We start from the raw sequence: 72,089 nt of genomic DNA on the forward strand, positions 1-72,089 counted from the left end.
TCTGCTGGTACTTTTCAAGATCCATAAATAGCCAGTCATTTCCCAGATGACACACAGAAAGTCACTTAACAGTTTAAACCACACTCCAAATAGATACAACATACACTTACATTTTTTTTTCTGGCCACACTAATGTTGGATCCAGAATCAATATGTCCACATTGCTGTCAATTACTTGCTTTATAGAAATAAAAGTAAGTTTTCCAGTAACTGGAGAAGAATAAGACAGTTCATGCCTGCACAGGATACTAGGGAAATGTTTGCTTCTGTTTCATGAATCACTATTGAATCATAACATAACTCCGCACCTAACAGATCTATAAAGTGTGTGTTCTGACTCTTGCTACCATTACATATGCTATATTCCCCAAATACTAATCCATATGTGTAAAGGATGTTGCATATCTCCACCTCAAGCACAAAAGGTCAGGATCCAGCTATTAGCTTCCTCCAGATTTAAGATGGTGATGAAATGTGTATTTCATTTTGGCTGCCAAAAGATAATGGAATCCCCTGAAATCTCATTATCTGCAAATGTAATGATAGTCTTCTTAAAGTGGAATAGCAGAAACAGAAGTGCAATGTTGCTCAGAAACTGGTACTGTAAATTGATATCTATGCACATTACTATTTAGGTCAATGTTTCATATAGAGAATAAGTTTCTCTTGTATTTGGGACCTGTTTTGAAGATTTGCACACATGCTGGAATTAGTCTTTTCTCCATGCTGGAGATTTAACATGATAGATAGATAGATAGATAGATAGATAGATAGATAGATAGATAATAGATAGATAATAGATAGATGTTATATATTTAACATATGTATGTAGTATGAAATATATGCATTAACATATACATTTTTGCCCTGCATAACTTCTTTTCCTCCTCTTTTTTAATAATAGAACTCTGATTTCCAATCTTCCCTTTCTCCTATTCCACAAAGTCTTGGAGTGCTGGATTCCACTCCTCAGCAACTGCGTTGAAATCTGACCAATAGAAGTGTGGGTACCTGGATATAGACACATAATCCCAGCTAGACCAGTACCACTGAGGCCCCAAATTTTTGCTAGAGCAATTATAATAACAAATAAATGCTTATTATACGTCAGGCTATGTTCTAAGTGTTTTCCATGCCTTTGATTTTCTTTTAAGATTTGATTTATTTATTTTAGAGAGAAAAAGAGAGCTCACAAGCAGAGGGGAGAGGCAGAGGGAGAGGGAGAGAGTAAATCCCAAGCACACTCTGCACGGAGCTCCGAGCCAAACATGGGGCTGCATCTCATGACCAGGAGAGCATGACCCCAGCCGAAATCAAGAGTCCCATGCTCAACCAGCTGAGCCACCTAGGCGCCCTGTTGCATTCAATTTTTTAAATCCTTATAACAACCTTATGAGATATTGGAAAAATGGCATGTTCCTCCCATTGGAGGTTAAAAGCCTGATGCTTCCCAGAACCCACAGGAAGAGTGTCTGCCTGAGAACGGTACCTACACGGAGAAAAGCAGACCTGAGCAAGGAAAGGAGATCATGTTTTGGTGATATTGTTTGATCTCCTAGACTCAAAGGTGAAAGAAGTCAGCCAATTAAAAAGCGATAGCTTAGGCATTACACAGAATAATTTTTGTGTATCAAATGCTACAATGAATGTGAAACTCAATACTTATTATGAACATTACTATACAAATTATTGAAAACTAAGCACTGTTTTTCCCAATGATATTTGCAATATAATGGGAATCAAAACGTTAAATTAACAGAATGAATCTGGAGCTAGCAGAATTCCTAGCTTGTACAGAATTTTATGGCAGGGACAATGTCTCCTTGAGGCCTTCAAATCATACCAGATTTATACTGAACAAACATGTATTTGGCACCTATTATAGGAAAATACCACAGAAAAGAGAGGTTGCAAACCCAAAAATCTACAGGGGCCATGCTGGTGTGCATCTGAGGGAATCAGACTGGATTTTGAAAGCTGAGCTAAAAGATCAAGACAGACAAGGTTTCTGTGGTACTTTTTGAGTTCCTGCAATCATATGAGACTGAGGCTTGCAAATTCAAATACGAAATGGACTGTGAGGATACCATAGAGTGGGGAATAAATATTCCACCTTCCTTCCTGAAATTTCAAACATTATTCTGGTTTTTTTTAAGATTTTATTTATTCATTTGAAAGAGAGAGACAGAGAGAGAGAGAGAGCATGAGCAGAGAAGAGAGGCAGAGGCAGAGGGAGAAGCAGACTCCCTGCTGAGCTGGGAGCCCAACGTGGGGCTCCATCCCAGCATTCTGGGATCAGGACCTAGCTGAAGGCAGATGCTTAACCATCTGAGCCACCCAGGTGCCCCCATTATTCTGTTTTTTAAAGGGAACTAGAATAGGGATTTTTATGCAAAATATTCCAATTCTTAAATGTTCGCTCAATTTATTGAGGTATTGAGTATGAGAACACAAAACCAAACCAAACCAAAAAATCCTACAAACCGATCATACCCGGTTTGCAGGCTGTCCATTGTGACCTCTGTAGTAAAGGATACAGACACGATTAACACCGTCAATTAGAAATGTGTAATTTGAAATGTGTCTTTCAATATTTATCTGTTTTGCTTCATTACTAAAATAATCACTAGACCTCCATCTCCAGTTTATAGATGAGAAAACAGAAGTCCAAAGAATTTAAGTGAATCGTTTGGGTATATAGTTAAAGATTTCAGAGTTTAAACTTATGTTCAAATATTTAACCCCAAATAATTTTGAGCTAGATTTGGAACACACTACATAGTTTAAATCAGTCCTGATATAGCTTTATTATTTATGTATTTATTCCTCTCTCTCTCTCCCTCCTTTTCATCCTTCCTTTCTGCTGTCTTTCCTTCCTTCCTCCCATTCTTTATTCTTTTAATCCATTTTCTAAGCAATATTCATGCTTGATTTAGATAAGGTCAGGAAGAAAATGGGTATATGGCACATTTGTAGAAAAAGTCAAATGAAATAATTTGAATAATATTTAGCACTTTGAACTAAGTTCTGTATAGAATTGTCTGCATTGTATATTGATCTCCAGTAAGGCATTCTCTCTTCCAATATATTCTAGTCATCTTCTTCAAATGTTGGTTTATGTATAAACGTTCTTTGGGCCTTGATTTATTTCTTGATAAATGAAATGGAATAGCACAGAATTTAAACATGTTTAAATGGGTAGCTCTAAGTTATTGAAACATCAATAATGTTAAACCACAAGACTTTAAACCCTAGCTGGGCCACCAAATCAATGTGTGCCATTCACCAAGTCACTACACCTTTTTTGTGAATTCGTCTCCTAAACTACATGATTGCTAATTCCTTTCTGGTTCTAAAATTCTGTGAGTATGTAAGTCTAGAATGTTTAATATATAATTAACAGTATTTTCCCTCTCTTACATAATGTACCTGTGCTTAAACAAAATAGAATCAAAGAGTATAGTGCATATTTTATGTGATCATTTCAGATACAATCCATAAGAAGAGAGTGAGGATACTCTGTTTATACCACAGACACTCCCAAATTATGTATGATTTTCTAAGTGATTATACCTTCAGTGAATTGTAATAGTTTTGTCTATTAATGCCTATGCATTCATTGGTCAATATCTTCAGTTTTACTTATGAAGTTCCTATGGCTTTTCTCTCAGTTATGTGTAATTATTAAGCTCTCTGAATATTCACTGTGGATTCATGTTATTCATCTTTTCTAATTTTCTTTCTGGGAAAAAAAGACATACCTAGGGGTAAACATCAAGAATCACTAACATGAGAATATGGATGTTAAAAAATAAAATAACAAAAAATATATAAGATTAAAAGAAAAAAGCAAAAAATGAAGGTTTTACCTACATAAAGATTAGAAAATAACAAAAAAGGGCAGATCAACAATTTACTAAAAGAGAAAATACGAAATTTTAAAAATGTGTTATTGATGTCTTTCCCTTTTTTTCTGAATCTTGAGGAATGTTTAAATATAACTTTTTTACTATAAAAGTAAATGTCTTAAAGGATAAAGATATGTAAATGAACTATATTTACTTATGTGTGTGTGTGTGTGTGTGTGTGTATAATTTGTTTGTTTCAGTTCTAAAATTGGAGTGTTCTCTTGCCTGTAAATGGATGAAATTAACAGGCATCCTGTATTCCATTGTTGCTGTTACCTTCCAATTTAATTATGTTAGTGTTGTGAAGAGTTTTATAGATTTACTGGGTATTATTATAAATGTCATTTTACTGAGATGTTGGGCATTAAAATGTCAGTTATTTGCTTTTAGGTTAATAAAATGTTTTTATAGCAACAAGAATGGTGATATGAAGTGCAGTGTATAAACCCATTTTGATAGGCACACCATGTAATTATAGAAACTACTCCATGAGCAATCTATTTAACTCATTTCTCTTGACAAAGTTCTACTACAGCATATTATAGAGAGCAAGATAGCCTAACCATGTATTTTGTTTTAAATCAGACAAGTTCAGAATCTTTGAGGAATACAGAGTCAGTTCCTTCATTCCTACTTTCCCAATGAGATACAATCACTTGTCTGATAGGACAGCTATTAGAGAAGATAGCAAAGTGCCTCAGGTATCTTCTGAGGCTGATAAAACATAGAGTGGCATCAGATAGTGCCTGAACATCATTATATAAAATTGGAATCCTAAACCCCAGACACCTCTCACTTGATCAGGTACATATTTATGCCAGCCACCTTGCAATACCTACTTTCAAGATAGGACAGAAAGGTTTAGCCTTCCACATAATTACAGATTACCAGATTAGTTGAGTTTTTGATGAATGCATAAATCTGAGTATAAACATTCATGTGCAAACATGAGAAAGTCAAAGACCACCTGATTGTGGGGAAGCAGTGCTCATTATTTATAAGCTAATTCCAGATCTCCTCACTTCAATTACTTAATTAGAATGCCAGTGGTATGGATGGCTTAATCCATAGTCAGAGGAAAACAGAAGAAAACAGAGGAAAACAGAAGAAAATATACTGAGGATAAAATGGAGCAGGATAAACAATCAAATACTATGAAAGAAGGAATAGAGAAAAAGTAACAACCAATATTTACTATATTTAATAATTAATTTTATGGACATATAATAATCTGATTCCATTTTTTTAATTTATTTTTATTTTTTTTAAAGATTTTATTTATTTATTTGACAGAGAGAGAGACAGCGAGAGCAGGAACACAAGCAGGGGGAGTGGGAGAGGGAGAAGCAGGCCTCCCGCCAAGCAGGGAGCCCGATGCAGAACTCGATCCCAGGACCCCGGGATCATGACCTGAGCCTAAGGCAGACACTTAACGACTGAGCCACCCAGGCGCCCATGATTCCATTTTTTTAAATATTTGATAGGAAACAGCTTTTAAGTCTCATGTCTTCCTCTATCCCTGCTGCTCTGCTTCCAGGCAAACTGATGAGAAATCCTGGTTTCCTCTTTTGATGATGACAGGAGATTTAAAGAACACAAGTCTCTGCCCCACACAGAATCCTCATCATGAACCCACCACCTAATTACTGTCAAAACACTGAAGCCAGTATCCTCTCTGCCCTCTCAAGCAACTTGGATCAGCTTGGGGGCTTGCCCGGTCTTCCTACAAAGACTCATTATGTAAGTAATGAACTTTTTTCATATACTCTTGGTGTGTATGTAGCAACAACAGTCTTGACATCTAAACTACATTATGAGGGATTTCCAGTCTAATTCTACGGAGTGGTTACAACAGAGACAAAAACTTGTAAGGAAAATGCACATGACCAGATGTAGGTAGAAATTTTTAATAGTTTCAAATTATGAATGATGTCTAAATGGTAAGATCATAGACTATTAGCCCTTGCAGTCAAAGTAGTCATTTTCATTTCCCTTTCAAATTTTATGTAATATTCTTGCTCAGTAGATATCCTGATAAATATTAATGCTATGTCATAATAATGTTCACTTAGCATTTAGCAAAATGACACATTTTCTTGTGCTCTAAATCTTCTAACTTAAGAGACAAAAAAATGGACATTTCTCTTATATGTTAGTTTCCTAAGGCTTCCATAGCAAGTTACCACAAATTTGGTGGCTTAAAACAACAGATTATTCTTTTCCTTACAATTTTGAAAGGCAGACATCTTAAATAAAGATGTCAGCAGGGCTGCTGATCTTTCCCTGGAGACTCTAGGGAAGATTTTGTTCCTCACCTCTCCCATTTTCCTGTGGATGTCAACATCCCTTGGTTTATGGCTGCATGTCTTTCTACTCTGTTTCATATCACCTTCTCCTCTGTGTGTCTGTATCCTCCTCTCTGTATTTGTCTTATTTCTCACTGCCTACCTCCTATAAGGACACCTGTAATTATTTCTACTGCCCACGAGGATAATCCAATATAGGTTCCTCCCTCAAAATCCTTAACTTAATGGCATCTTTTGCCAAATAAGGTAATGTTCACTCTTTAACCATGTAAGGTAATATTCAAAGGTTGTGCCAATTAGGACATGGATGTTTCTTTTCTTTGAGGGAGTGACCATTCAGCCCATTACATCTTGGTTAATAGGCTCAAAAAACTAAGGATGGTTTCTGTAGCCCCAATTCCATGTTACTGAGACAAGAAAGTATGTGAACCGCCTACCTTGTCAGGTTTATGGAAAAAATTTAGTAAATATGAAGATGTGTCAATGAACACAATTCTGTCTTCAAAACAGATCCCACCTGTCTATTCTCTTTCACACATCCTTGATTATCACAGTGAGCCATCTGACATTGTTTCTATAAGCCACGCATTTCTGCACTCTGAGTTCTTTCTAAACTGTTCATTTAGCTCACAGTGCCCTTCTTTCCATCATTTCATGTTCACTTTCTCTTAACCTTCACTATCTGTTAAAAAGCCAATTGTTCAATGAAATCTAACTAGACCATAAATTAATTTAGGAAATAGATTGTATTGGACACTTTTCCCCAGCACCAGCATCCTTCTACATATGGTTATGTAAATGTTTGACCAAAGAATGACTTGAAAGTGTGCTGGAATAGTCTGAAAAAAAAATAAAAAAGCATGATTGCTGCACTCAAGGAACTCAGGGCCCAATGGAGAAGACAAAGAGGCAACTAGTTATTACTAACACAGAGATTGTGATAAGAACTATTATGTTAATAAAAATATTTACTGTTATTACACAGAAGGACATAATAGATGCCATGAAAAGACATACGAGGAGTAGGCAGCACATTTAGGATGAGAAGATCCTTGGAGAGAGTCTGGTGTATGAGCTAAAATTTGAAAGACACAAAGTCACGATGCAGTTGGGGAAAGCAGAGGATGGTGTCCTAGGCAAAGAGAATAGAACATGCTAAGTCATGGGGAGAGAACATGACACATACAGAAAAGTAGCACTTCAATTTTTAATTTTTCAATAGATATTTACTGATTATTTCTAGGGTCTGAATGTTTGCATTCATATGTTGAAATCTTAACTCCCAAAGGTGATGGTATTAATAGATTGTGAGGGAGGTAATTAGGGAGGTGATTAGATCATGTAGGTGGCACCCTCATGAATGAAATTAGTGCTCTTATAAAAGAAATCCCACAAAGCTCCCCAGCTCCTTCTACCACCTGAAAAGACAACTAGAAGTTTCCAACCTTGAACAGGCCCTCATCCGACCATGCTGGCATCCTGATCTTGGACTTCCAGCCTTCAGAACAGTGGGAAATAAATTTTTATTGTTTATAAGCCACCCAGTCTGTAGTATTTTTTTATTGCAGCTCAAATGAAAGAAGATAATCACTTTTACTTCAGATTCAAATTATGCAATAATTTATATGGAAAACAGTCTCTACCACCATGGAAGGTGCAGATCTGTGTGCAGGAGATGCAAATGCAGCTTACCACGATTACAGTTGGGGATCGGTGTGAAGACTGGAGCCTGGGAGGAGATGAAGCTATAGAGGTGGCAGAAGAGAGAATATAAAAGCCTAATCTTCCATGCTAAGGGACTTAAACTCTACCCAGTGAACAATAATGACAGGCAATAATTGAATTTAAGTAGAGGAACAATCTAATAAAATATCTTTAGAAGATCACACTGTAGCCATGAAAAAATGGATTGAAAGGAGATATTATGGAAGGACTAGAAACATGTTAGGAGGCAATCACAATTCAAGAAGCAAATTGTGTATGTTAAAGTTCTGAAAATCAATTACTTTAAGGGAAACGAATCTATGTTTTGTCTGTAAGGTGTGAAGGAAGATTCTGACATGGGTAGCAGATTTCATTTACATGACTATTTATTCAACATATAGTTATTGAGTTAATAGTCCAATACCACAAAGATAATATACCAGTAAAAAAGTAAACAAAACTCTCAGCCTTCATGGCACTTACATCAGGTTTAGTGGAAAGTAAGCATACACAGGATATGTAAGTAAATTATGTAATCAGAAGGTTAGGAGTATTCTAGAATCTAGAGCAGGGAAAGGGGGCTGCTAGTGGCAAGGGGAGTCAGAACAGTGTGGTCAGAGTGGGCCTTATTGAGAGGGTGACAGTTGAGCAAAGACTTGAAGCAGATGAGGAAGTGGGCCAAAAGCATATCCAAAGGGATATTAGGCAGAAGGAAAAAACTATGGAAAGAACTGAGACACAGCACATGTCTGGCATGTTCAAGTAGCAGCTATAGGACAGTGCAGACAGGAATGAGGGAGGGGCAGAACAGGAAGAGGTGAGGCAGAATGGCAGGTGGAAGCCAAACCATGTACAACCTACAAGGCCACAGTAAGAAGTTTAGATTGTTTTCAGATAGGAAGGATTTGTGCCAAAGAATGACCTAAATATACTTATATTTTAAAAGGAGCATGATGTCTATTCTGTCATAAATAAACTAAAGAAGGCAAACAAACCAAGAATAAGCCCAATTAACATCCTACTGCGCTATTCCATGGAGGTGAAAGAACGTTTCCAAGCAAAATCTAATGGTGACTTGGAGATGGTGATAATAGTAAAGGTGATGAGCCTTAGTTGTATTCTGGCAGATACCACTGGGGGACTGGAGACACGTTAGGAGAAAATCACAAGGATTCAAGAAGAAAATTGTGTATGTTAAGGTAAGGCACTAAAATTAAATTATTTTAAAATTGTATTGAAGGTAAAGCCAACAGAATTTTCAGTTAGAGAAGTCCAATCACAGTTTCATACACTGTGAAGATACAGTGGGAAACTGAATTTATAGTTATAGGACAAAGGGAAGAGAACTAAAAAAAATTGTCTCCCAGTATATAAAAGAATCTAGTGCACAAGAATGAGCTTTGTATCAGATGAAGGCAGAAAATTTTCATCTTTAGAAATGGATTAGAAGGCAGGAATATGAATACTGATGATGGTAGGTGGACAGGTGGGATGATGTGAATTTGAGGAAGTTCCCTTATGATGATGCCACCTCCCTTTGTGAAATAAAAGCAGTTATTGTTTGAGGATGAGGATATAATATTTTGTGTCTTTTCTTTAGAGGAGGGTAAGGGCAGAGGGAGAGGGAGAGAAACAATCTTAAGGAGGCTCCACACCCAGTGTGGAGCCTGACGCAGGGCTGGATCTCATGACCTGAGCCAAAATCAAGATCAGATGCTTAACCGACTGACCACCCCAGAACCCCAATGTTTTGTGTCTTGAGGAAAGGGAACTGGAGTAAAATAAATAGTATTTTAGGTAAACAGGAGAGTTAACAAATTAAAGAAATGCAGTTTTATTACCAGGCAGCATTATAAGTTCACTTGATTTTTCTAGTGATAAATTCAAAGTTAAGCCAATAAAAATGGCTGCTTGTATTCTCTAGACCTAGAAAAAAGTATGAAGTATATAAGGAGACATATTTAAGTAGGACTGAGAATGAAAACAACTGTGAATATTAGAAGAAGTAGAAAAGGAGATGAAGGTATACGGAGAGAAGTGTGAATGATTTACCATGGAATTTAAGTTGTGTTTGAGTTATGGAGAAGGGGTATCTTGAAAGTGAAAGATACAGTGACAATGTTGTGACATCAGTGAATTTCAGTGCCACTGGACTTGAAGGAATGATGAGGTTTGGATCTTAAAGGGAGCAAGCTGTGAACATTGGAGGGAGTGTTTAGAGAGTTGGATGCATGATGATTCTGGATGGGCACATTATACAGAAGGGAAGGTTTAATTTTCAGTGTGAGCATCTGTCTCCCATGATGTAGCAATCATGGATGCACTAGTTAACAGAAGCACAACATGGAGCAAGCCCATGGAGAGGGGTACCTTGGAGAGTTGCCTGGGAAGACGGCAGGCTTTGTGTGAGCAATAAATAAACATTTATTGTTTTACTAGCATGAACTTTAAGGATTGTTTGTTACTGCACTTAACCTACCCCATCTTGACAGGTATATTCCAGTTAGCAGTTATTGTCCATGGCAAGGATATGACCAGTATGTCTGTGAGAGATGAAAGAAGTTGAAAGACAGTATTATTGGAGTAAAACAATTCAAGGAGTTGAAAAGACAAATCATTTACAAAGATTATTGATCTGTTTATTCAAATCACCAATAATTAAGAACAGTGAAAGTTTAAGGAGTTAATATAATGAAGGGATAATGGGGAGCAAGGTGGGTGTTGGTAGATGACTGCAGAGATGGGAAGTTGTGAGAGATATGATGTAATGAAATGAGATTCAAGGTATGAGTTTAGAAACAGAGAAGTGGAGTCAATTTGACTCCAGGCCGAGAGTTATGAGGACCATGGAAGAAAACAACTCAATCATCTTTGAAAGAATACAGGAAAATCATTGTCCACATTTCACTTAGAGAGTGGAGGTAAAGGGAACTTTCAGAGAAGATATTGAATAATGTAAGTGTTTTTGCTGATGAGGGACTAAGAGTTCCAGAGGATACCATAGATTTTCAGGAGATGGGAATACTAGAACAGATGTGTCTAATTATATGTGTTGTAATATGGAGATAAGGAGCTATTTGGGAATTTAGAATCTCATTTGGTAATTGATACAAACAGGGATAAAAGGCATAAATGACAGAAGTTCTAATGAATTTAAGGCAGAAAATATTGGTGAGGATTTGAATATGAAGGAGTTGAAGGGGGGACTGCATGTCTAGGAATCCTTTTAACTGCTGCAAACAGAAGTTGGGTGGCTAGGAGGGATAGTCTTACCCTAAGCATGTGGGGTCCCCTCTTGATCTCTGTTAATGGCCAGTGGGGAAGCATAGTCCAAAACCTAATTAATTCCTGCAGCTCTCCCTGGACTCTGTTGACATCTGAGAAGCTAGATCTACTTCTAGAATATTCAGACTGCTCTGTTTTTTGATGGAGTAGAAAATTGCCACAATATTTTGTGATAGGTGTAATACACTTCATTTTAGAGACAAGAACACATTTGCACCTTGAGAAAATTATACAGCTAAAGAGAATTCAGGATTTGGCTCAAAATCGAATCTCTCTCCATAACACTTCACTGTCTCATGAATCTATGACAAAATCAGTCCTAGCATGACTTCTAGAGGTATATTTATTTCTTGTTTAAATACAACAGGGTATGGATATTTATGTCACAGCCATTATAGAAACTATCAATATGGTAAATATCTGTGCTCTGTTGTGTACAAACAATATGTCCTTTTGTCGTCATACACTCTAAGGCACGGCCATAGAGATGATTTACATAAGATGTCCTACCTAAACTTGTGGGTTGACATTAAAGGTCTGCATAATAAATAAATTGAAGATGCCAATAATGATTTTCAGTGAACGTAAGAATACAAAAGACTAAAAACATTCAGCAGTGGGCCAGATTTCCCCTGGGTGTTATTAACCCATAGATCAGCAGTTGAAGATAGATACAGAGCAGGCCCAAGACAGCAAATCAGTGTCACTCCAAACACTGAAATGAACTCTAAAGGAAAAGCAAGGCAGTAAATTGTGACATTCCCTCCTGGGTACTCAGTATTTATGCAACTCCATGTTCCGTATCTACATCACGTCCATATAAGGAACAGCTCTATGCTTGTGAAATCATGTACGGTGAATCGGTATTTAGGAGCACCATGAAATCCTTTTCCAATCAACACAGTTCCCATTCTTCACAGCTAATAATCTTATCTAAGCTTATAAACAAAGAGATATTTGTTGGAGTTTATTATTGAGACAAATCACAGGAACAGATTTTTTTTTTTAGATGATGTCCAGATGCTATAGAGACTCATGAAAATACCAGTTAAAACTATTGTTTGTTTTGTTTTTTTTCTCATTCCACACATCACTAAGACAATCTTACCAACACCAGCATTATCCCCCAAGGTTCATTACAACTTTAGTAGGTCAAGTTAGGTTTACTGGAAATATATTAACTACATCATTCAATGTATATGAAAATCCATAACAAGATATTTGATAAAAAAAAGTGTTTTACACTTCCTGTATGTGTATATTTCTTTTCCTTGAAACCATTGAAGGGGCATTAATCAGAAACCTTCAAATTATTTTTGGTTTTTGAATTATCAGTTTTTGCAATCAACAAATTGGAGAAGAAAGGAGATAATATAAGCTCCTTATTAACACACAGGTTAACACATGTGTTACATTATTGTGAAAACACATAGAGATGACTTGAAATTTAAGTGCCCACTTACGGCTGTGAAAATTATCTCTGGACACCTATGTTTCACATACCTGGAGACAATGAACATGGCAACTTCACCTGAGTAAAGTTTTGATGTTGTCCACTGCCACCTGATCTCATGGCCTTGGGTAATAGTAATGGCTTCCAATCTATAAAGCCTGTTGTAGATGTAAGGGCTTACAGAAGAATGAAAAAGAGTGGAATGCATGTGAATAAGAAGAATGCTAGTGAGATACAGAACATGTCTTGCATCTTCCAACTCCATACTCAAATTTTCCATTATGCCATCTGTTTTCCTATTTCATACAATAGCCACACACTGCCTCATTTGAGGAGGAAAGGCTGTGATCCATTATTCTTCCTTGGTGAGGACAAGCATTAAAGCATGGTTCATGGACCAACTACTTCAGAATAAGCAGGAAAACTTGTTAATTTAGGGTCACTATGTAATGCTTTTTCCAAACCAGGGCCCTTCTGAGAAAGGAACAGGAGGATTTGATACCAGGAGAGCAGGCTTAAGCCAGGAATACCTTATTGTTACCTTAGTAAAAAGGTGGATTCATGGTTCCCAGTCCAGATTTACTGAATCAAGACAATGTTCTGCTTAAATATGTGGAAAGAATTTGATGACTTTCAGGGAACTTTGGAAAAGGGGAGAACATCTGAAGAAAAGAACAAATGTTGGAGAGGTTGTGGAGAAAGGGGAACCCTGTTACACTGTTGGTTGGAATGCAACTTGATACAGCCACTTTGGAAAACAGTATAGAGGTTCTTTAAGACATTAAAAATAGAGCTACCCTATGACCCAACAATTGCACTACTGGATATTTACCCCAAAGATACAGATGTAGTGAAAAGAAGGGCCACATGCACCCCAATGTTCATAGCAGCAATGTCCACAATAGCCAAACTGTGGAAGGATCCAAGATGCCCCTCATAGACAAATGGATAAAGAAGATGTGGTCCATACATATAATGGAATATTACTCAGCCATCAGAAAGGATGAATACCCACCATTTGCATCAACATGGATAGAACTGGAGAGGATTATGCTAAGTGAAATAAGTCAAGCAGAGAAAGACAATTATCATATGGTTTCACTTATATGTGGAACATAAGGAATAGCATGGAGGACATTAGGAGAAGGAAGGGAAAAATGAAGGGGGGAAATCGGAGGGGGAGACGAACCATGAAAGACTATGGACTATGGGAAACAGACTGAGGGTTTCAGAGGCGAGGGGGTTGGGGGGGTGGGTTAGCCCAGTGATGGGTATTAAGGAGGGCACGTATTGCATGGAGCACTGGGGGTTATACGCAAACAATGACTCATGGAACACTACATCAAAACCTAATGGTGTACTGTATGGTGACTAACATAATAAAATAATAAAAAAAAAAAGATTAAAAAAAAGAAAAGAAGAAGTTATATGAAATAGAATTTCAAAATTATAACAAGAATCCAAGGGATATAAGGAGACACCAGATAGTGGAAAATGCCTAACAATTTTTTGTGCAATAATGTCTAATATCACAATTTATTACCAGTACTAACTAGTGTATAGTTCCCTTCACTGTATATAAATATCAGTTAAAAATGCTTATTCCAACAATAGTTATTTAAGACATAGTGATAAATTTTAGAGAAGTGGTATCTTAAGATACAAAAGGGATGGAGTTGGGTCCAAAATGAGGAAAAGTGGCACAGAAAAAAAAAAGTTTTATGAGAAAAGTTGCAGAATAGAAACTAAGAATGCAAAGGAAAGAAGCCATTGAAATATTCGGTACTCAAGAGAAACAGAAACCTCCTCATTACCATCAATACTGGGGGGTAGATTGAGTTCCTCATAGTACATGGAGTGGGGGGACATCATATTAAAGATCCATTCAGGGGGCACCTGGGTAGCTCAGCCATTGTCTTCCTTCTTTGGCTCAGCTCATGATCCCGGGGATCCTCTTCCTCTGCTGCTCTCTCGCGTGCTCTCTCTCTCAAATAAATAAATGAAGTCTTTAGAATAAATAAATAAATACCCATTTAAGCCCTAAGGACCTTTGGAAATAGTCACTTGAGTCACAATGATAATGTGATGAACATAGTCATGCAAAAAGCTTTACTGTGTATTTAGAGAAATTTCATCATGGTAGATTCCCAGGTGTTGAATTTCTCCTTGACATACAGAAGCATGTTGAGACTTTGATGTATGTTTCCTAAATGAGACTCCAAAAAGCTATGCCTATTGGGTTTTCAGTGCTGCCAGCAAGCATGTAAGTTATAAATTCCACTCCTCCTGGCTTCAGGAGGTCAGCTAAAAGTTGTGATTTTAGAAAGGGAAATCCATTAATGGTGAGAGAGATAATAAGAGTAACAGAGGGCAGGAAAACTAGTTAGTTAGTCCCTATAGAAATATAAGTGTGTGGAAATAATTCACTGGGGGAGTGTAGGTAGGATTGACAGTAGAAATAAAAGAGGTCTCAGGTCCAGATTGATATGAGCATCTCTATAAAAGTAGTGCATCAAAATCAACTGAATATGGATTAAAGGACATGGAAGCAAAAAAATTAATTTTGACATTTAAATGAACATTCCCATAATGTATTAGGCTTTAGGCAAAATATTTAATCTCTGTGCCTCAGTTTTCTTGTCAGTAATATATCAATTTTGTACTTATAAACTATTTGTAATAGTCCCTGCTTTATAGTTCTTGTTAGTTACATATTTATATCATCATTTATACCTATATATTTTTAATATAGTGCCAGGCTAAATAAATACTGAATGTGAATTTTATGGTTGTTGCTGTTGTTGATATTATTACAAAACAATGTTTTCCCTTGAACACAATAGGAAGTCAGAAGGGTGAATACTAGTAATTAACTTTTGTCAAGTTAAAAGTTATGACCCCCATCTGGTTATTCGGAAATAAGTAAACGCGTCGTGAAGAAGCTTGGGTAAATACAAACAGATGAAAACACATGTATCTGAATTCCTAAAACAGCTCGGAAACACAGGGCTTCTGATAATGCAGCAGCAACATTTCCTGAAAGAAGAAGACTGTATTGTGCCTGGTAGGCTAAATTGCTCTGTGGAGAGCAAGGTATTTCCAGTAAGTAAACCCAAAATGTATATCTCTCCCCATTCTTCATTCCTCTGTCTCATTATGTTTGTTTGTTTTGTTTTTGCTTTGCTTGCTCCCTTTCTCCTTCAGACACACACACACACACACACACACACACCCCTTAGACTTACAGCAAAAGTTTCTACCACATCAAAAACCTGCAATTAATCCCAAGGCAGCACTCTCAAGCTGTATGAGTATAGGCAATCTGTAGGCAGCTCTTGCCATTTAGTAGGGTCATTTGCAGTTCTAAAATGCAATAATGTTAAGCAGTAGCTGTTCTGCATTACTCCTATGAGCCAAGGTTTACCATTACAAGGTAATTAGAATAATAAAATCCTACACTGCTTTAAATCATTGTTTGCCATATGCCATTGAAAATAATAAACAGCATTGGGTGCTTACAAATAATATTCTTTCCAAAATGACTCATTGGGTCAATGTTTTTAGACTACAAAAATGACTGGCATGAAAACAGTTTTAACCGTGGTCCAAATATAAATGACTTATGACAACAGCCACTGGTGGCAAATGACACTGTCAGTGCAACCCATGATAATTACTTTTGTACCCATGAGTGTATATGATTTTGTATTTACGTGACTTGAATACAAAAAGACCTTCCATATTCTTCAGCTACGATGGGAAACAAGGTACATGGAAGATACAAATCTGTTGGTTCAAACTATGTTTTGAAATAATTCATTCAGATTTTATTGACCCCAGATATGATCTAATTTTCTCTCCATAACTCCAACTTGGGTTTTCCTTTAGAATTTTCAATGAGACTGCATTATTAAAATGTGGCTTTAAGTTTCTTATCTTACAGGGTGAGGCAATGAAAGGCGTTAGTATAACAGATTAAGCGGGGCATGCCTTGTAAAAGCAAATTGGTAAGCTTTCATGTATACGTCTGCACTCTGTGTGCTACAATGCTCCCTAGATATTAAAAAACAGTGAATCAAACAGGGCCATCTGTGCATTGCAAGAGAAAAGATCAATGGTTTTGTAGCAGGTTCCCATAGACAGCCAAAGAATCTCACTCAATGAATTTTTATTTGAAACTCTGAAATATCAATAAGAATTGTATCCAAAGGGGAAAACATATCAACCAACAAAAACTTTAAACAATACTGACATCTAGGAGTCTCCTTTATATACCATGCATAGAATTAGTATTATGTTATGATAGCATTGCAAAGAAAATGTAAATGTTTAAGAATTTATTGTCAAAATAAATAACACTGATACCTTTCTTAGGTGTTACGGAGAGTACTTCACCACTACCACAAGCACCACCGCACCCCCCCCCCCCAGAAAAGAAACTTTCTAAAATCAATGATTAAAAGTTTTCAAACATTCTTTAGGTAGCAAATAATAGATACCTTGTATGTTACAATTTTCAAAACAAACTTGGAAATCTTTTTGAATTCAACCTTCTGGATTGTGTCATTTTATTTGAATATATTGAAAAATACTCATTTCATGATACCACATTCTTCTGAGGACAGACAATCTTAAATTCTCTAATTCTTCTTTGTAAAAATGGAAACTTCTATAAGGCTGTTGGATCTGGGGCCTTAAATATTAAATATTTTACTTTCATATTTCAGATGTTAATGATTGCTTTCATAGAATGAATATAATGTTTTTATTAACAGCTTGAAATTATGTGATTGTTTCAAAGGCTATTACATCATATCACAATTTTTATACCTCTATAAAATCTTTTAATAGTCAATTCAACCACCATTATGATGAAACATACTGTATTTGCTACATTAAATCAACCTCTAAAAGACTTAGGGGGTCATTTTCCCCTCTTGAATGCTTCTACCTAGTATTTATTACTATTACCAGTGCATATGAAAGAAGGTCTCAATCCCTTAGGGTTTAATTCCATGAGAGAAAAAGGGAACACTTGACTATGTATACATTATCACTGAGTTATATTTCTTGAGTAGGTGCAGAGAATAAACTAGAAAGGAATAGCAGGCAGATCTGGGAAAATCTGTCCAGGATTTCTCCAGGAACATGCAGGAATACCGCAAACTCTACAATGGTAAAAGTTTAACCAAGTGTTATACTGGGAAGTAGAGAACTACATTCTAAAATGAGCTTTGACAAGAGGAGCTGTGTGACCTTGCAAAAGTTATTTAATTTCTCTGGGCTTTTCCCCTCGACTTAAAAAGTTTTGGGTGTTGGATGACATGGCAAGTATTTTGATGTATTTTATTATAGACCCCAATTTGGAGAACATATCCCAAGAAACATACCCTAAAAAACAAAGTTTCCATTTAAATATTTCCTCTTTTCCTGTCTCTCACTTTTCTGTGATAAAGCAATGTTGTGAAACAATAATCAACATGCTTTCCACTCCACAACATTGCTCCTCCTCTCCTATTTTTACTAAAAGACTCTATACACCCCTGGCGAGTTAATCATTTACTATAGTCACAAGGGGAAATTTTGATGACAGAGAAATCTGATAGACTGGGTCAAAGTATAACATTTGAAAGAATACTTACAGAACATTTTTTAAAATTTATTTACACATTTACATGTATATGTGTTTATGTATGTATGTGTTTATTTTGCATCGCAGAAAAAATACCAACATCCTGTGTTTCTAGAGCAAAGAAAAGAAGGACGGTTAGATGTTGAGGGTCTTTTGTTTAACCACATCCCTTAATTGCTTACAGAACCCTACATAAATTTTTGGCAATCCAAGCATGTGGTGACTTTTGTTGAACTTGACCCTCTGGTACCTGAGAGCAGCCTGGCAGAGGTTTCCATATTGCCTAGACAGAGAAGCGGTAAAGGAATCCTATCTACATTGGTTGCCAAGGGCTGGGAGGTCTTATGCAACCCCAGTAAGTGTCCCGTGACTCCTGAATGAACTAGGAGAACATCAGAATTTTTCTCACCATATCCTGTGAATGGACACAAGATTTCCCCCACCCTATCCTAGGAAGGAAGTTAATGAACTAGCTGTTGGTATGAAAGAATCTTGCAGCGGGATCTAGGTAGTTCATAAAAAAATGTCCTTTAAGGGGGAGGAGCAAGATGGTGTAGGAGAAGGGGATCTAAATTTAATCTGGTCCCAGGAATTCAGCTAGATAGGGATCAAACGATTCTAAACACCTATGAACTCAATAGGAGATCGAAGAAAAGAATAGCAGCAACTCTCTAATAGAAGAGCGACCACTTTCTGGAAGAGTCATATTCTATCCCTTCATAGTGGTTAACCTTATTTTTGGTGATATATATAAGTTGTTATCTCTAAAATTTTGGGATACGGTTTCATCTAACAGACCAAAATATACTCTAAATCTCTAGTGTATGGCTTTGTTCTAGTCTCCTGCCTGATCACATTCTTTCCCCCCTTTTTTTTTTAAATCCTCTTCTTTCTTTTTTCAACCAACTTCTTATCTTACCAATTCCTTTTATAAAATCTTTTATAATTTTCACTTTACAGTCATATTCCATCGCTTCATCATATTTACCCTTATTTTTGTACATATATAAGTTTTCCTTTCTTTAAAATTTTGGGAGGCACTTTCTTCTAACAGACCAAAATACACCCAAAATCTAGCGTGTGGCACTGATCTATGCACCAGACTGATCATATTTCATCATATTCTGTTTTTTTTTTAATCTTTTTCTTTTTTTTTTTCTTTCTTTCCCTTTCTTTTCCCCTGGTTTCAGGTTTCTTCTGATTTGTTTAGTGTATATTTTTCTGGGGTCTTTGTTACCCTGTTAGCATTTTGTTCTCTCATTCATCTATTCTCCTCTGGACAAAATGACAAGATGGAAAAAATCACCTCAAAAAAAAGAACAAGAGGCAGTACTGATTGCCAGGGACCTAATCAATACAGACATTAGTAAGATGTTGGAAATAGAGTTCAGAAAGATGATTTTAAAGATACTAGCTGGGCTTGAAAAAAGCATGGAAGATATTAGAGAAACCCTTTCTGGAGAAATAAAAGAACTAAAATCTAACCAAGTTGAAATCAAAAAGGCTGTTAGTGAGGTGCAACCAAAAATAGAGGCTTTAACTCCTAGGACAAATGAGGCAGAAGAAAGAATTAGTGATATAGAAGACCAAATGATGGAAAATAAAGAAGCTGAGAAAAAGAGAGATAAACAACAGCTGGATCCTGAGGGCAAAATTCGAGAGATAAGTAATACCATAAGATGAAACAATATTAGGATAATTGGGATCCCAGAAGAAGAAGAAAGAGAGAGAGGGGCAGAAGGTATATTGGAGCAAATTATAGCAGAGAACTTCCCTAATTTGGGGAAGGAAACAGGCATCAAAATCCAGGAGGCACAGAGAACTCCCCTCAAAATCGATAAAAATAGGTCAACACTCCGACATCTAATAGTAAAACTTACAAGTCTCAGAGACAAAGAGAAAATCCTGAAAGCAGCTCGGGAGAAGAGATCTGTAACCTACAATGGTAGAAACATTAGACTGACAAAAGACCTATCCACAGAGACCTGGCAGGCCAGAAAAGACTGGCATGATATATTCAGAGCACTAAATGAGAAAAATATGCAGCCAAGAATACTATATCCAGCTAGGCTGTCATTGAAAATAGAAGGAGAGATAAAAAGCTTCCAGGACAAACAAAAACTAAAGGAATTTGCAAACATGAAACCAACCCTACAAGAAATATTGAACGGGGTCCTCTAAGCAAAGAGAGAGCCTAAAAGCAACATAGACCAGAAAGGAACACAGACAATATACAGTAACAGTCACCTTGCAGGCAATACAATGGCACTAAATTCCTATCTTTCAATAGTTACCCTGAATGTAAATGGGCTAAATGCCCCAATCAAAAGATACAGGGTATCAGATTGGATAAAAAAACAAGACCCATCGATATGCTGTCTGCAAGAGACTCATTTTAGACCCCAAAACACCCCCAAATTGAAAGTGAGGGGGTGGAAAACCATTTACTATGCTAATGGACACCAAAAGAAAGCTGGGGTGGCAATCATTATAGCAGACAAATTAGATTTTAAACCAAAGATTGTAATAAGAGATGAAAGACACTATATCCTACTTAAAGGGACTATCCAACAAGAAGATCTAACAATTGTAAATATCTATGCCCCTAACATGGGAGCAGCCAGTTATATAAGCCAAAAAATAACAAAAGCAAAGAAACACATTGACAACAATACAATAATAGTGGGGGACTTTAACACCCCCCTCACTGAAATGGACAGATCATCTAAGCAAAAGATCAACAAGGAAATAAAGACTTTAAAAGACACGCTGGAACAATGGACTTCACAGATATCTTCAGAACATTCCATCCCAAAGCAACAGAATACACATTCCTCTCTAGTGCCCATGGACCATTCGTCAGAATAGATCACATCCTAGGTCACAAATAAGGTCTCAGTCAGTACCAAAAATTGGGATCATTCCCTGCATATTTTCAGACCACAATGCTTTGAAACTAGAACTCAATCACAAGAGGAAAGTCAGAAAGAACTCAAGTACATGGAAGCTAAAGAGCAGCCTACTAAAGACTGAATGGGTCAACCAGGAAATTAAAGAATTCAAAAAATTCATGGAAACCAATGAAAAGGAAAACACAACTGTTTAAAATCTTTGGGATGCAACAAAGGCTGTCCTAAGAGGAAAGTATATAGCAATACAAGCCTTTCTCAAGAAACAAGAAAGGTCTCAAATATACAACCTAACCCTACACCTAAAGGAGCCAGAGAAAGAATAGCAAATAAAGCCTAAACTTAGAAGGAGAAGAGAAGTAATAAAGATCAGAGCAGAAATCAATGAAATAGAAATCAAAAGAATGGTAGCACAGATCAATGAAACTAGGAGCTGGTTCTTTGAAAGAATTAATAAGATTGATAAACCCCTGGCCAGACTTATCAAAAAGAAAAGAGAAATGACCCAAATAAATAAAATCATGAATGAAAGAGGAGAGATCACAACCAACACCAAAGAAATGCAAACAAGTAGAAGAACATATTATGAGCAACTATATGCCAGCAAATTAGATAATCTGGAAGAAAAGGATGCATTCCTAGAGATGTATCAACTACCAAAACTGAACCAGGAAGAAATAGAAAACCTGAACAGACCTATAACCACTAAGGAAATTGAAGCAGTCATCAAAAATCTCCCAACAAACAAAAGCCCAGGGCCAGATGGCTTCCCAGGGGATTTCTACCAAACATTTAAGGAAGAATTAATACCTATTCTTCTGAAACTGTTCCAAAAATTAGAAATGGAAGGAAGATTTCCCAACTCATTTTATGAGGTCACCATTACCTTGATCCCAAAACCAGAAAAAGACCCCATCCAAAGGAGAATTACAGACCAATATCCTTGATGAACATGGATGTAAAAATTCTCACCAAAATACTAGCCAATAGGATCCAACAGTACATTAAAAGGATTATTCACCATGACCAAATGGGATTTATCCCTGGGCTGCAAGGTTGGTTCAACATCCACAAATCAATCAATGTGATACAATACATCAATAAAAGAAAGAACAAGGATCATATGATCCTCTTAATAGATGCAGAAAAAACATTTGAAAAAGTACAGCATCCTTTCTTGATCAAAACTCTTCAGAGTCTAGGGATCGAGGGTACATACCTCAAGATCATAAAAGCCATCTATGGAAAACCTACAGAGAATATAATTCTCAATGGGGAAAAACTGAGAGCTTTCCACCTAAGGTCAGGAATGTGGCAGGGATGTCCACTATCACCACTGCTATTCAACATAGTATTACAAGTCCTAGCCACAGCAATCAGAAAACAAAAAGAAATAAAAGGCATCCAAATCAGCAAAGAAGAAGTCAAACTCTCACTCTTTGCAGATGATATGATACTTTATGTGGAAAACCCAAAAGACTCCACCCCAAAACTGCCAGAACTCATACAGGAATTCAGTAAAGTGGCAGGATATAAAATCAATGCACAGAAATCAGTGGCATTCCTATACACCAACAACAAGACAGAAGAAACAGAAGTTAAGGAGTCGATCCCATTTACAATTGCACCCAAAACCATAAGACACCTAGGAATAAATCTAACCAAAGAGGCAACGAACCTATACTCAGAAAGCTATAAAATACTCATGAAAGAAATTGAAGAAGACACAAAGAAATGGAAAAACGTTCCATGCTCATGGATTGGAAGAACAAATATTGTGAAGATGTCAATGTTACCTAGAGCAATCTACACATTCAGTGTAATCCCTATCACAATACCATCAACTTTTTTTCAAAGAAATGGAACAAATAATCCTAAAATTTGTATGGAACCAGTAAAGACCCTGAATAGCCAGGGGAATGTTGAAAAAGAAAAGCAAAGCTGGCGGCATCACAATTCCGGACTTCCAGCTCTATTACAAAGCTGTCATCATCAAGACAGTCTCTTCAACAAATGGTGTTGGGAAAATTGGACAGCCACATGCAGAAGAATGAAACTGGACCATTTCCTTACACCACACACAAAAATAGACTCAAAATGGTTGAAAGACCTAAATGTGAGACAGGAGTCCATCAAAACCCTAAAGGAGAACACAGGCAGCAACCTCTTCGACCTCAGCCGCAGCAACTTCTTCCTAAAAACATAGCCAAAGGCAAGGAAAGCAAGGGCAAAAATGAACTATTGGGACTTCATCAAGATAAAAAGCTTTTGCACAGCAAAAGAAACAGTCAACAAAACCAAAAGACAACCGGCAGAATGGGAGAAGATATTTGCAAATGACATATCAGATAAAGGGCTAGTACCCAAAATCTATAAAGAACTTACCAAACTCAACACCCAAAGAACAAATAATCCAATGAAGAAATGGGCAGAAGACATGAACAGACATTTCTGCAAAGAAGACATCCAAATGGCCAACAGACACATGAGAAAGTGCTCAACATCGCTCGGCATCAGGGAAATCCAAATCAAAACCTCAATGAGATACCACCTCACACCAGCCAAGATGGCTAAAATTAACAAGTCAAGAAATGACAGATGTTGGCAGGGATGTGGAGAAAGGGGAACCCTCCTACACTGTTGGTGGGAATGCAAGTTGGTGCAGCCACTCTGGAAAACAGTATGGAGGTGCCTCAAAAAGTTGAAAATAGAGATACCATATGACCAGCAATTGCACTACGAGGTATCTACCCCAAAGATACAAATGTAGGGATCTGAAGGGGTACGTGCATCCCGATGTTTATAGCAGCATGTCCACAATAGCCAAACTAGAGAAAGAACCAAGATGTCCATCGACAGATGAATGGATAAAGAAGAGGTGGTATATATTTACAATGGAATATTATTCAGCCATCAAAAGGAATGAAATCTTGCCATTTGCAATGACGTGGATGGAACTGGAGGTTATTATGCTGAGCGAAATAAGTCAATCAGAGAAAGACATGTATCATGACCTCACTGATATGAGGAATTCTTAATCTCAGGAAACAAACTGAGGGTTGCTGGAGTGGTGGGGGTTTGGAGGGCTGGGGTGGCTGGGTGATAGACACTGGGGAGGATATGTGCTATGGTGAGTGCTGTGAATTGTGTAAGACTGTTGAATACAGACCTGTACCTCTGAAACAAATAATACATTATATGTTTAAAAAAGCAAAAGAAGATAGTAGGAAGGGAAAAATGAAGGGGGGGAAATCAGAAGGGGAGATGAACCATGAGAGACTATGGACCCTGAGAAACAAACTGCAGGTTGCAGGTTCTAGAGGGGAGGGGGTTGGGGGGATGGGTTAGCCTGGTGATGGGTATTAAAGAGGGCATGTTCTGCACGGAGCACTGGGTGTTATAAGCAAAGAATGAATCATGGAACACTACATCAAAAACTAATGATGTAATGTATAGTGATTAACATAATATAATCAAAAAAATTAAAAATATTTCATTTAGACTGGCTATTGGATGAGAACAGAAATGCTAGCAGGTGCCAGCAGGAGGGGTTGGCCTTCCAGGGTGATAGAATAAATCTGTGCATCCCAAGGATATGATGGTCATAGACACTGACCAGACTCTCTCAGTTCCACTCCTTCCATAACAGGAAGCCACTGTGGAAGTCCCTGGGTTGAAAGACCAGCTCAGGGAGAAAAGAGTGTGGGGGAAACATCTCCATGCTCTACATATAATTTGCCTGATCCCATGTTTGGTGCATACTTAGTATTGGTTAGCAAGATTATTATTAATATTACTCAGAAACTAAATACTGAATATGTATATAACTATTTACATATTTTAGTTGATTTTATTTTATTAAAAACAAAGCCTCATTGGAGGAAAATATTATATTTACCTACCAATACAGATTTTACTAATTTTGCAGGTACCTGATATTGGCTATAAAAAATCAAACATAAAATATAGGTGCTATAGAAATACATTGCTTCTATGGATTATTGACCTGAAAACAGTAAAATAACTTGCTGAACCTGAAATGCTAAAGTGTACAGTAATAATGGTGAGAATGGCCCATAAATTAATTTTATAAATTGAATCACCTGTTCTTTAAAAAAATACTCTTAGAGATTGTAATGATCATCAGGTAAGAACAGAATGAATGTTGAAATAAACAGATTATATTTCAGAATTCATTTCCTTCTCTCAACACAGAGCAATAGCTCTTTTAGATATTGATACACGAAATGGCTGATGACAAAATGAAAATATGAGCCAGAAAATAGATTTGGGAAACATTGGTCTTTTGCCCTTTCTCAAAATATAGACATAACTGGCACATCAAGAGTGGGGCCGACAGTGATGGTATGGATCTGACAGCTCCAGCACTCTTGCCCATCAGCTTGCTCATGCCGCCAAGCCCGACATGGCAGGATTCCACCATATAAACATGTCTGTTATCTGGAAGTTAGAACTGCTTTCTGCCTTCATGCGATTGGAATTTATTATTATTATAATGAAGTATTGGTTGCCACTTAATCTCCAACTTCAAGGCCAATACACAAACCCTCATTTTCCCAATTGCAAGGGATGTGCTTATAATATCATCTCCCTTTGAATACACTCAGTCAGAATACAAGAGACAATGGGTAAGGGGGACCATATTTCAGTAGCACTTTTGAGGTCTGTCATATTTCCTCATGTGCTTGGAAATCAAGTTTTGGATTCTAATTTTCTGGCTCACTCAGATGATTTGCTCTGGTGATGTCAGCACTTCGTGGCACTTGATGCCAAGTGTTGTTTATGCCTTTCTGTCCTCCAGGGACTCGTAAATCCATCCTGCATCCACAAGCTGTCAGAATAGAAGAAAAGCGCTGGTCACTAATCTTGTCATGATCAACATTGTTCTCAGCACCTTGGCTTCTATTTGCCCTGGATGGAAATGAGTCGGTAATACAAATGTGAACCCAGGACATCCTTTCTGTCTTTACCGTCAGTGGATTTTCTTTTCTCCTGACATTCTTTAAACCATGTTAGACAGGTGTCGCACAAAGTTGAAAACATATCTCTACTAAGGAGTTTTGTGCTATGTGTTAAACAGGCTATTGAACAATTTATTAAGGTTCTCTAGGTCCCTTCAGGTGGCCTTTTTTTCCCTTTGAATTCTTCCCCTTTACTTAACAGACTGAATATAAAGGGAAAAGCCCCTGCGCAAAGTGATACCAACAGCGGTAAGACTGAGCATTCTCTGTTCAAATAGCCCCATTAAATCCACCATTGCCCCCTTGATGGGCCGTGATGGTTCGTTTCTTTCAGCAAAGCATACTACCAGTGTTGATGTCATGTTCAATAATCTTGGGCTACTGCTCTGGGAAAAAAATATATATCTTTTCCAAACAGTGAATGTTGAGCTTCAAGGCTTCAAATTATTTTCAGTCTTTTCATGCTCAGAATGAATAGACACAGATATTCATTTTCTCTTTCTTAATATTTTTTATTGATACACTTGGCCGTTCTTTTTACCTTCAGATAAAATAATTTGTTCTGAAAGCTATAGAGATAAGAGTTCTTTGTTTGCTTATAACCCAGGTGCACAAATAAGCATTCTTCCAGGAGGGTCCCCTATCTTTAATACCAATTCAAGAAATAAATTGTTTAAAAGCAATCCCTTCAACCTAGTCATCACTTCAACTTAGTTTGAAGCCAGTGGCCAATTTTACTACCTGAACAAGTTTTTGGACTTGGAAATTCATTGTGAAACTCTTTCTTTTCAACTTTACTTTGTCTTGATGTCCAAAAGCTTTATATTTTAGCTCTATGACAAAAATCCCTAATATTTAAAGATTATGTTTATGCATAACCTGCTAGGAGAAGTGGCTTCATAAAATGGACTTCCTATGATTTTGACCTCAAACTGACCTGAGCTCCAACCCTACCTTCAACACCTCATAGCTTTGTGCTTTTTGGCAAGTATTTAAACACTGCATCCTGTAGTTCATTCATCTTAAAAAAGAAAGTAATAGGGGTGCCTGGGTGGCTCAGTAGTTAAGCATCTGCCTTCGGCTCAGGTCATGATCCCAGAATCCTGGGATCGAGCCCCGCATTGGGATCCTTGCTCAGCGGGAAGCCTGCTTCTCCCTCTTGCACTCCCCCTGTTTGTGTTCCCTCTCTCGCTGCGTCTCTCTCTGTCAAATAAATAAATAAAATCTTTAAAAAAAAAAAGGAGGTAATAATAACTTAACCTTGCAAGGTTTTGTAAGAAGCAAAGGCATTATTGTATTTTTAAAGTACCTAGAATAGTTCCTTATATATAAACAAGGCCCGACGTGTATTAACTCTATCTCGTTAGTGCAAATTGTCCAGCACTTTCACTTAGAGGGAAGCCCAGCTCATTAGGAAAAAAAAAAAAAAAAAGTTATGCAAGTAAAATGAACATCTAGAACATCCTTTAATTGAAGAAAAGAAGCAAGGAGATTTGGTTTTGTGGAGAAAGGTGAAGTATACATAAATTGTAAGGAAATATTAGGCCATATTAATTATTTTTTCTTTATCAAAGATTTTATCAGGTCTTTTTTGGACTAGCCGAGAGTACTACCTCCTTCATCTCTTTTGTCTATACCGCATTAGAGAGCCTACCTTTAACCCCAACCCCCAAACAAGCCAGAGCTGATGTGGCTATTTTTCTGCCCTAGAAATGTCTCTGCCAGATTCCTTTCTTAATCCGTTAATCCAATATCATCACCCTGTATGATCTATGATCAATTCTGACATATACCCACTGGTCAATGACAGCTTAGAACTAGTTTTCTTCTCATGAAGTATGATCGGTGGTTTCAGTGGTATCTAGTTAAGAAAATGGCTTCCTTCAAGTTTCTCCTGTTCTTTCAGATGACCTCCTATACATAAATCAAGGCTACTCGGCCAGGATCCATGCTGGTTTACAAACACAGTAACTGCTTTTTGGCATATTGCAAAATTATACATTGGTTTTCACGCATATATTCTTTTCTACTTTTCATCTCTAGTTGTACTAGCTCCAACCCTGGAGATCAGAGGGGATTATTTCAAGAGTATTATATGCTTCTAATTCTTGTTGGATTCGTAGTTTTCATGAGGCATTGTTCCCACATTCTCAGGTTGAGTTTAGGGTAAAAAGGATCATTTGGAGACACTGTATCTTTAGGGAATATTCTGAAATGAGTGAGTAAACTCTGACCTCACGGTAGTGCAAATAAGAACTCTGTTCTAGTCATTTCTGGCTGGCCTCCATCTGATGTTTTTGGAGCCCTTCTTTAAATTCAATCTCTGATGGGAAGCCATTCTAACCTTGCAATGACAATAATTTCAGGAGCAGAATTCTCTCTAAAGTTATGAGAAACCATCTGAATACAGAGATTTCTGGAGGGAGAGTTTCCTTGCTCTTTTTCACATCTGAATCAAAAAAGGTTAAAGACCCCCACAGCAGTAACTTCAGGGGCTCCTCAGTATTCGTATTTGTGGCTGCAAGCTCCCGGATGTACCGTTTTGAGTCAGAAAAAAAAAAAAAAAACAACCCACAGTGTAGCTCTCCAAAATACTCAGTATCTGGCATATTTTTCCTGTGTTCCTCATTGATGCTTTCTTATTGACCTTTCTTTTTTCCTCCAATTTAGAATCAGTTAATCTGTTACTCCTGGGAGGTATGAATTTCCATATTCTGGTTGATTTATATGGATTTCCTGTAAACTGAAGACTGCAGGATGAAATCAATCACCATGATGCCTACAGCAGTGGCTCAACGTAGGATGTGCGAAACACCTGACGTTTTCCATTCTTATTAGGAGTGAAATGAGAGCATGCTATTTTCATGATGCTTTGTGTGCTGGGGAGTTTATTTGGAGATCCTCACACTGATAAGAGAAGAATAGATACATGGCATTTTGAAACTTTAGCTGATGTTTTTTGATGGTGATAAAGGAATATCTGAAGGTTTTATCTGACCCTTTTAAGAACTATTGAGCTTACAAGATTTCTGTAGGTAGGGACATGAATTAGTATTCCAGAATCTAAGAAATTGCTGTCTTACCTCAGTTTAGATGACATGATAGCATTCACAAGAAAATATAATAGTTCCGAAATTCTGAGTAACATTCACATGTTGTGGGAAGAACGTTTAATTTCATTTGTTTTATGCGATTATTTTTCTTACAGTTCTTTTGAATGTGGAAAATACTATGTATATATTCAGTTACCAAAAATATAAACACCCATTGCCAAGATAAGACTCTTTTTAGAAAGCGTAAGACATCACTCTGACAGCAACACCTGATGTTAAAGGTTTATGAACAACTTGCTAGATGACAAAGAGAGAAAAGAGAAAAGAAATCCTAGGAAAGTCAGAGCAGAGTTTTCTCCTTTTAGTGGAACTTTCAGGTTTTTAGTGTCCAGATTTCCATTTGTCATGAAAATTTAAAATTAAACCTCTTCAATGTGCATGTTTTAGTTTAATACGAGAGAATGTAATTTATTATTTGGCATAGACTTATTGTAGTAAAAAGCTCCCACTGATGTCATGGTGAATTCTGTGCATGAAGTGAAGGCAAACAAATGATTCATTTTTCATGAATATTAACAATCAGTGTTACATTCTCCTCACACAGTGGTGTAAGGTTCTGTACCAAAATACTCAGCTGCTCTTAGCTTATATTTCTTTCACTAAATCCATAAGGTAGAGAAAAGTTTTATGAGAAGTAATGGCATTACCCCAAAGAGTAGTACAAGATAGAAAGTTGCCAAGTTATTTTAATTGCAAAAGACCCATGAATTCCAGTGGCCTAGTGATGGTAAAATGACCATGATAACCGTGAGATAGGGCTACCTTGTAACCTATGATGTATTTTAATACAAAGATTGCTCTCCAGTCTTTATTGCTGGGATAGTATGAAAGAACTCTTGTTTTCACAGATATCTGTATCATGGAAACACAGCTGATTCTTTATGAATCAACTCTTTTTTTTTTTTTTAAAGATTTTATTTATTCATTTGAGACACAGAGATACAGAGAGAGAGAGAGCATGAGCAGGGAGAGAGGCAGAGGGAGAGGGAGAAGCAGGCTCTCCGCTGAGCAGGGAGCCCGATGCGGGGCTCGATCCCAGGATCCTGGGATCATGACCTGAGCCGAAGGCAGACGCTTAACCATCTGAGCCACCCAGGTGCCCCTATGAATCAACTCTTCTTTCATCCAACAAATATTTATTGAATGGTTATTATGTGCCAGAAACCATCCTGGGCATTTGAGGTATAGCAATAAATAAGACTGACAATGCCACCAATATGTAATGGAGCTTATATCCTAGTGGAAAACACTAGTAATAAACCAACATAAATGGGATAACTGTAGATTATAAGTATTAAGAGTGCTACAAATTGCAAATATGAGTGACTGACTTATTTATTGTAATTGAAATCTAGTTGCTTTCTAAAGCATAAAATAATATACAATATAATATAATAAGGACTTTAAAAAAATCAGTAAGTAATGTTCTTGATTATGTTTCATTTAACACATATACACCCACTTTAGTCTGCTTTGTTTTTTCTCTGTGGCTTTCTCAGGTCACCGTTCTGATAAGAAATGCTGAGTGAATTTAGCTTCACTGAGCTATCCAACTTGTGAAACACATGTTTGTTTTTGTTTCCTAGGGCCATCCTAACAAATTACCACGAACTAGGTGGCTTATAACAACTAAAATGTATTTTGTCACATTTCTGGAGGCCAGAAGTCCAAAACCAGAGAGAATCAGTTCCATGCCTCTTTTCTAGCTTCTGGTGACTGTGGGCAATCCTTGGTGTTTCCTGGCTTATGGACGCATCACTCCAGTCTCCACCTCCAGATGTCTTCACTTGCCCTTTCCCTCTGTGTCTCTGTATCTCAAACCTCTCTTTACTTTCTCTTATAAAAACAACATTCATTGGGCTTATGGATCTGTCTTAATTCAAGATGATCTCATCTTGGGATCCTAACTTTAATTATATATGCAAAGGTCAAATTCAGTCAAATTCTGAGGTTCCAAGTGGACATATTTTGGGGAGGACACCATTCAACCCACTACACTTGTAAATCAACATTTTATTCTTTTTTGAGCATATAAACAAGTATCATTAGGTTAATAAATCACTTCTCCCTTCCCCATTTTAAAATCTAAACTTGTAGCCATGGGATGATGAGCAAGTTACTTATCCTTTCTGTGTCACATGTTCCTCATGTACTGTCATGGACAGATCCAGCAGGCAAAAAATCAGTAAGGACATAGTTGAACTCAACAGCACCATGAATCAACTGGACCTACTTGACATTTATAGAATACTTCATCTAATAACAGCAGAATATACATTCTTCTCAAGGTCATATAGAACATTCATCAAGACAGACCGCATTCTGAGCCATACAACACATTTGAACAAATATAAAAGAACAGAAATCATACAGACTGTGTTCTCAGACCATAATAAAACTAGAAATCAATAATAGAATGATAGTTGGAAAAAATACAAAATACGTGTAGATTAAAAACCTACTTCTACATAACATGGGATCAAAAAAGTTTCAAGAGAAATTTTAAAATATTTTAACTAATTTAAAAGGAAAATATAACTTAAAATCTGTAGGATCAATGATTAGAGGGAAATGTATAGCATTGAATGCACATATTAGAAGAGAAGAAAGATGTAAAATCAATAATCTAAGCTTCCACTTTGGGAAACCAGAAAAAGGAAAGCAAATTTAGTCCAAAGTAAGCTAAAGAAAATAATAAAAAAAATAGGCAAGGAATCAATAAAATTTCAAACAGAAAATTAATAGAAAAAGAAAATTATGTGAAAAATAGCTTTGGTAAGCCAGATTTCAATGTCTTTTTAAAAATAAAAGTAGAAAATATAAAAGAAACTTGCATCCTTTTGAAATTCACTTATGATGTTTTTAAGAAAGCAATTGAAAACTGATTCTTTTTCATTTTGGAAATAGATTGAGCAATGAGGAAGGCTGACAGACAGACAAACCAGATTATTGAGCATATTCATGTCTCTAATTTAGTCATAGTTAAGCAATATGAATAAAAATTTCCACATACACAACATGAAAACTATGAATTCAAATATATTACATTGAGTAAACCAGAAAAAAAACTACAAAATAAAATGGAATTAGGATATTAAGTATTCATTATAAGAAAACAAAGAATGATAATAATACAGTACTTGAAAACAATGCAGAATAGCAATCATTTGTAGACCAGCTTTGTAAATGTTGCCCAGTATATGTTTCAATAATAAAGGAACAGGGGTGAAGAAATCTCAATGGAAGTGGCCACCAAACTACCTGGAGCTGGGATAACCCTTCATACATGTGCTGACTTGTAGGGAGAGAGCTGTATCTTCACAGCCCTGAGTAGTCATCAGTTGTGGCCTGCCCCTGAAGGAAGGCAGGACTTTGGGCAACACGACTGACTTTAGCTGAGGCAACCACGAAACAGAGCAGATGGGGGAGAACTAGTTATGTTTTGGCAGTTCCAGCAGTTTCATCCTGAAGGGGAACCTGGGAGATGTCCGGTCCTTACATCACTAAGAACTGTTTCTTCTACAAATTCAAGGAGCAGTTAACTCAGGGTTCTAGCTCAAGATGAAGAGGCCTGGGAGGAAGACTACAAGCACTGCTGCTACCTATGGTATGGGAACCACAAATGTCCCTTTTGCTTTCCTCCTCTACTAACCATTCTATATTCCCTTCAACATTAAGTAGCATTTTTGCTAGTGTCAGGGGCATCATGCATAAACCAATTCCTGAGAAGTTTAAGCCCATATTTCTCATACTTTTATCTAGCGGGCATTGTAGCCCTTGTCCATTCACTATGAAAATTGATCAAGACAGTATCAAGAAAACCCAAGTATAACACCTGGATATTAAATATATTCCTTCCTGCCCTCACTGCATAAGGACAGACCCACTGTAGAGCCCTGACGATCAGATTCAATTAACACTGCCAAAATGGTGACTCTCCTTCTTGCCTCCTTTCTTCCCCTGACCCTACGCCTTGATCATGCACTCTTAGATTACCATCCCATGCATACTCATGCTGAGTAGGCCCGACAGTTCCTTTGAAGCACTGTCCATTTTCTTCCTTATCGAGCCCTGCCTGTCTCCAGCTGAGTTATTTCCTGACTTAACCCAGTGGCCATGAGGGGAATTGGGGACAGAGCTTCAGGAAGGGGGACATGTTAACTTGTATGAGGGAAGACTCTCCACTATTTTCAAGGAAGGAGGAGACTGATATCCCTAGATAGGGAGTGAGCCATTTCTTCAGCTTTGAGAGTTCAGGGGAATTTGGGGACTCAACATTTACAGGTCAAATTAATCCAGATGTCCCCATCCCATGTGTCAAGATGGATTCCTTTCCTAATCAGAGTCTTGGATTTAGCATAGCAGAACTGATTAGGTTGAGAGTTAAACTATCTTTGGAGTTCTGTTTCTCCTATGAATAAGTTTTGGAGCTAGCCTCCAGCTTTCTCTGATAATAGCTACAAGAGGTGAAAGCCTTTTTCGTGTTAAAAAGATCCCCTAGCTTTCACACTTGGCTTTCAAATGTCAATTAATTACACCCTGAACCATTCCATCTCTTTTCCTAAGGCAATAACACTTAGCACCCCTCCCAATTACAGGTACTTTGTAGCTACCTTTTACTCTCTATTTCTTAAATACCTAATATATGGAACCAGCTAATGTAATCCTTTCTCCCAGTTCACCACCCCAGTTCACCACAATTACAATGGTACTTTGTGCCAGGGGCTGTCTCTACTCCACCTACTACAATCTACTAAAGACATCTGATGAACTGTTGCAGGGAAAAAGATTTTGAGTTGGAGATTAAAGTGCAAGAGTTTTATTGGGGAGAACTCTTGAATTCAACTCCTTTGGAAATAAATGAAGCAGACTCAGCAGAGGGAGAAGAGATGTGATGAAGTCTCAATGGAGGTGTCCACCAAACCATTTGGAGTCATTGCCAGACAAGAAGCAGGCCATCCAGTTTCAAAAGCTCATCTCCAGTCTGTATTCTCAGATGACCACCAGCCCCACTTACCTCTGGGGGAGGGAGGCTCCCCAGAAAGCAGACTCTGAGATGGAAATTTCCATGCAGGGAATGCTCTTGAGATTAACTCCAAGGGAAGAGAAGCAAAGAAAGCAGAGTTGGTGAGGGGAAAAGTTTGAGATATGATACAGCCTCGATAGAGACTTCAGTTGACCATACATGGAAAACTAAGCTGGGATGGCTTTTCAGAATTGTCCTAAATTTAAGGAAAGTGGGCCAGGTTTTTATCAATCATTGATCACTATGGGGCACCTTGCATAAGGGACACACCTTTGGGCAACTTGTTTGTCTTCAGTTATGGCAATCCCCAAAAGAGGCTGAAAGCTGTGGTCTATAGATAGGAGGTACAGGATTAATTATTCATTCTTACAAGAGAATCTGGCTGGTGTTATCATAATGTCCACCAAACTGGTATATGGCATTGTTACTCAGTTTTAAGGCAAGAAAACCTCAGAAAATCCTCAAAGATGTATTAAAAATAAGAAATTCATGTCAAATATTCTCTTTCTGTCCATCTAAAGTCACTTGGTTTCTGGTTGTAGTTAGCCAAAGGAGAACTTAGGTAGAAGTTTAAAAGAAAGCACACAATAAATTCTGCCTATTAATTCTATTAGTTCCCTCCTTTAAAGACAAATCATTGATCTTTGTAAGGCAACAAACTAATGATTCTTTCCTTTTCTTTGTTGCAGTGACTGACCCATCGCACACACATTCTAAGCAGGGTTGATGCCTGCTCCTACCCTGCTGGTTCTTGCCTTATACTTGTGTTTCTTTCTATATTGCCCCCATGCTAGTACTAAGTCCATCTGCAAATAATCTCTTCTCAAGTTATTCTACCTTGAGTGTACCGTTGTTTCTTATTGGGACCCTGACTTACACAAACATTTTTCTTAATATTATCGGTGGTCTGTAAACTCCCTTAGGGCTACCACTGGGCCTGTTTTGTCTTTGTGTCTCTAAAGTGTTCTAAGTGTTCTATAGGCATGCAGTAATTGTATTAAATTAGCCAGTCTTTTCAAACATATACATAGGATTTTTATTTATGGCAATACTCATATCATTTGAGGTTTTGATTACTTCCTACTTGTCAAACTTGGAAAGAAAATCTTAAGTGTGGCAACATTTATTGCATATTTTACTTGCAAATAAAATTTTGGTTCTCAGTTACTTAGGCCTTATTAGGGAATCCAGAGACCACTTAACTGGATCATGAGACACTAGAGTTACTCAAGATAGTTCACTATTTGTATGACCTGGTAGAAGTTTGCTTGGTTTCTCGAGGTCTTGTTTCTTCTTGTATGTAATAACTGAATAGGATAAGATATCACTAAATTCTTTGTAGCTCTAGTCTTTTTTAGTTCTCTGATGAAGAAAGCTGTAAAATAAGCATGTTGCTTGGAATTTTTATTTTGTACGCTTTTTAACTTCTGAGTCATTGAATTTTTTTACAGATAACGTTCTAGGCTATTGATTATCATTTCCTACCTTTTAATGGATGGGAAGAAAATGAGAAATAGACAATGTCATTGAGATTTTGGCAAAGACAACAATGTAAGGTTTATAAATACTGCATTTGTACTTTGGTGAAGTGGCCATTGCTCAAAGTTAATGGTTTTGGCAGCCTTGGATGGCCCAATGTTGATTGACTGACATAAAGGTCAACTGCTTAATTTATGAGCTGTCCTTCCAGAATAAAGACATTGACGCTGACCTGCTGGCAAAAGGAGCTGCCGTTGAGACTGTTGATACAACAGTGATGACAGTTTAAAAAGAATCCATTCACCTTCTTTTGATCCCTGCCTCTTGTGATCAATGACACTCAAACCAGGTCAAGATTAGGAATAGACACTTCTGTGCCTGTAGAACAAATTAAGGCCAACTCACTACTAAGCCTTATTAACTTCATCTGCATTCTGAACTAGCCAGACATAGACAATTACTACTCCCTGGACTACAGACAAGTTCAGGATAGCATTTTCTATTAGTTCTAAACTGTTCAAACAAGAATCCAATCACTCCATAAATTGAAAATTACTTAAAAATTCAAGCTCAAAGATGATATAATTTTTTTTCATATCACAAGGGTATAACAAATCAAACCCTAACCCTACAGTGTTTTGGATATTCTCATTGAACTGATGATGGTAATTTATGAAAATTGGTAACTACAGATGAATAAAACTTAAATTCCTTTAATTTCCTGAGAATATGAACACAAAATTTAAATTATAGTTTCTCAGTCTAGGCACTAATGTCATTTTGGGCTCAATAATTTGTTGTTTTAGGTAGGTTGTCCTGTTAATTTTAGAATATTAAGCAGCATCTCTGGCTTCTACCCACTAGATGCCAATAGCAACCTCCCTCAGTTGTGATGACAAAAAAAAAAAAAAAAAAACTGCTATCAAATATCCCCTCGGGGCCAAAATTGCCACAGGTTAGAAACTACTGATTCAATTAGTAAATATTTTAAGTTTTATTTTGTTACCAAGCAGTGAGTATTGGAGTTCCAGAAATGAATAGAATGGTGTGCTCTCCTCCCAAGAACCTTATAATCCATTTAAAAAAAGAAAAACCAGGGGCACCTGGGTGGCTCAGTGGGTTAAGCATCTGCCTTTGGCCAGGTCATGATCCCAGGGTCCTGGGATTGAGCCTGAGTCAGTCTCCCCGCTCAGCAGGGATCCTGCTCCTCCCTCTTTCTGCCCCTCCCCCACACTTGTGTTTTCTCTCACTATCTCTCTCTCTAATATAAATAAAATAGTTTAAAAATACCAGTAAATACTACCATTGGGGTATGCGGAAAGCATTTTTTTTTTTAACTTCCTAGGCTTTTAAAAATGTTTAATTGAGTAAAAATTCAGTAATAATGTATGTGACAATGAATTTGCTATTAATTGATTAAACTACCTCATGTAGTCTTGCCTGAAGGAAAATGGGGAACCTAGAAATGTCAGGAAGAAGTGATGAAAATAGGACCAAGATGAAAATAGGATTAGAATGACAAAAACAAACAAACAAACAAACAAAAAATGTGGCCCAAACTTTGACATCCTGGTGCAGAATAACACAAGAGTTAAATTTAAAGACAAAAACTAATATTTCTGGGGTGCTTGGGTGGCTCAGTTGGTTAAGCATCTGCCTTTGGCTCATGTCATGATCACAGGATCCTGGGATCCAGTCTTGAGTCCTGCTCCCTGCTCAGTGGGGAGCCTGCTTCTCCCTCTGCCTCTGCCCCCCACCCCTGATTGTTTTCTCTCTCTCTGTCAAATAAATAAATAAATAAATAAATAAAATCTTTTAAAAAAATAAAATTGATATTTCTGCCAGAACATCCATCATATTCAAATTTATCAAAAAAATCTTTCAGATCTTTGAAGTCAGATTTATACAAATTGTAACATGTATGTATATATTGCCATGAAACAACACTTGGCACTAAGATTCAATGGCACTAATCTCTCATGGTGGCTCACTCACTTGAGATCACAGGCAGGTTTGCTATCTTATCTTTCCTGCTGCATGTTCAAACTCCAAATGAAATGTGAAAATGCAGTGACATTTCCCTGAAACTCAAAGAAATTAGAAGGTGAACTCAGCAGGGAAACGTAACACTGTACCAAGGTTGCTGTCACACACCAAGTAGATAGGAAATGATTTTATATAAAAGTCATGCTTGAAAGGCAATAGACAAAAATGTAGTAGAACAAGACCATGCTTAGTGAGTTCTTCAGAATAAAAGTCTTAATGCGGGGCACTTGGGTGGCTCAGTCGTTAAGCGTCTGCTTTCAGCTCAGGTAATGATCCCAGGGTCCCGGGATCGAGCCCCGCATCGGGCTCCCTGCTCAGTGGGAAGCCTGCTTCTCCCTCTCCCACTCCCCCTGCTTGTGTTCCTTCTCTCACTGTCTCTCTCTCTGTCAAATAAATAAATAAAATCTTTAAACAAAAAAAATCTTAATGGAACACACAATTCTCAGTTGTGAGAATCAAATTGAATTAGTACTTGTTATCTGGTGAGCAATGTTACTTAATTAAACCATTTGGGGACATGGCCAAGAAAACCACAAACATGTAATTTTACAGTAGAAATGAATAAGACCCATAACAGGTCTCCATGGTGAGGAATCATCAGAGTAACTCAATGCAGTCCTGAGTTTTGAATGTCAGCACTGTGAAAAGTCCTGGAGAGTGGGAGTTATTTTTAGCTTAGAAATTCACATTAGCAGTAGCAACTAAATACTCAGATCAGATACTGAGCATAAATGTTTCCAGATATGCAGAGATATGTACTTTATATTTAATTTAATTATTTATCTTGAATGTGAAACACCCAGGTGGTTTTAAGAAAGCACTTTCAGGACAATGCAATCTTCTCTCTTGCTGAGCAACAAAAATTATTTAAATCCCAAGCAAAGTTTTTCAATATATTACTAAAATTTATGGTGAAGTTCAGATGCTTAAATGTGAACCAAGGGTGATATAGAGAATCATTTATTATGCCAACCAAAATTAACATAGGTCTTAGAATCAGCTAAGAGTCAAGAGAAAAATTTCCCAAGGGACTGTAAGTAAGGAATCATTTTTTCCTTTTCTAGGGAGAAAGCAGAAGGCAACTACATAAGCTCCCCCTAGAAACACAACCTAAACTTGTCTACTTGCCCAAACTATTTTACAAATGGGGGCAAATCCTGCCCAGGACTATCCATCACCAACTAAGAGTAAAGAGGACACAACATGAAATGGCAAAATAAAAAGCGATCAAGGAGAACTCCTATTTTTGCATCATTTTATTCCTAACAAACATAGTTTGTAATAGTTGCAAAGCTCTCTGCAAGATGATTCAAATATGAATTAGAAGTAAATATGCTCAAGTTGTTCACAATTGTGTGGGGAGGATTATGAACTAAAATAGACTTAATTAAAATGCAAAAATAATAGCTCAAATAAACCTATTTGAAAAGGGAACTATAACAAAAAGGGGAAGTTGTTTTTTCTTAGCTATGGCAAGCCTTAGAAAATTTTATGTATGTCCATATTCACAAAGTGAATTAAGGTAGTCCTTATTTATTCTCTTCTTATTCTATGTTCTTACAAAATTTTGACAGCACTCTGCAAGGATAGAAGTGATTACATGAGAGCCATTTTGGGAAGAGATCAGTTTCTCTTTTTCCTTTCAGTTATTTGGACCAAGCCTGAGGTTTCCTTTGAGGTTAGTGGTATTCCAATCAGCATCTCAGAAATGTTAGACAAAATCTCAAACACGTCCCAGATCTTTCTTTCTTTCTTTCTTTCTTTCTTTCTTTCTTTCTTTCTTTCTTTCTTTCTTTCTTTCTTTCTTTCTTTCTTTTCTTTCTTTCTTTTTCTTTTTTCTTTCTTTTTCTTTCTCTTTCTTTGTTTCTTTCTTTCTTTTTCTTTCTTTTTCTTCCTTTCTTCTTTCTTTCCTTCTTTCCTTCTTTCTTTCTTCTTTCTTTCTTCTTTCCTTCTTTCTTTCTTCTTTCTTTCTTTTTCTTTTTTGAGTCTTTCTATTAGAAAAACAGCAACTATAAGTATTTTTAAAGTACATTACACCAGAAAGCTTAAAACAATATGCTTTTTTTTATTATGTTCAGTTAGCCAACATATAGTATATCATTAGTTTTTTATGTATGTTCAATGATTTATTAGTTGTGTATAACAGCCAGTGCTCATCACAACACGTGCCCTCCTTAATACAATATTTTTAACCATAAAATGCCATTCACCAATAAAAAATAAATGTATATGCTATGTCTTTCTTCTGTATGTTTCCATGCATTCAACTTGCATTTAAATGTTTATATATGTTTGGGAGCGAGTTGTGAGTAGACATGTGTTTAATGACATACAGGTTGCAGGTCTTTGGTGATGGAAACAAATTTTTCTGTCTATAGTCTCCATTATACTTAATTTAAACCTAAAATGACTACTCAAGTAATAGATATATTTATATTCCAATTTATAACATATTTATGCTAATATGTTATTTTTATAGTATTTGGCTTCTACATATGAATTACATAGTTTTCAACATCATTTAGTTGAACTAAATCAGTAGCTATTTAATATAATTTATCTGGATTTTTTGAAGGATGAAAACATTGATTATTTTTGAACTATTATTATATCTTCTAGAAGGCACTTTAAAAAATTCTGGCTAGGAAATATATAAGACCTTTATCAGTTTGATAATTAAATTTGAGAAATTTGCTTCATATTTTTTGTACACACAGAGCTCAAAATAAATATTTTTTTAATCATTTAAACCAGCCTAATGTGGCAAGATGGCCTTAGAGAATCAATCAAGAAAGAAAATATTAGAAGTTCGTGGGAGCCTCAAGGGAAAATAAAAAGTGAGGGGCATAATGGCAGATTTTAATACATGATTAAGTTATTGATTTATAAAATTACATTGAACTTCATGTTCTGCCTCTCTACATGTGAGTACAGTGCATTTTGCATGATTATAAGTTATCCACACCATGTTTAAAAAGTACACGAATTCTAAAATATTTTGTCATATAATTGCCATTCCAACCATGATCCCTAACAAACAGATGAGATTGGTGTTAAACTTGCCCCAGAAAGACCAAGTTTCCTAGGAGGATTATAAAAAGATTGACACCCTTGCTAAAAGCTTGTAACATTTTTTTTCCCATTTCATTTACTAAAATGAAGTCTTTTTAACATGCTTGATTTGGGCAGTTCAGCTAAATAGATTGTCCATTGAACAGTTACAAAGTGAAATATTCGCAAAGCTGATTGGGTCTTTAGACCAAACCCATTTGTAAAAATCATTTCTGTCACGGGGAAATATGTATGTTATATTTTATCACCATGAAAAACTGCTGTTGGAAAATAGTAATCATGTATCCAAGGAACAATTTATAAAAACCACATCTTAAACAATGGTGTCATTACAACAACCATCCACAAACAAAAGAAACATAAATGATACACAGTCATTTTAAATACACTGAAAGTGGAATTATATGGTAGGATAACATTGTATTGATGTTTATTTTAATTCATTTTATGCTATTCAAAAAATAGAAACAACTTAGCAGGTGCTGAATAATAAGCAGAGAAAATGAACATTTCTATTAGATGCACCTGGGTATTCACAGCTTAGAAAACAGTAACCCAAAGAAATCCAATCACTACAGATTGTATGCAGTGAGATTCCACTACTCTTCTCTGGAATGTTTCATTATTTCATGTTCTGTTATGTCTTTTCAAGTTAAATAGAATGTCATTTTTAGTCGTTATAATGTGATCTACTGTGTGAATATGCATAGAGTATTTTAAAGGTGTCACCTTGTAGAATAATTCTCGAGCTCTCTATTAAGTATATAAACAGACATTACAAAGAAAATTATATCTTTTGTAAGGGCTTATGCCAAAATGCTTTACAGACACCAGTCATTTCCTGGGCCTAACAAACTAAGGTTTTCTAGAAAGCTTGGCCTAACAAAAACCCGAGAATGTAAGGTATATTTCTCAGATTTTTCCACATGAAAGTAAATGGTTAAATAGCATCCCACTTTCCCACAGACAGCATGGAATGCACCTAGGATTTGAACTGAGTGGGATAAAGTGGAAATATCATTCATAATCTGATGTTATATGCTACAAATACCCCCTACCAGTCACTTGCAGACATTCTCCTCTCAAAAGTAATATGATTATGAAACATCTTGCTGACATTCCCCAAGTATTAGAGGATAAACATAGGTTCACTCTTTAAAAAAAAAAAAAAAGATTTTATTTATTTATTTGAGAGAGGGAGAGAGTGCACAAGCGGAAGGTAGAGGCAGAGGACGTGGAGCTCAGTCCCAGGAGCCTGAGATCATGACCTGAGCCAAAGGCAGATACATAACCGACTGAGCCATTCAGGCACCCCAGGTTCACTCTATTTTTATGATTGTTAACTTTCTCTTCTGGACAGAAAGAGTAGTGGGGATCTCAGAGATAATCGAGGGAAGACTGCTTTGGTGATACAAATAACTTTATTTAACATGATGAAGTGGGCAGTCCCCACCCTCAAGAGAACTGAAAGTTGGGGAGGTAAGGAAAGAAACCAGGTTGCTTTTATAGGATTAAAGAATAGGAAACAAGGAAGAGAAGGAATAAAAATATCTGATGGGTTGGGTTACATATCTTCCTTATTTGAAGTACCAATGGAATAGGAGAATCACCCGTGTTACTTGGTGACCATGGGTTGGTTACCTAGATGATATGACTTCTCAGTAGATAGACCGTTTATAAGAACATGAAATCTAAGAGTTAAGTTGCCTTTTGCTGAGATAGTTTCCCAGGATCAGTGGTGTTCAACCTACCAAGTCAAGGTTAATAGATCAATTGACATTTCAAACAAACTTTATTTAACACTTCATGATGGAGCAGTTTCCAGCTCAAAGAGTGGCCTGCTTCATGAAGTGTTAAATAAAGTTTGTATCATCTAGGGCACCTGGGTGGCTCAGTTGGTTAAGCGACTGCCTTCGGCTCAGGTCATGATCCTGGAGTCCCGGGATCGAGTCCCGCATCGGGCTCCCTGCTCAGCAGGGAGTCTGCTTCTCCCTCTGACCCTCCCCCCTCTCATTCTCTCTCTCAAATAAATAAATAAAATCTTTTAAAAAAAAAATTTGTATCACCTAAATTGTCTTTAGTCATTTTAACAAGGGTTAATTTTTTTTTTTTTCTTGGCAGAAAAGTTCAATTGACTAAGGCAGAGAGAAGAAAAAAAGTGAAGGAGGAGCATAAATCTCAGAACCTGAAACCAGTCTAGTATGGCTCTTCCTGCATTGGGCCTCCAATGGGTTAGGTTTGAGCTGAATGGGGAGTTTGTTCCCTGATTTAAAAAAGACCTAGAAAGTATTAAAGAAGTCTCCTTTTTTCCCCCCCTCTCCTTTCAGGTGCCTGAAATACAGGAAAAAAAAAAAAATTATTCAAGCTATCCACATCTGGCCATCCATGTAAATGAAGAGGGGCTCACGAAGAATCTATTCACTCTATTTCTGAAAACTAGTTTTAGATAAAACTGTCTCCAGTTTGGGGGAGAGACAAAGAGAGAATTCACATGACTTTCAAATAGTTATTCTACAGAGACATGAACTAAAGAAAGGAATGCAGCACCCAAAAGATACACAGGGAATACAGTGAGTGAACAGAAATAGGGGACACATGTAAAAAACAAATGTATCAAGTATTAAGTAAGTCAAGTGGAGCATGGGGTCTATGAAAACAAGAGGTTAGTGATGAGATAATCAGTAAAAAGGTGAGGTCACAGGAGACCTAGTAGCAGTTAGAAAACAAAGTGAGGAGAACGGTACCATTGGAGTAATAACGGGTACTTTAGAAACAGGAAGTGGGGATTTCTAACAATAGGGTATCTGGCTGGAAATTATTACATTAGAGTGAAGAAAGGAAAGACAAAGTAGGCAAAAAGGTTGTGGATAAATGCTACATTTTGAGAACAGAAACATACGGAAAATTGGAGCCTCCCTGATGCAGAAAGCAGAACAAATAGAATAGGGGAAAAAATTAAAGATAAATACTTTCCTGAAATGAGAAAATAGCTAAATTTACACATTGACAAGGTTCACTTTGTTCCCAGAAAAGTTAACAGAGAACATTCAAAACCAAAACATATCCTGTTGAAATTATTGAATTATGGGGATAAAAAAAGTCATGCCAAAGGCATTCGGGCAAAAGAAACAACTCACCTATAAAGAAAAAAATCAGATTTCTTTAAGGCAGTTGTGGATTGGAGTCAACTCTATACTGTTTCTAAGGAAAAGCAGAGTGAATTAAGTTCCATTCCTAGTCAAGTCACCATTAATGTGTAAAAAAGCCAAAAAGACTTGCTCAGATTGTCTGGGATTTGGGAGACATATTACCTGCTAGCAAATCTATATATAATTTCTACAACTAAGATACTAGTCAAAATAATGAAATTTGGATGTGGCAACTATTGTAACTAAAGAAAATAGAAATGGATAACTGGGATAACCTTACCAGTTAAAAGGGGAAGTCTGTTTTTGTTTTTTTAAATAAACTAGCGGTAAGTTGTATACAAGTCACATGTTTCAAGTAGAGCAACTCAAAAAGAACGAAGTAAATGAATAGGCAAGGGTAGAGAGCAAACAAATACAAACATAAATCAGGTGATAATTTTATGATGAAAAAGTGGTATTCAAAGAATGTATTAATTGGACCAAAAAAGTGTAATTTGATGAGATATAATGTCTAAAATAGAACATATAACTGTTGTTAAATACCTATGAAGTTATAATAACCCACTGTAATATGTTCTGAGTTAAAAAAGAAATTGGTGATTTTTGGCTTTCGTTGTCTTATCACATTTCTGTTGAACTTCCCTCTATATAATATAAAGATAGATATATCTTTAATAAAAAGATATATATAACTGTAATGAATATGTCCCAAAATATATAGTATTGATTTTTTTTTAATTTTGGAAATATAAAGAAAATTTGTCAGCTATACATGAGTAGATGTATATAGAATAAAATATATAACATATGTATATATATTCTACATATATAAAAGAATGCATTTCTATAAGGTCTTGGGGCAAACACAAAAATAAGTAAGGATTTGAATGACAATTAATACAGTTGATCTAAAAGAAATATAGCAAGCTACATGCAAACAGCAGAGAATATGCCTCTCCAGAATCCATGAAATATATATTAAATAGGGTTTAACTTGAAATTGGCAGGATAGAAAAATAATCTGCTATTCAGAAGTATTTAATAAATATATAACTGAGATGTCTTGCCTATATGTTACCTAAACAACTATTCTAAAAGAAAGCCCTCATTTGTTTCCTTCATGTTCATAATTGTTTCATTCAATTATCATATTAATGCCTTAAAAAATAGGACATTCATACCTGGCCTTTTAGACCTGGTGTGTGTGACTGTATACAATGAGGCATTTAAAAAGGAGTTTTTTTCTGCAAAGGAGATTCAAAATACTTGCATGTGTGCTTCTTTTGGGAAGCACCGTGGAACGTCAGTGATTGATGAGCTAGTTATTTCAGAATTCCATTTTATGATAGTATTTTAGAAATGTGAAGTCTTGTGGCAGTTTTGCCAGATCAAAAAGCTGTAATTCAGCTACGACAATAATGCTGAGCCGTTAGTTCTGGCCCCGTAGTTTGATGCCATCTTTACATTCGCAGATCAATCCCCCATACACCACTGTCACATAAAAAACACCCCATTGCACTGTACAATTTGGCATGATTGCCTAAGAGGCCTGGATTGAACTGGCATTAATTAGCTATGTCACACTATTATTCATTCCCCGTGAATTTGCTCTTACCATTCAGATCAGGGATGAATTCACTAGCACAGCAGTATGGAGAAACAATATATGATCTACTTGCTTGTGTTTCAACTAATATTCCTCTTACACAGAAAAGTCAGTGCTGTAGAATTTAAAGCACTCTAAATTATATTCCATCCTTTGTATCCTCCTTCCTTTCTCAGCACGAGTAATGAACATGCTAAGAGAGTATGCACAGTTTGAAAATTGCAAGTGAGGCTCAGTTCTCCTTCTTCCCTTTATGATAGTTTTGTTTTCTTCTCTTTGCCAGATTCCCCCTCTACCTATCATATCTTACTTTCTGCCAAGGCTCTATTCCTGAGTTTACATGTTTGAGAAGTATTTCGTTCTGGCTTCCTACATGAATTCAGATGTATAGCATTGCTTATCCTGAGTTCTGAGCCCCTAAAAGGGAGAATATCTAGTTCATGACAGTGTGTTTAATTAAGTAACATGGAAAGATAATTATTCAATAGGTTACATAATGGCCTTAGGTGAACGCCCTGGCAATATTTATTTGAAAGTTGTTGTTGAGCATCTTGAAGCATTTTATTGCTTATAATGCTGTATGTCTGGTACAGAACTTTATTCTTTCTTAAAACTTGTCTACAACTAGGCGAGAATATAGGACAGAGAGTGTTTAATTTTGTAGCCCAGAGTCAAACAAGTCCCATAAACCTGTAGTCTTTAGGTTGTGTGCTTTGAAATGGTTGAAAAGGACAGTTTCATAATATTGGTAATGATTCATTAAGAAGTTTTAAACTGCAAGTCACGGAAAATTCTGACTCAGCAACAAAAGAATACATGTTATCTCTTCGAACAAAGTCGTTGGATGAGGCAGCTTCGCGGTTGCTTGATTGAGTAGTCTAAAGACATGATGAAGTACCCTGTCATTCTCGGTATGTCAGCTTAGCTCCTGTCATAATGGAAAGATGGTTGCTGCAATTTTCAGTCATTATATGCAGTCATTTCCTTACCCAGTAAAAGTTAAAACTGAAACCTTTTGTAGGACAATCCAGAGACACATTCTCATATTCCATTGGCCAGTATGGTATCATATCATTAAGATTAAACCAATTACCAACAAAGAGAATAAGACCGCCATGATTGGCTTAGGCCAATCAGTAATTCCCTTTGGACCTCAGGATGGTGTCATCCTTCCCAGAGTCACAATGGGGATTTCACCACTAAGAAAAAAGGGAGTTGGGGGAACAACTGATAGTACCTGGGGAATTTGCTGAATTAAATAATTCATATCTTGTTTCTTATGAGAATGAAACTCAAAGCAGGTAGATGGTCTTTAGTGGAATTTGGGACACCAATAGGACAAGGCTCTGTAGGAGGGAGTCTGCTTCTCCCTCTGCCCCACCCCACTGCTCCTGTTCTCTCTCTCAAATAGATAAATAAAATCTTAAAAAAAAAGAAGTTGATAAATCCTATGGAAAAAAAGAGAAAGAAAAATGTAGGGAAGGGTAATGGAGATCAGGAGTGCAGATGGGGTATAATTTTTAATAGGGTATTTAGAGTTCGTCTCACTGAAGTGATATTTGAGCAAAGACTTTCTGCTGTTCAAATCACCTCTCAATGTTTAGTTGTAATGCAAGTGTGACGTTTTTGTGATTTTAAACGCACCTCATAAAATATTAAAATATATTTATTAAATATTTTATAAAGTAATGATATATTTTATTACAGTGTTACAAAATCTTATGTTTTTAAAAAATATTTCTAATGGTAGCTTTCAGTTCCTGCTATGTATTAAAAATCACCATGAAAATTGATTTTTTCCTTAAATTATGGACAAGCTCTACCTTTATTCAAGCTATTTTGCCTTCTTCTGAGTTCTGTCCAATCAATTCTGTTCTTGAAACATTTAGTTTTCCTGTTTAGTTTCCTATTTCCTCTAAAATAGAACCTCCTTTTTATTTTTTTCTGGGAAGGATATCTTGTACTAAAGAGAAGGCAGACTTGGGAAGAGTGTAGAGGCTTCTGAGGAATTGAGAGGGGAAAGGTTTACCCCAGTTACCAGTGAAAATAGCCAATGATCAACCCTGGTGATCAAAGGTACAGAAATTGCCTTTGCATCCATCTGGGCTTCTAGAATGGCCATTGATTTATTTGGTGTAAAAGAGAAAGTGCTACCCTTAGGCATAATTTTAATTTAATAAATGCTTATTTTTTATATCTTTTCATGGATCCATCTGGATACAATCTCTGGATACCTAATGCCTTTGTTTCCAGGGTCTGTCATCATGGTTGGTTCCCCTTCCCAAACTGCCCCAGGCTTTGAAGCTTTAATTTTCCTCTTCAATGGGTGTGCCTGGGTGGCTCAGTTGGTTAAGCATCTGCCTTCGGCTCAGGTCATCATGTCAGGGTCCTGGGATGGAGCCCCAGCTGGGCTCCCTGCTCAGTGAGGAGTCTGCTTCTCCCCCCACCGCCTCTCCCTTCCACTCGTGCTCTCTCTCAAATATGAATAAATAAAAATTTTTTAAAAAATAAAAATAAATAAAAATAAGTAAATCTCCTGTTCACCTCCCACCCTTGAAGATAGATCTTAGGTCCATGCTAGGTTCCAGGTACTAATTTGATAGATTATTTTGCACAAAATTACATATATATTTATAATATTTAGTCTAAATAATACATGCTCAGATTTTTGCCAGGATCTTGCATGTCTTAATCCAAATAGATACAGTGGACAATAATAGACATACAGGGGCCATTTTAGAAAGCAGTTATGCTTCAGATCATAGCTCTGGCCAGAACATAAAGGTGGCACTCCCTAGGCCCCATTCTGTAGGAAATATTTCCCTCTTCATTTTTTTTTTTTTTTTTTCTATTTCTCACTCCTGGAAATTTGAATTGTAGTATAATGTAATAGAGGAAAAAAAAAAAAAAAACTCCAATAAGTTGGGGTATTTTATACAACAGTTTTAGTGGATTAATAGTATAGAAGTTAGAGTGTAAAGGATATTATTCTCAACGAAGGTTATTAGCAGCCCCCCGTAGGGATGTGTGGAAACAGGGATAATTTAGAAGGAACACGTACTTTGAGTAGGTGCTGCCGCTAATAGATGGGATATCCAGTCATGCTGGATAATCTTCAAATGTTAGGAAAATGTTGCACCATGAAAAAATGTTCTACCCAAAATGCTAATAACACCTCTGTAGAGATACACTGGAAGACGGAAATTGGTAGGGGCAGTGGAGGATATAGACAAGGATAGTCTACAGTCAACACCATTGAATATATGGTGATAGAAGGAAGAAGGTATGCTGACTGCTTTTGGAGAAGTGGGAAGGAAGAAGAACAGCGTGGGGAAATTGCCTGTTCTATTCCAAATACAAATGTAGGTGGCCTTTTTATGCTTTTAAATTTAACACAGCAAGTATCATTTTACCACTGAGAAAAATGAAGCTTAGAGAGGTTAAATAATTCATAGAAATGCAATATATTAGTGAATCCCAGAGCCAGTATTCAAACACAGTTGTATTGAACTTCAATGTTCACTTCCTTTCCCCTAGAGTGGAAAGACATCAAAGCACTGCTCTGGCGTCTGATGTAATCAACTTATTTGTATGAACTTGCAAATACTATGGATGAATGTAATACTTTCATCACAAACTTGTTTTTTCAGGGTCTCGGGCCTTGTGTAAAGAAATTGGGGGCCAATAATATTATCATTCTTAGTAGCAATAATACATATGTGTGAAGTGTTATTTTATTACTCTTTCAGAGGATCTGGAAAACTAGTGTGCTAAAGAGTGAAAGGTAAAGCTGATGTGATGGAGTGGTAGATTAATTGAATGCATCGTTGGCCTCAATTAATGGCTTCTTTGTAGCCCAGCTATTGGCCTTGTAACTTCCGAATGTCCCTTCCTGAGCAGACTCAGAGCTGGCCTTGTGACTTGCTTTGGCCAATAGAAGCTGCAGGACTCATGGTGCACCTTCCTTATTTTTTTGTGTTTTTTCTTTAGACTCTGTTACCTCCATGTGAATGAGCCTGGACTAACTGCGAGATAATGAAATACCATGTGGCACAGAGCCCAGTCATCTTAGTCAGGGACATCCTGGACCACCCTATAGCAAGATGACCCCAAACATATGCAATAGACTAAACTAGGTCAGCAAATCCACATACTCCTCCTTCACCTGCATGTAGCCATGAAATATGAGTTAGCACAGCTAAGACCAAAATAAGTTCTCAGATGATCCACAGACTCATGAGCATTAAAAATACTTATTTTAAGCCATTTAGTTTTAGAGTAGCTTGCTACATAGTAATAGTCAATCGATACAGACGATTTTCTTGAGAGGTTTTTAAAGCCTAATATTAATGCCTCTAGAAACACAACACTACTCTCTCTAGCTTCTCAGGAACTGGAAACTCTGAATGCATCAGTAGACCATATCTGAATATAGATCCTGGCAAATCTATCCAGGGCACAAAGCGTCAGCAACAGGGAAGCTCCTTCAGGCAGCTTCAAGGTCGGAAAGCATCTGCTATGAGGAGCTATCTAGCAAGGGAGAACATGGTACACCCTGCTTGAGACAACAGATAGACTGATTTGTTAAAATATGTAAGTCAGCCCTTTGGGGTATTCTGGAGGATGAAGGTTTCTTTCAGTCCAGCTACTGGGATTGAGTCACTATAATTGGGAATTAAAAACAAATTTGTTCAAATTTTTGATGCTTAGAATGATAAAGCCTTTGGCTTACCAGTTATAAAAGCAAAGCTGTCTTCCAATGCAATTAATCACATCTGTCTGGGATGGTTCAGCTGAAGCCAGAATGCTTGTCCAAATGACTTTTTGGCATCCTTTCCCACCCACAAATCCATAATTTTAATCAAAAGGAATTGTTACCAAAGGAGTTGTCTATTCTATATAGCACATTATTACTCAGTATAAGTGCTTAACATTTTTATGTAAGTCAGCTCCAGTATTTAAAACATTTTACTAAATCCCTAGAGCTAATTATTGAGCAATCGGCATGCAATAAACCTTGAAGATACTTCAAAGAAGAGATGGTTTAAGTGGGAGGATCTAAAGATTGGGAATTACAATAATCAAATCTTGTGGTCAGGAGACATTAGTTGTTGCTGTGAGGTCTTCAGAAGATAAACATGGCTGAAACCCACACTGAATGAATAGCTAACATCAACAAGTTTGTACCATGTCCTACACAAACAGACTGGGTGGGAAGAGAAGCCTTCCAAAATTAAATCAGCTCATCATTTCCAGACAACATTCTTACTGCCCCACTGCCACCCAAATTAGGGAGGGGGTGAAGAAGGAAACATTGAAACTCTGATAAATCATCTCATAACCACCGAAATGTCATCTTTCTTGGTTTGGAATTAAGTAAGGTTGGCTCACCCCTCAGGAATGTTCCTATGGGTACCCTGGAAAACAATACAAAAGACATGGGGAAATCTTTAAGAACAAGCCATGGACTCAGATATTATTAGTACATTCTGTATCTATAGTGATACTTAAAAATTTGGGTGTTTAGTTCATGAAAATATATGACATGAAGTTTAGAAGTGTGTGGTTGTTATTACAAGTCAAATCCTGCTATAGCAAACATTCTAACCATGAACTTTTTTGTATAATTAAAGCTTATCAAAGTCCTAGATATTAGGTCACTGTTTTCAAGCATAAATGATGGATAAAATCAACTTTCTTTAAAGTTAAGGAACGTAAACATCTTTTTAAATTTTATTTTAATAAAATGTTGTTTGTGTAAATAATAGAAGCATGACCCAGCCCACTACTTAGCAGACACTGTACTATGGATATTCCAAATTCTAGAAAGTATCTAGTACAGCTAACGGTCTTGGCTAATGGGAAATTGCTGGTTGAAACATGAAATCAATACTACCTGAAGGTGCATATTTCAGCACACTCAAAGCAAAAGATTTCTTTTGAATTCCATTGATTTGTTTAATTTCAGTATTTCTCCAAGTAAGACATAAATGTTAAGAAATTGCAACCTTCCAAAAAGTTAATAAACATATTACAACAGCATGGATGTATCTTTAAAAACATAATGTTGAACAAAATAAAAGTAAAAATGAAGCAAACAAGCAATATAACTCAATAAATTAAGGTAGATTAACATAGCACATCTGAGTTTAAAAAGAAAATCTTTTCCAAGGATTCACACTAAATTTATGAATTTTACCTAATTTAAGCAAATTTTTATTCAAATATAAATCAACCATCTTAAAGAGGATAACTTTTAAGAAAGAGAATGAGAATAGAGATGAAGGGGAAAAATAAAATACAGTTTTGCACATTTTATACAGATTTGAAGACTTCCTAAACACACTACCATTTGATTATTTGATATAAAAGTTGGAGATTTCACTCACTTCCACTGTGCCCTTTTCACTCCACTATTTGATTATATAATATTTAATTTATATAATAAAGTATATAATTTTAGTATACCTATTGATCACTTTTGTCACTTTTAATTATATACATATAACTGTTTCTCAGTTGATTGATTAATATAAATTAATATAAATATATAGAGACAAATATAAATATCTATCTGAATATTAATATATACCTATTAGGCAACAATCAAATGTTTGTTTCATGCCTATGTTTACTCTTAGAGCTGTAATCTAATATGCACGTATAATATTGCTATGTTTATTTAAATGTTTACTGTCATGTCAAAAAATGTGCTGTAATGATAATGCCATGCCATTTGAGTCAATAAAAGAACATTCCTAGTTTTAAAGTCAAATGGATTGGGGCGCTTAGGTGGCTCAGTCATTGAGCGTCTGCCTTTGGCTTGGGTCATGATCCCAGGCTCCTGAGATTGAGCCCTGAGTTGGGCTGTTGCTCAGTGGGAACCTGCTTCTTCATCTGCCTGCTGCTTTCTCGGTTTGTGCGCTCTCTCCCTCTCTCTCTGTCAAATAAATAAATAAATAAAATCTTAAAAAAAAAAGTCAAATGGATTTTCTGTTCTTACTCTATTCTTAAAGTCACCACATTTTAGTTTGTTTTGTATTTTCACTCAATCTTTTTTCCATAGCCTTTTGTTTATCCTAGACTTTTTTTTAGTTTTATTATCCTAGATTTTTTTAATTGTCTTCTTGTTTCCTAAATAATGTGTCTTTGTCACATCAGGAAGGTCGGCTTTAAAAATTTCATTCTACTAAATTATAACTATATTATTAAGTATGATACAAATAATTGATGAAACTGTACATTCCAAAAAATTATTTGGAAAGCACTTTTGATGAGACTATAACTATTCAGAGCTCTCTGAGCATTATTTTATACCTTAAATAATAAGCATTACATTAGGCACTGTTACCTCCTCCTATCTTACTATAAATATTGCAATACCCAGTGAGTAGCCAACATTCTTAATGTAAAGTAGAAAATCTTAAGAGAAACCACATACTAAATCCAGTTTTAACCAGTCTGAATATTAACTTAGATCCTCACATACCCCGCATAGCAACTCAAAGAGGCTTCTGTTAAAACCTTTAACTTCATCAGTATAAAACACTCTTGGAAACCCTTTCTTCCATGGACACACTAGATCTAAAAAATAGTAACCCCCCTCATTTTTTGCACTGAAGATAATTTTTTGAGAGAAATGAAATAGAAAATAAAGTAATAATGATAAGAAAAAATACACAAACTTGGTAAGCCAGACTACCAGCTAGGTTTCCTTAACTGCAAAACAGTTAAAGATACAATTGAAGAATAATTGATTTTTTAAAAGACTATCATTTCCATTTTTATTTTTTCAATATTGAGATATTTTCTCACATGGATCCAAATCTGTTCCCATTGTACTCTTCTCTTCGAAGGCTTTTATACGATAAATGACTTCTCCAACCAAACCGAGCCTGTTTAGGTTTTGAACTGATCTGAAACACAAAACTAAGTCTGTTTATATTTTGGCTTTTAATTTTGTACAGTGCTTTTATTTTTGTTTTATTTTTAATGCTTAAGTCAGTGATTTCTTTTTTTTAAGTCAGTGATTTCAAAGCAAATAATCTATGTCAATAAACCAATATGTAATATTATACCATTCATAAATATTTTTCCAACGGTGGGTGAAAATGTGGCTACAGTCAACCTGCTCACTTGCACTGTAAGTACTTAAAAGTACAACAACTACAAAAATAATAGCAATTATCCAGGACCATGAGGAGATATTTGGTTTACTTTTTGCTCTGTAGTATAGGTCATTCAAAATTAGTTCTTATTTAGTCTAGACCAATTAACATTTGCAGTAGGTTTTGAGAAACGGCCAATACAATTGAAATACAAATTAAAATCGCTATGGAGAATATACTGCACATATATTAATTGGGTTTGGAAGGTTGGCCTTGATTGATAATATGGTCTAATTAACATAATTAGTTAGCTCTCATTTGTACATGTTGTGGGTCTTTACCTCAAGAGAGAATAATTTTGTAGTATAAGTGTCATTTGGAAAATTACCAGTTTCAGTACAAATAATTCTGAGAAAGTTTCAACTCCATCTTGTTAGTCATCTTCAGGATGACAACATGCAGGTGACAATAAAAATTAGTCCCTGTATTGTGTCAGGAAGGAGTTTTATCAAGTTCAAGAACCAAACCACAAATATTTCATGACGCTCCATGAGATTCAAAAGTGTCGATGAAACTGTGCTGACCCAGCAACTGCCAGATGATTCTTTTCGGTCTTTGGAGACTGTTGTTGTTACTTTTTATTTTGCGTGTAAAGTGGTGGCCAGCTATCGGGCCTAGCATGTATCCTCATAGTTCTTTTCAAGGAATCAAATGATGTGGCTTTGAGAGGAAAACGTTTTCAATTTCAAGTAGAAAACGGATTATGTATTAATCCATAACAATCTTATATGCCAGCCCTCGGTCATGCTTTGGTATAGCTATACTATTACATGTTTTGAGCACAGGAATGAATCTATGTCTAGTCATCCCAGTCATTTTTCTTGCATTTTCCCCATAGGATAAGACAAGAGGTAAGATGGATGAGCTGTCACTTTTCCACAGAGGGATGCCAGCAAGATACAGACATTCCTGATGTAGGTCCTGGCATCACCTCTAGATTGGCATAGGACTCTTCAAAGTTTCCTTAAATAACACTGATTAAGGTTTTACAGTCTGTGATGATGCCAACTTCTGCTCTTGACTAGCTCTTTTTTGTAGAGGTTCTGGGTAAATTTTGAATTTAGTTTTGACTTGTAGGCTTATTTAATTGCAGGAAAAAAGCTCCCCCTTCCCTCCCTGGGACACACACATTCTTGCTTTTTCCAAGTTACCACCATCCTCAAACCTCGGGAGGTACGGTTAGGTTGAGTAACAATCAAATCCCTAAAGCAAATCTCTTTAAAAAATAAAATCAATTTTTCACAGTTATTCAAAAATGCATAATAATTTGAAGTCTGTCTACTGGGAGGTATCACTTTCTCAGCCACAAGCTCCTCACCCGTCTTGCTCAGGCTCCTTGTTAGAACCAGTGTGTGCAAACCATAGGTGCACACACCAGTGCTGTGATTCCCCCTAAATAGCACACGGTGTTTGTGCCCTGCCTCAGGCGATTGTTCTGCATTCCTCTGGGACATTGGCACCCTTTGTACTTTCCTCCAAACTGAAATTATGCTTGAAAGCTTGATAATTTGATAAATCTTTTAATTGTGAGCTGTAAATCGTCAAGTTCCTTTTTAGTTTGGTGTTAACAATATTAGCTCTCCCTGCAAAGAGCACACTGAAATGATTAGTTAAAAAGCATCTTGTTAAAAGGTTGGGCTATGCTTTCCCTTTTTTTATATCATCTTACAGAAGCAGCTAAATAATGTAGACATTTAACTCTTATTATATGAGGTGAAGAAAGCTGAAAGCCAGCCATATGCCTGGAAAGGATCAAGTAGTTCATCGCTTACCTTGGAAATTGGGTTTGCATTTATGTGCTGCCTTTAGCTATTTCAATCCATACTGCCGAGCATGTTCTCCCTTTTCTTGCACATAGCAAGAATGCTGACACTAGAGATTTTATTCTTTTATTTCATGTTATTGTAATAAATCCTTGCACTGGCTATGATGGAAGATGGAGTCATCATCTTATCATGCAAGTTTTGAAATCAGAACAGAAATTCTGCATAGGGTGCCCCAGAAGGGTGTTGTGGTATCCCGACAGCAGTAACACATTGTTTCTGTCACTCATGTTATCAAAGTGAGGCCAAGATTTTTGTCCAGTTTTTCAGGAATAGGACCAAGAGGCACTCAAAAGTTCTGGGAGAGTTCTGGACAGGAGGCAAAAGTTATACCTTAGATAAAGGGAAAATTTATGAAAAAAAAATCGGAGATAGTTGTAACCCAGAAAAGTTTTTGGCATTATATGATAGAAACATTAAACTTAATTTGAAATTATTTATTTTCCAAAATTTACATTTGGCCATTGATTCATAATAGAAACACAGAAATCAATTCCAAGAGGCCTCACATTTGATACTATATTTTTTTCTGAGGTCAAAATTTTGCATACTTAGATATTTTTTTCTTTGCATCAAGTAATACTGTCACCAACCTCCTGGTAGAGGCATTTTATATGGTTTTAAATCCCATCCAGGCCACTTAACGGCTGTGTTACCTTGACTGTTCATTTTATTTCCCGGAGTTTCTGTTTTCACAACTAGCAATTAGATTAATAGGTTTCTCACCAAGGTATTTTAAGAATCAAATGAAATAATATATGTGAAAACAAAATGTCTAGTAGTACCCCATAAATACTAATTCTTTTTCACTTAAAAAGCAAATATCCATTCAAGGTATAACAAAAACAAACTGGGCATTTAAAACGCCCAGTACATTGGTTCACAGGTAGTTGTAAAAGTACCGTTATTTTTGTATCTTCTAATCATCAGCAATCTTTTGAAATATGCAAAATGTACTTTGATGGCTCTTAAATACATTTCCCATGTAACAGCAGATAAAGTTTAATTTACTGTATATGTAGTGTTAGAAGCTTTATATTTCTTGCATTAAAATCTTTTGTATTCCTATTGCCAACAATTTCAGATTCTCAAATCTTTTCTTACCTAAATATTGCTGTAGCTGGTCCTCTGCAATTCATTTTATATTACTATTATTAATATTATAAAGTTCAACAGTGGACTTGGAATTCTGTGTTCAAATATCTTTAAAGGCTCCTCAGATTCCATTGAATATATCTGAATGTCCTTTCCCTTTCAGCATGTGACTCCAAAACTCATAACCTTTATTTCCAGATATTCCTATACACACACCTTGTTTTTCAGCCAAATTAGGCTGATTTCCCTCTCCAAACATGTCTTGAGCATCCCTACCTTCTTTTGTTTAAGCCAAACTTACTATATAAAATAAACACCCCCACTCAAAACAACCTGTCTCCCTGCTTGTCATCTGTTTGTCAGAATTCTACACATCCTTCATAAGCCAGGTCAAATGTGATGTCCTATAGAAATATTTCCCTCATGATCCTCAGAAAAAAATGTTTTTTCTCTGAATTTCCATGTAAGACCATATATATATATATATGTATATGTATATATATGTATATACTCACACATGCACTTACCTTATGGCAATTACATTCTGTCTTAATTTTAGTTTATTTCTCCATGTACTTTACTCCCTGACTAAATTAAATTAGTCTAATATATAGGATTTTTGTTTCCATTATCTTTGTCACATGGAGAATATCTAGGATAATGAAACGAATCTCTCGATCCTTCTTTTGAATAAGGTTACTGTTCCACAGCAATGAGTATTTCTAAATGGGAATGAATTGAGGAGTAGGAGGAAAAGTATCTTCAAGTATCTGCAAGTGTAGATGTCACGTAAGAAACTTGGAAGGTTGGTGCGACGGTGGAAGGAAGAATAGTTTCTGAGCAAAAACAAGATCACAATGAACGGAAGTATATGTATACATAAGAGATACTGTTTCAGGTTCTTGGCTAATGGTGACTGTGCCTTTAGAGAAACAGTGATATATAGACCCGGTGGTCACTTTGAGAAAGAGGAAGAACACTTTGTTTTCAAATGCAAAGACTTGCCCTCCAGTGTTCTCTTCATAAATTTCCTGAAACATGCTCTGATAGCACACTTTTGCTCACAGAATTGTGACACTATTCCTCTCAGGAACATTCAGATCTCTCCCATGACCTCCTAAATCAATTGTAAACTTTATAGTTTATCGTTCATGATCTTCTGGCACCTTTCAAAATTCTCTTTGGCTAGTCTATGCCAATATGGAAGGCTCTAGCCAAACTAGACTGCTCCCATTTTCTACACATTTCTTCATCTTTCCAGTGTCACACTGTTGTCCACACTTTTTGCTCTGAATGGAATACACATAGCCCTAACTGCTTGAAAAGCTACTCATGCATCAAGGCATAATTGAAATACCCATCCATTCATGAGGACTTCACAGATTCCTAACATTATATCACAAATAAAATTTGATTTCTTCATCTTCTTCTTACACTCTAAATAATTTTATAGAAAATAACAATTAATAGATAATTATTAACTATTAAATAAGAGTTAACAAATTAAATAAATAATAATTTAATGATTTGTAGAAATTAATAACATTCTGTTTTAATATTTATATGCTTTTATATTCTTTATTAGTTTATAAATCCCTGACATTTAAAAATATTGTACATTAAATGAGCCAAAAAATATTCTTAGAATTTATATATGAATGATAGGGACTGGTTTCATAGTAAAGTCAGAATAAATTTAACAAAGTGCAATCTTGCATTTTTATGTAAAGTAATAAAAAATGTAACTGAATGAGAATTTAGGATGGAGTATGGTAATCAATCGTTGGATTTCACAGCGCTAGGAAAGGTTACCCAGTATCGGGAAAACAGGCATGAAGAAAGATGCCTCTTGATTGAACAGTTTGCAATAAAATCAAATATAACAACAACAACAACAACAAAGGACTGTTTTACATCAGAAACAAATCTCTCAGGAATTCCAGTTGGTAATTAATTTTGGTTCCCAGAAAAAACCCTTAGTGAGAGCAGGTAACTAAAATTCCTGATGGTTGCACATCTCAAATTCTCTGCCAAAAGGCCATTGTTAAGTTCTTGCTTATTAGAACCTTAATTCTCCCACCCCTTGGCTATCTATAATTTCTCTGTCAAGCCCAAACTTGACCACTCTATTCTAGGAAGGAAATGCATTCAATTGAAATCCAAAATAACTTCTTTACTTCTGTCTTGTCCAAAAAACAAACCAAAACAAAAACAGACCGTGTTATCTATATGTGCATTAAAAGTTAGAATTCAATACGCAGTTAGAAAGAGACAAACACACAAAACCCAGCAGAAAGAACAGTAGTCATTTAAATGCTACCTCTCATTGAAAATTTTGATTTGCTCAGTTAGGTCAGGTTTTACACTCAGTATTCCAAATACAGGCTCAACTCACTTATCACTTATTATTTTTGTATTTAAGATGTTTTCAGGTCAGTCCCTCTCATATGTGGTAAGGGATTCGGTGTAACAGTCTCAAGAAATAATGGAATGTTCTACCATCGTCTCTAGCCTTTAGAGCAGAGATTACTGTAGCACACAAAACGATTTTATAAATTATTATTATTTTTAAAAGATTTTATTTATTTATTTGACAGAGAGAGACACAGCGAGAGAGGGAACACAAGCAGGGGGAGTGGGAAAGGGAGAAGCAGGTTTCCCGCAGAGCGGGGAGCCCAATGCGGGGCTCGATCCCAGGACCCTGGGATCACAACCTGAGCCGAAGGCAGACGCTTAACGACTGAGCCACCCAGGTGCCCCGATTTTATAAATTAAAGATAGTAACAGGGAGAGGACATTTAAGCATCATCAGCAAAATGTAAAGTTCTTTCCAAGGCATTTAATCCACAAAATAAAAATTTCTATGTTTTAAGCTACATTGTTTTAACCTTTCATTCCAATGGATAGGCAAACAATAACATTCAGAATTTATGAATTTATTTAAAAGGCATAATCATACCCAAGCTTGCAATGAAGCAATGGAAGCAATGTATTGCTATGTACAACAGAAAAACAAGAAAAAATAACTCGTATGACCTTGCATCAACTAATAACTCGTACTTCCTGGGAGAAGTTTCAGTCCTCCCTCTTCTGAACTTTTGCACAATAGTTGATGAAACAAGAATAAGTCAGCCCCTTCCATGGACTGTTCAACAACAAAATCCTGTCAGTATTCACGCTGCTGAAGTGCTATAATTAGAACTTGCTGGAAGCAAAATTACAGTGATAAATAATTATATTTTCTCTACTAATAGCACATGTGGGAATACAATAGAGATAAACACAATGAGAGAGAGAGAGAGAGAGAAAGAGTCAGAGCATTCTTTTGGTCTAACATCTCTGATAAAAGCTGCACCAGAGACAAGCAATAAACTTAGTATGCAAGTAGTAACTCACTCCCATGAACCCAGAGCTCCTCTGTTTGTCAGTGTTGAGAAAGAAAGAGTCCCTGTCATTCTTGGAAATCAATGACAATACCATGTTAAATGCTCCTTCATGGGTTATTACAGGTCAGTCCAAGAATCTCTCTATCCTCATTCTCTGTCACTTTGCAATTTTCTCCACCAGTTTTTAGTTTTCCTTGTTGGCATATCATGATTAAACAAACACCAGAACTGCCAGATAAATACAGGTGGATTAGCTGTGCAAACATAGAAAAAACCTGACCTACAAATGAAACGGAAGACGTGTTACATAGAATGTGCTCTTCCATAGAAAAGATAATGGACAAAGGTTAAATTGACAGTTGTACAGAAATTTTCATTTGCCCAAATTGCCCAGAGGAATTGTATTATGGAAATAGAGGCTTTTTTTTTTTCTTTAAAAGGGATGTGATGCCTGCTCACACAGGGTTGCTTTTGACCCACGAACACCCTCAACAAGGGAACACCCCTTGAGCTCTGCTGGATCTGTCCAGTGCTCCATCTCATCCTTGCTCTATCCCTTAATATAATGGGGTGCCCAGAAAGCCTGTCCAGCCAAAAGTTTCAGCCAGCTCAGACCTGTCTAGTAAGCATATTGGTAGAGCTAGAGTTCTGGATTCAGGGTGTCCTAACTTCTTGAAGAATCAAAAGCTGAAGCAGAAAGAAAAATAAGTAAATTGCCAACTATGTGGTTTGAGAGACACAAGTCTCCTTTCAGTGTTTGTGCTGGTTGAGACATATTCACATGCAGATGTGAGCAACAACCTTACCGGAAAATAGTCTATTAATAAGGATTATCTGTGTGTATTATGAGGTAAACCCCAGACAGGCTAATAATACAATTCCATTTGTTTTAATGTGTGTGTGTGTGTGTGTGTACTGGAGGAAAGGAGGGTGCAAAAAAATGGGACACTATAATACGAGCTATATCACTAGAAATTTTGTTTGAAAATAAAAGAACACAGTGTTTTGTGACCCACCTGATATACAGAGGAAACTTTCCACATATCTTCTCACAAAAGTTGACTCTGGCCTTCAGATACAATTGTGATAGCTCTTTGGGTTCCTTTCTACAATCTTCGCACTTGGAGCTACGTAGAGTGCTGTGTTTTCTGAGATCCAGTTCTTCCAGCAGCTTCCTTATTTAGAATCATTGTTTGTCTATTTGTTTGTTCCATAGGGCCCTCTATTCTCTGGTTTCATATGAGTAGCTATTATTTTTTTCAAAACAAAAAACCAAATCTGTTTGTTGTAAATTATTGTCAACCTATTTGGCATTACAGCAATTATTTGATACTTTGAACAAATAGTCTCTGGAAGTTTGAACAAGTTGTGGCTTTATGGTTCTTCTTCCATAATCTGGCCACAGGTATTACACAATGAAAACAAGTATTGGACTCAGTGCTGCCCAGAATCTATCAGCACTTGGGTACATAAAATTATTCAGTCTCTGCTTGTAGCATGGGGAAATTTCCTCTCTCCGCCCTCCAGGGCTCCAAGATGGATGACTCTATTCTGAGGGTTTGGAGCAGCCAGCCTTGTCATTTGGTTAGGTGACAGAATCTGCCAAGAATCAAATGATTTGGAGGAACAAGAGAGATCTAGACCTTGACACTTGCATGAAAAATTTCGGCCAGTCATGCAGAGTAAGGCCCATGCCACCTCTCGAAATACCTGTCTTGAATACTATCATTTCCACCAGTGACCAATTACTTCTAATGTGCCTTGGAGAAGCAGATGCTGAATTAATGTACTTGGAGTTTATGGAAGTTCTCTTCTGATTCTTTTAGTTTTCTCAGTGATGAAAGAAATGAGGTCATCAAGGGAGGGTGAAGATAGGGAAGAAGCATTAGAGGTTGAGGAAAGAGGGATATGCAATCTTCTAAGCTAATGGGAAAATGGAAAGATTGGGAAATGAACTTTTATTTCTTTGCAGGATTAGGAGCCTATTTGCAATTCTTGGTCATAATTTCAAGGTGATCACTTTAGTGGCATTTTTTTTTTCTTGACACATTCAGCTGCATGGTTGCAGATGTGGAGTAGGCAAAGAATTAGATTTAAGTGGAGTTAGGATCATATCCGATGATTTATGCTGAAGTATTTTCGAAGAAAACATGGTTTGTGACCCAAACTGTGCATTTCTAAAACCCAGCATGTCTTCTGAGCTTTATTGTTCCTTGCAATCCAAATTGCAAGTCTCAGAGATCCCAAACTGAACATCTCATTCCCATGACCATGTTGCTTAAAATTGGCCCTTCCTATTAGTCTCTCTCTTCCTCTCCATCCCACCTCTCTTCTCATCCAAAAAGGCACTTATTACAGTAAAGCAATAATCTATTTTTTTGTTATTTGTCACCTCTTTCTTTGAAATTAAATGTCCAAGACATCAGGGAACGTATATCATTTTTTGTTTGCCATTCCCTTTTCAGTGCCTAACACATGGCTAGTGCATAATAAATACTTAATACATATTTATGGAAGGAGTGAATGAGCAAGTGAATATGAGGAAATAGGTGTATAAAGAAGAAAGCAATCTGGTTATGGTTTGTATCCTACAACTTATTGGTTGTAATGAGCTAGAGAAGTGTTGTTTTATTACTGTTCCTTGTAACTCAATAATACCTAGCTTCTTGACCTGGGCAGAGATCAGGGCTAAAGCTGGTCCTTCTATCATCTCTGTGACTCATCCTCCCTGAACCATTTCCCCAAAGCAGGTTCCCAAAGAATATTCTACAGCCAGCCAATTATTCATTTGACATGGAGTAATTATCCAAATTATGAAGATTCATGGAATATAAACTTTTCAGAAACACTAATATATGAATTTACTTTCCTTAGAGTTGAGAATTCTGATTTAACATAGCGTGACTTTATAGTTCTCTCCTGCTTCAGCTCCATCCATAGCAGCTTCGGCAATCTTTCTTAGCTGTTATCCTTGGCAGGGCTCCAAATACAACTCCTGGGTTAAAGCTGCGGATGACTCCTCTAAATTGGCTGCTTCACATGATGGATAACACTCAGGATCTTTGGAACTTCTTTTTATACATCCTTACGTGCACAGACTTACTTACTTTTATTTGCTACCTTTATTCTCCCCTGTTTTCTCTCCTTGACTTCCTTCCTTTTTCCTGTGTTTCTGTGGACCTGCTCTGCTTTGTAAGTCTTTGAGAGTCACATCCTCTTATTTCACACTTTCTGCCTTCTCAGATACTAAGATCTGAGTCTCAGTCTTCTTCAAATATTCTTCACCCAGGCACTGCATTCTTGTAATGTTAGCATCAACAAAGCCCAATTTTTCAAAAATAGGTATGAGATTATTTCTGTCAATTATAAAAAAATGACACATTTAGCAACATATATAGGGAAAATATATTCACTAAAAAAATTAGGAAACTCATTCTGTTCTTCTTCTTTAATCCTTAAGTATATTTTCAAACAGTTTTGGGGAAATTTTCTATCTTACTAATAGAATTACCAAGGCAAATTTTGTTAACAAAATCTTGTGACACTTGGGGGCATTAGCATCAGCTGTATATTGAGACTGCAGGTGGTTTAAGACATAGAACTGGGCAATAGAACAGGTTGCATTTATCTAAGTGGTTTCACCTAAGAGGAAAGTAAGATGTGAGTTTCCTTCAAGTTTCCACTTTCTTCTATGGGCTACAGTAAAACTATTTGCCAACATCTACTCAAGAAAGGCTTACTCACTTACACTGTTTCTAGAATAAGTGAAGTTTGAAGTACACTTTGGCTCAGTTATCCATCATGATTCAAGCAAGGGAAATTTTAAACCAAACTCAACTAGATAATTGCCCAAAATCTCCATTTCCCTTTGGTATATGAACACAGTCTATAAAATATTTTGGAAGGGATTATTTGTTTCATTTTAAATCAGTGGATTCCCAGGATGAATTTAATAAAAGTGATTTGTCATCACCATTGATTCATGGTAAGTAGTTATCCTGGGAGCTTGGCACTACACGCTTAACTTTAAAATTTTGCAGAATTTATAATTTCTTTTTTTTAAAAGATTTTATTTATTTATTTGACAGAGAGAGACATAGCAATAGAGGGATCACAAGCAGGGGGAGTGGGAGAGGGAGAAGCAGGCTTCCCACTGAGCAGGGATCCCAATGCGGGGCTCGATCCCAGGACCCTGGGATTATGACCTGAGCCGAAGGCAGACGCTTAACGACTGAGCCACCCAGGTGCCCCAGAACTTATAATTTCTACCTTCAGGGGTATCCATTAAAAAAGAGCATAAATGAGAAGCTTTTCAGAATCAGATGGATGATTCATTAGCAGTAATGACTTCAACAAAGATTTATAAGGAGGTAAATACCAGACAGGGAGAAGGATATACCTGTACCACATCTTCATGAGGAAGTTCTTAAAAATATGTCCATAGTAATTTTTAAGAGTGTGTGAAGCCAACTGTGTTTTGCCTTGTAACTTTCACAATTTAAAATAATTATATTCAGAAAAAAATGCAAATGAATTTTGCCAAAAACTTTCCTCCCTTAAATTTCAATCCTGTGGGAGTTTCAGTGAAATGCAGTGCATATGTTTCTGATTCATTTTTCATTTATTAAATCATTATAGAGGCTATAATGAAGCATTGGGTTGCACTTTTCTTAGTCTTTTCAACACAATTTCTAGAAGCAGCAAATATGGATTGAACTCTTTGCAGAGTTAAAACTGAACCCAAACTGCATGGTCTGTAGACTGAAAAGAGTCTTGCAATTTGCCACTTCCTAGTAAGTGGGACACAACAGCTGAGGGATGATCCTATTGCTAAATTATTTTTATTTCGATGTCAGAAAAAGGAAGAAGGGAACAGCCTCCTTATATAATAATCTTCACAGGTTTTATGGGGTTAGGGAAGTGAAACCAAACCTAAAGTACCAGAGAAATGGAATTCTGGAAAGATGGCAGAATAAGAAGCACTAAGAATCAATCTCCCCTCCCCAGACAACAATCACACAGGGTGAGTCTGTCTGATATAACTATTTTGGAACTCTGGAGTCTATGGAAGACTTATAAATGCCAGGGAAAGCCTAGACATTAAATTGTGGTTGATTTGGTCAATTTTAGCTCTTAGTTAGGTAGTGTCTCCCCACCCCACACCCAGCAGCTCTGTGCACATGTTCCTAGAGCAGTTTGCATGCAGCTTCTAGGAGCAGGGATGGGCAACAAGGACTTTGTTCTCCAAATGTCAGGGACCCGTGTTCTGGTTGCAGGTTGCCGCTCCTGATCACAGAGCTGCAGACACAGAGGCAGCAGCCGTTGCTGTGGTACTTCTTTATCTTGTTGCAAGTCCCTTGCTTCCAGCAGAAGTTACTTCCAGGGTATTTAAAGAACTGGCACTTTGATCACCTCTTCATTTGTTTACTATTGCCACTTTGGGGAGTCTGACATTAGATACCAGGATATTCAGAAGCAAGTGTACATATGGGGAAATTTTCAATGTCACCACACATACTCAGGAAAAAACACAGGCCCAGGAAAGACTTGGAAAGACTTAAGCTTACACTTCAGGTTGATTTTCAGTACAGAAACAGCATATAACAATAAACAAAACAAAACAAACAAACAAAAACAGCAAACCTTGGGTCAGGGGGAGAATTTCACCTCCGTCATTGCCACATTATGAGATGTAGATGTCTGGTTTTCAACAACAACAAAAAATTACAAGGCATACAAAGAAACAGCAAAGTATGGCCAATTCAAAGAGGAAACAATCAACAGAAACTGCCCCTTTGAGAGAACTGACATAGATCTACTAGACAAAGAGTGTAAAATCAGCTGTCCTGAAGATGCTCAAAGAACTAAAGAAAGACATAGGAAAAAGTCAGAAAATTATGTGTAAATAAAATGTACACATCAATAAAGATACAGAAAACCTAAAAAAGAAAAAGAAGAAGAAATTCTGGAGCTTAAAAGTATAATAATTGAAATAAAAGATTCACTAGAGAGATACAAAGGCAGATTTGAGCAGAGAATGAAGAAAGAATCAGCAAACTTGAATATAGAACACTTGAAATTATTAAGTCTAAGGAGGAAAAAGAAAAAAAGAATTGAAGAAAAATGAAGAGAGCCTAATGGACCTGTAGGAGTCCATCAAGTATATGGACATGCACACTGTGAAAGTCCCAGAAAGAGATGAGAGAAAGAAAGAGTCAGAGACAATATGCAAAAAATAATGATAGAAAATTTTCCAAATTTGATGAAAGACATTAACATAAATATTCAAGAAGTTCAGAAAACTCCAAATAGAATGAACTCAAGAGACCACACTGACACAAGTTAAAAGCAAAAAGCTAAAAGCCAAAGAAAGAGAATTTTGAAAGCAGCAAGAGAAAAGTGACTCATCACAGACAAGAGATCTGTGATAAGATTTTTAGCAGATTTCTCATCAGGAACTTTGAAGTCCAGAAGGCAGTAGGTCAATATATTCATGTGCTAAAAGAAAAAACTATCAACCAAAAATCCTATACCTAGCAAAACTGTCCTCCAAAGGCAAGGGAGAAATGAAGACATTCTCAGATACACAAAAGCTGAAGAGTTATTTGCCCCTGGACCTACCCTGTATGAACTGCCAAAGGGAGGCTTGCAATTTAAAATGAAGGAGCTGTAGACAGTAACTTAAAGCTGTATGAAGAAATAAAGAACACAGAAAAGGTAAATATATGGGCATATAAAAATCAGTATTTTTTTTTAACTTTGGTTAGTAATTGCACATTATGTCTTTTACATAATTTAAGACACTAATGCATTAAAATTTTATTAGCTTATGTTTTTGGACACATAATGCATAAAAATGTAATTTTGTGACACCAACAACTGGAAAGGTAGGGATGGAGCTATGATGGAGTTAGGTTTTTATGTTATTACAGTTAAGATGGTATAAATTAAAATTAATGTATTATAACCTTAGGATTTTAAATGTAATGTGCATGGTAACCACAAAGAAAATAACTACAGGATATTAAAAAAGGGAAATAGAAGAATAGAAGAGAATTAAAATGTCTCATTACAAAAAAAAAATAAATAAATAAACACAATCCAATGGTGTAACTCCTTTTTTCCCACTTATTTTTTCTCAAAACACTGGTTTGTATTTAGAACAGGGGTAGGCAAATTTTTCTGCAAGGCCTAAATAATAAGTATCTTAAGACACATGGGCCATAGTCTCTGTTGTAATTGCAAACAAAACAAAACAAAACAAAGTTAAACACAAAAGAAGACAGTAATGGAGGAAATGAGGAACAAAAACTTCAAGTGGAAAATATAGCATATGAAAAACAAATAGCAAAATGTCCAAAGTAAGTGCCTCCTTGTCAGTATTTACTTTAAATGGAAATAAATTGAACTCTCTAATTAAAACACAGAAATAGGCAGAAAGGATTAAAAAAAAAAAAGATTCAATTATATACTGTTTACAAGAGACTCACTTTAGATCCCAAAACACAAATGGTTGAAAGTAAAAGAAATGGGAAAAAAAAAGATATTTCATGTAAATAGTGATCAAAAGACAGCAGAGGTAGCTATACTAATTATCATACAAAAATAAACTTTAAATCAGTAAAGGTGAAAAAGACAAAGAAAGACATTAATAAATATTAATAAGAGCTTAAACATAATAATTATAAACATTCACACACCTAATAGCAGACCATCAAGATATATAGAGCAAAACTGACAGACTTGAAGAAATGGACTATTCTACAACAATAACTGGAGATTTTAATACCTGACTCTCAATAACCGGTAGAACACAACAGAGGAGAAAAGTAAGGAATTAGAGGACTTGAACAACACAATAAATCCAGTAGATCTAACAGATACATACAGGACACACTACCTAACAACAAAATTACATTCTTCTTAAATGCACATGGGGCATTTTTTGGATAAATCATATAGAGGGCCACAAATTAAGTGTCAGCATCAGTAGATTTAAAAAAGATAATTATCATACAAAGTATCGTATCTGGCTACAAGGGGATGAAGTCAGAAATTAAAAAGAGAAAGAAAATTGGAAAATTCATAATTTTGGGGGGAATTAAACAAACCACTCTTAAACAATGAATGTATCAAAGAAGAAACCATGAGGGAAATCAGGAACTACTTAGGGACAAATGAAAACAAAAATATAACATACTAAAACCTAAAGAATACAATGAAATTTACAGAGGAAATTCATAACTTTAAATGCTCACATTTATAAAAGGAAGAAAGAGCTGAAATCAACAACCTGTCTTTAAACTTAAGAATCTAGGAAAAGGAGAAAAACTAAGCCCAAATTTGGCAGAAGGAAGAAAATAATAAAGATCACAACAGAGATAAATGAGAGAGAATAGAAAAACAATAGAGAAAATCAATGAAACCAATAGTTGGTTCTTGAAAATATCAACAAAATTGACCAAACTTTAGCTAGATTGATTAAGGGAAAAAAAGAAGACCCCAATTTTAAAGTAAGAAATGAAAGTTGGGACATTAATACCAATTCTACAGAAATAAAATGGATAAGACTTTACTATGAACAATTGTACACCAACAAATTGGATGACTTAGATGAAATGGACAAATGTCTAAAAACAAAATACCAGAACTAAATCATAAAGAAATAGATAATCTGAATAGACATATAATTAGTAAAGAAACTGAATCAGTAATCAATAATATCCTGTCAAACAATAGAGTCCTGGACCCCGATGGCTTCACTGTGAGTTGTACTAAACATTTAAAAAAAGAACTAAAACCAATTCTTCTTAAACTTTTCCAAAAAAATTGAAGAGCAGGAAACACATCTTAACTCATTCTATGAGACCTGCATTATTTTAATACTAAAGTCAGACAGGCACTCTAAGGAAATGACAGAACATTATCCTTATGAACATTCATGCAAAAATGCTCAACAAAATACTAGCAAATGGAATTCATCAGCATATTAAAAGATAATATACTGCATCCAAGTGGAATTATTCCTGGAATGCAAAGATGGTTCAATATACAAAAATTGATCAATGTAATACACCACATTAACACAGTGAAGGGGGAAAACCCCTAACAATCATATCAGCAGTTTTAGCACTTGACAAAATTCAAAACTCTTTCATGATAAAAATACCCAACAAACTAGGAAACAATTTTGAAAAAGAAAAATAGAGTTGGAGGCATCTTACTTCCTTATTCCAAAATCAACTACAAAGCTACAGTTATCAGAACAGTGTGGTACTGGAATACAGACATATTGAACAATAGAATAGAGAGCCCATAAATAGGCCCTTGCATATATGGTCAAATGATTTTTTTTTTTCCAAAGATTTTATTTATTTACTTGACAGAGAAAGACACAGCGAGAGAGGGAACACAAGCAGGGGGAGTGGGAGAGGGAGAAGCAGGTTTCCCACAGAGCAGGGAGCCCAATGCAGAGGGAGAGGGAGAAGCAGGCTTCCCACAGAGCAGGGAGCCCGATGTGGGGCTCGATCCCAGGATGCCGGGATCATAACCTGAGCCGAAGGCAGACTCTTAATGACTGAGCCACCCAGGCGCCCCTCAAATGATTTTTGATAAGGGGGCCAGGACCATTCAATGAGGAAAGGGTTGTCTTTTCTACAATCGGTGCTAGGAAAACTGGATTCTACATACAAAAGAATGACAGTAGACCTTTACTTAACACCATATACAAAAATTAACCTAAAATGGATCAGAGACCTAACTGTAAGACCTGAAACTATAAAACTCTTAGAAGAAAATGTAGGGCAAAATCTTTACATTGGACCTAGTAATGATTTCTTAGCTATGACCCTGAAGACACAGGCAACACAAGAATAAACAGACAAATTGGATTTCACAAACATTGAAAGAAATTGCTCATTAAAAGACACAATATCAATAGAGTAAAAAGCAATCTGCAAAATAGGAGAAAATATTTGCAAATCACATATCTAATAAAAGATGAATATCTAGAATATATAGAGAACTCCTAAAACTCAACAACAACAAAAAACAACCTGAGTAAAAGATGGGCAAAGAACTTGAATAGACATTTATGCGAAGAAAATATACAAGTGATCAATAAGCATATGAAAAGATGTTCAACATCATTAATCTTTAGGGAAATGCAAATCAAAATCACAATCAGATATCACTTCACACCTGTTAGGATAGCTACTCTTCAAAAGCAGAAGATAATAAGTGTTAGCAAGGATGTGGAGAAATTGGAACCCTTGTGCTCCATTGATGTGTGAAATGGTGCAACTGCTGTGGAAAACAGTATAGAGATTCCTCAAAAAATTAAAAATAGAATTACCATATGATCCAGTAATTCCATTTCTGGTATATACACACAAAAATTTAAAGTGGGGTCTTAAGGAGATATTTGTACTACCATGTTCATGGCATCATTATTCACAATAGCTAAAATGTGGAAGCGGCACTATATATGTTAACAGCTGAATGGATAACATTTGGTATGTACATATAATGCAATATCATTCAGTCTTAAAAAGGAAGGAAATTCTCACCTATGGTACAACATAGATGGAACTTGAGGACATTATGCTAAGTGAAATAAACCAATCATGAAAAGGCAAATATGGTATGATTCCACTTATATAAAGTACTTAGAGTAGTCAAAATCATAGAGGCAGAAAGTAGAATGGTGGTTGTCAGGGGCTGGGGAAGGGGGGGAAAGGGGAGTTACTGTTTCATGGGTCTAGAGTTTCAAGATGGCAAGATGGCAAGAGTCCTGGGGATGGATGGAGGTAATGATTGCACAACAATATAAATGTACTTAATAACACTGAGTGGTACATTTAAAATATTTGCCATGATAAATTGTATGTAATGAGTATTTTATCACAACAAAAAATTGATAAAAAAGGAGTACCAGAGGAAAACAAACATCCCTTTTAAGTCATTATGCTCTAAGGCGTGATCAAAATTTTTACATTAATGTTATTTTGATATTTATGTTGATGTTTCACATAAACTTGAGTTACTGTTACACTATTTGTATGATATTTTTGTATAAAATTTGCCCTACTGCCCTAACTCCCTCTATACTTCAAATATTAACATATTAGCATAAACACAACATTTTCTTAAGTATTTTCATTGAGGTTGCCTCAGGAGTTATATGTAACTTGATATTGGAATCAGACATTCAAGTTGTATATATGATTATTATGTAATAAAATCAGATGCCTCATCTACAGTAAAAAAATTAAAAAGACAAGTTGCAACGATAAGGGGAACTTGTATGATAAATGAATAACACCAGCATTTATGTAATATGTTCAGGTACTATTTACATACATTATTTCAGTGAATACATCTTTTTTTGAAAGATTTGTTTATTTATGAGAGAGAGCGAGAGCATGTGCGTAAGTGGGGGAGGGGCAGAGGGAGAAAATCTTCAAGCAGACTCCCTGCTGAACGTGGAGCCCAATAGGAGGCTTGATCTCATGACCAATGAGATCATGACCTGAGCTGAAACCAAGGGTCAGATGCTTAACCGACTGAGCCACCCAGGCACCCCACCCTTAATATATCTTATCTCCAGTTATTTAAAAAACATTTTACAGATTTTATCAATAAACCAGTTCAACAATTATATTATAAATACTGCAAATTCATTCCTTGCCTAGCTGGCTGAAAAGTCACTTTCCTTAGGTGTCCTTATACTCATCCCATTCCAGCCACACTGGTGATTTTAGGTTTCTTAAAAACAAACAAACAAGCAAAAACATTTTGTTTGTTCACTTCTGAGCTATTGGCCTTGCTTTTCTTCTACCTAGAATGTCCCACATTTAGGTCTAGACAGGGTCACTCCCTCCTTTTATTAATCTCTGCTTAAATGTCATCTCTTCAGTGAGCTCTTTCCTGACCAACTTATAAAAAG

The sequence above is a fragment of the Halichoerus grypus genome, chromosome 1 (assembly GCF_964656455.1).
Source record: "Halichoerus grypus chromosome 1, mHalGry1.hap1.1, whole genome shotgun sequence".
NCBI classification, from domain to species: Eukaryota; Metazoa; Chordata; class Mammalia; order Carnivora; family Phocidae; genus Halichoerus; species Halichoerus grypus.